The sequence below is a fragment of the Falco peregrinus genome, chromosome 4 (assembly GCF_023634155.1).
Source record: "Falco peregrinus isolate bFalPer1 chromosome 4, bFalPer1.pri, whole genome shotgun sequence".
Classification (NCBI taxonomy): Eukaryota; Metazoa; Chordata; class Aves; order Falconiformes; family Falconidae; genus Falco; species Falco peregrinus.
Window position 1 is genome coordinate 62,729,689 of NC_073724.1, and position 72,089 is coordinate 62,801,777.

Below are 72,089 nucleotides of genomic sequence, written 5' to 3' on the forward strand. Positions count from 1 at the left end.
GAGAAACAATTAAACAGGTATTGCTGATAGCTAGTTTACATTCAAACACAGAAACCACTTACACCACTAACAGGGTAAAACCACTGAACTGTTCAGTGTGGAATTGCTCAGTGATTACTTTAAACATCTCAGGATGGGTGTCAACCTCGGTGAAAGGAGTAGGACAAATATTTGGGGGAGCTGGAGCCAATATAACCTGCCTGATTGTCAGCAGTAGTCTGAAGATAATGGATATTTCAAGAACATATGTAGTTAACAAAGATTAACTTTTAAGGTAGAGAATTTTAGCAGCTTTTTGTTTTTCCTTTGTATAATTTGTTTGTATTATTTTAGCACCCAGGAAACATAATCAAGATGAGAATCCCAATGCCTACACATGAACATTTGGGGAAACAGATGGAGCAGATGAACATTTATCACTTGTTTAACAGTTAATGCACTGCGCTACTCCAGTCATTGGGGTTGCTCTGTAATTCCTCAACAACCATCTTGTGGTTAACTTCTGGTAGCATCTGACTTCTTAATGGCACCCTGTGAGGTCCCTCAACCTCTGGAGGAATAAACATATACAATAATTACACCATTGTATTTCAATTCAGTATTTATAGCATGACTGTCCAGAACACTGAAAATCTGATTATACTATTGCTTTAACTATGTACTTGCAGCAAAAGTGAGGGTGTTATTAACAGATGAACCTGCAGTTCATCTTTTTATAGATTGTATAAAAAAATTCTATATTTATTAGATCCAAATGGTATTAAAAATATGCTGCCTGTGAATACAAGCTTCCAAAATAGGAGATATTTCCATATTTTTTTAAGCATGAATTGAATTCTTGGTTTGATTTTTTGTTTTATTAATCAGGAAATAAAGCATTTGAGCCACAAATTTTCTACTGTCCTGCTATTACTTTATATGCTCAAGGTGATATGCAGATATATTACAATTGTTTGGTGTGCAACATAGATGTAAATATTTAGACAAATTAGTGCATGGTCTAATGCTAATTAAATCAAGAAAGTTAGAAGAAGAATTAATTAAGCCCTTTTGAGTTCTGTTCATATTTGTATTGGACATATGACATGAAGGGGAGGGGGTTTTATTTACAGTCTACATCATAGGTCTAGAAAATTCAAGATTGTCTATATTTGTATTTTTACAATTATTTTTATTAAAGACAGCCTGACAAAATACCTGTTATTCCAGTGTAGTCTAAAGCTGTCCAGGAAATATTTCTCTCTCTTCAGCATCACAGGCAAGGAAGACAGGTTTCCACAGGGTGTATGTCCAGCCACCTACATTTCCTTTCCATCTCCCAAACAAGGCTTCAGATTCTAAGGATACTGAAATAAGAAGGGAAAATCTAGAGAGGTTGCAAAGTGTGCAATAGAGAGAAGAAAGAAAAGGCATCTTTATGAAAGTTCGACTTGAAATTCTACATCTATATTGCTAACCTTCCTCTCAAACCCTTTCAAATTAAAGCCTGAATTTCTCACAGACATACTGATATCTACGTTATACTTTATTCTTCTGAATGTTTAAAGTTAACCAGTCAGGGAAATGCCATTATCTAAAAAATAAATGTAATACACAGTATAGGTATACATGCATGTATACCCGTTCCTGGGCCAAAACTATAACCTATACAGTAGATGTGGTTTTCTAGTGCAGGTCTCAAAGCACAGCCTCCCCAGGAGTTTTAAAAATTGCTGATCTTGCAGCTCGCCAAGCTTGATAAGAATAAAAACCTACCAAACTTTGATATCAACGTCTTAATCATAAAATTGTAATCTTAAATGTGGGAATAATAACCAAGGAAGCACACTCTCTCTTATGTATCAGGAGTCAATGAATTTTATCTGCTGGTTTGGCCTAACAACAATTTCCTGATAGCAAGTAGAGCAGATTTATTTCTGTCCAGCCAAGCAAACTGATTTTACCTTAAAAATAAATATATTCCTTTTATTAATGCTAACATCCTGGGACTTGATCTATGTAGTATCCATTTGCAATAATATTTTTTAATACTAAGATACATTATTAATAGATTAATACAATACAACAAGACCTAATGAGGATCAGATCCCACCACCTCAAATCACTCTGAATGTCTAATTCTGAGCATAATGAGTTGTGGTAGCACTTGTCAAAGGGAAAGTTATGGAACTAAGAGGTCAGTCACCCCAGCCCAAGGTTGCTTCAAATGTGAGCTGGGGCTGATCAGCATCCAAAGGCATTAGTCTCATGTACCTGTTTGTAGAGTTATTAACACATTGAAAAATAACAGTAGTCATATATTTATGTGAAACGTAAGGAACAATTTATGTAGAAGTTTCATACAGAAACGGCACATCACCTTCCCAGACATGGGAAAAAATCCCCAGAGAACCCGTGGTTCTACATTTTGCAAACATGGGAGTTGCCTGCACCTCTCCTGCCTTGATCCTAGCAACTCAAAAGCAAATCAGAAGTAGCAAGGGACAGTTAGTACTCCAGAAAGAGAAGGTTAGATATCTCTGAACGAATAAAGATCTTGACAGGCTCAATTTAGATCTGAAAGAATGGTCAAAATCTCAAACAATATGAGTCTTCCAGACTCAGCTCCTCTTCTGTGGATGCACCCAAGGCACATAACAGGACTGAGCTCTCAGTCACTTGTTTACAGTTATACAGCCAAGAAGCTGTAGCCATTGATGCAGAGAAAAGTTTTCAGCTTATATCTTGGAATCAGTAGCTTAAGCTGATCTTTCTCCCCTGAATCTTTATAAGCAGTCATCAGTCTCTCATGTGTGTTGGATATATAACTGTTGTTCTCTTCCAACTGACCTTAATTCGTAAAAAACATAGTTTCAATCAGATTATTCCATTCCTACAGTACAGTAATCTTCAAATAAAACAGGGTACTGCAATAATTTCATGGTAACAAGCATGCTATTACATATACACACCACAGAAATGGCTTGTACTTTCATTTAATTGTTTAGGATGCTCTGATGGGTGGCAATGCAAGGATGAGAAAGAAGTGTCTTGCAGGGACCTGCATTAGTCAGAAACCTGTTCTGACATATGGCAGTAGAGATCGTGATTGGGAGCCAAGGGAATTTTTACCATTTCTTCTTTGATGATTCAGGGAGTCTTGATTGCCATATAACTAGACCTTATCAGTGCATAATCTACCAGTGAGAATAATTACATGCCTGTGTTCAAATCATCAGTTTTCCAGCTCTTTTGCTAGGTAATCTCCTCGGTGTGGCTGAACTAAGTTGTAACTTTTCAAACACGAAAGGTTAATCAAGCTTTCCACAAGTCCATGTGTTGTTGTTTTGATAGCAAACTTTGGAAATATTACCACATAACCTTATGCATTTTTGTATCAATGAGTTTTACAGTAGGATCAGCATTTTATTTCAATTTTTTTTTTTACAGCAGAATATGGATTTTATTATATTTTACGACTTCAGAAGGTAAAAAAATTTCCAAAGAAAATAATTTTTTATTAAAAGTACTTTGCTTAGTTCATCTCTGTACACTGAAGTTTTCTCTCTGCCATACTTTGTACTCAAGGCCTGACTAGAAATGTTCTAGTTGAGAACTTAACTGTCTTAACTCTGCACCAGTCTGGATGGAAAATGTTGGAGTGGGGATTGCTCAGTGTTCCCAGTCCCCTTCAGAGCAAAGTCTAGAGGCTTGCTTTCTGGACAGGAGCTGTTGTCACTGTCACCAAGAAGAATGGTGGAAACAAGTGACAGCAGTTCTCCATCAAACACACATTCAATCTTTAGCAGCTCTGGATGAAGAATCACTTTGCAAAGCTAGTCTAAAGTATTTTTGTTCTGTGCATTTTGTTTAACCATACATTTCATAGCTGAAGCTCTGTCCAAGTTTGGTGCACATATTTACTAATTCCCATGTAATTTTCTGATATTATGTATTCTTTGATAGTAAGAAAGCAGAGATTACTTCACGTAAAACTCACTTCAAAGTAAGACATTTTAAAAAGATGCACTTCTAATGTGAATTCCTATTTTGTAGTATACTAAAATTAAAAATATTTAAGGGTTGGACCAGATGATCTTTTGAGGTCCCTTCCAACCCATCCTGTTCTATGATTCTATGATTTACCGTTTCTGTAGAAATGAAGACACCCCACATATTAAATATTAAGTAACAAAAAAAATTGCTAGTGTTTTGGGTGGGTTTTTTGTAAAATTATTGCATCAGCTACACTTTATTCATCATACTTACAACAAGGATAAACCCTAAACATGTTTCTGTGTAAGTAGAAGATTCATTTAATTAAAAAAAAAAAATCAGATGAAAAAAAAAATTAGGAAGGAAATTTCCAACTATCAAAACTGACTAATAGCAAGTCTATCATTAAGCATAACTCTTCAGCAGCACAGGCTTACTTCTTGCATGATTTTAACAGATCCAGATTCAGACATTACAATTGTGAGAAATCTCACCAGAAAAAAGTATGTACTACCAAATATGTAGCTAGTGAAAACATGAAGATCCTGAGCAAAAAATTGTTACAGATTTCTTTAATGACCTACTGAAACAAAAATAGTTAGAATGTTAGAAACATTTTTAAAAGTTTTTGTAATAGTAGATAAGATTAATTTTAGCTATTGTTTGCTTATTGTTTCTTTACAAGGGGGAAACTTCTGTTAGCTTTGCAAATATCTGTGTTTGAGTACAGGAGAGCTGCTTCTATTGGTGTTGTGTGTACAGCTAGTGAGTTACAGTACTGGGTTGAAATCCAGCACAGATTTACCTCTGTCGTGGGACACAGGCTAAAAACATTTAACATCCAAGTACTTCATATTCTCCTCATCACCCATTTCTGTAGTCAGCGAGGAGAGGGAAGACTATCACAGCTAATCCTTAGTCCAAAGAAACATTGCAAGGGTGGTTGATCATAGATATATCTAAAAATATATTTTTATTATAAACATATGTTAAAAGCTTCAAAGAGTTCTGTGATTATTATAGTGTTCATATTTTTTGCAGTATGCAGTAGTCTTGCATAGCTGGTATGTGTTTGTTGTAAGCAAAATCAACCACAGCACCATGTCTTTCGTTTGTTCTGTTACTCTTACAGGTGCAAACCACTAAAGATACTAAAAACAATCCCTCTTTATTTTCTACTGCTCTATTTTCTCACTTTTCAAAAGTCATGAACCAACCACATCTACTAGATCATTCAGGCTTTGTTGTTCTGAACTTTAAGTTGAAATAGAGATAAATTTTAAAAAAAATATACCCACAAAATCTGCAGTTTTAACACTTAATTTCCATTTTAATTGGTTGGACATAATATTCTATATTTCAGTGACTGGCCTTGGAAGGTTTACACATACTATTTAACTATGTAACAAGGAGTTAGTCACCTTTGCTAAGCACCCATAGCCATTCTGCTCCATCATGGGTTTTCCCATCATAAGAGACAAGAAAGAAATTATGCTCCTAGCCAAGAAAATTCATTTGTCATTGTTGTTGGGGGAGAGGGATGTTAACCTGTAATATTCAACTGCTTCCACAGACCTTGAAAAGTGTTTGTCATAAAAGTGCTAGCAATTCTGAATGAGATCTAGAGAACTGGGGGCTCAATGTACTCATTTTTTTAAATTCAGAAAGAAAAGAACTCAGCTTATTTGCTTGGACTCAGAACATCAGTTTTAACAACTACCTTTAGGCAAAATGTATCTAAAAATTTAAGAGTAAAGTGCTTAACGCACATTTTTTGCCCTAGAGATGTATGCTGCTTTAATGATTCTGTTCCTCCAGTGAGAACTGAAAAGCCCAATTAGGTCACTGAAGAAGTGGGATGGCCACTTGTATAAAGGTCAAGGCCTTCTTTGCAGATAATAAAAGCTCAGACTGTTTGACACTCTGCAAGAACATTTCAAGTTAATTAATCCTTCAATTTTCCTACTAATCACTCATTAAACCTGTCCTGATAATAATAATTTATGAGGTTTGTTATATAACTCACCTTGAATGATTCCAAGAAGTAAAACTCACATGAGATTTCATGCTGTGGTGACCACCGATGGAAATTTGTAACATCTGGACTGTCTTGGATCCTCACTACTTAATTCTTTGAGCAGGCTGCTAACATAAGACCCATATGCCTGCAAACATGTTTTACATCCGTAATTGATGTCCTGCTGTCTACTGGAACACCCTTCTGTACTCATAAGATATTAAGATGAATGCTGCAATCATCTCCAGGGGAAAAAAAAAAAATTAGAAGTCTGTAATTTCTTCAGCACCAAGCAAGCAGTTAATAATGTTATACACTAGAACAGTCTGCCAAACTGCAGTTTTGGTTCAAACATTAATTTTATACTCAGGTAGGAAAGAGAGCCATTCAAAACATACCAGAAATTGTGATGAAAGCCTTAAGGACAACATAAAGTTTAGGTAAGAGATAATTAAGAAATTTTCCCAAATCTCTAGTTTTCTGTCTATGGAAAGTTGTGTGTTTTCCATGCAAGTCTCTGCCAGTCCCAATAGCACTGTAGTTTCCAATAACAAAGTAAACTGTAACCTAAATTGGCTTCAAAGGGTCCAAACCCTTGGCCTTCTACCAACATCAAAACCTGAATCTACGGCAACAGGACAGATTTGCACACCGAGTTCTCTCAGGTTATGGGTACAGAAAACTGTGGCATAAAAAGAACCTACCTTTACAGGTAAGGTTTGAATCTTAAGTTGATCTTCATTGTCTTTATTTAATAGAAAATTTGTTTAATTAAAATTTGGAGTTCATTTTCATACAAATATACTACTGTATGAGTCATGTGAAATAGAAAAGTTTCTTCTCAAGTTTTGTGGAAACCATTTAATGTGTAGTATATATCCCGTTCTTCCCCTGCAGGTACATCAAGGAACGTTTACAGGTCTCTTGCTATGCATGACCAAGTATTAAAATACAGAGAGCGAAAATAACCAAAGCATACAGTCAAATTTATAAAGACCATATGTGAACATCACTGAATTTCATTTAAGACAAGGGCTGAAGGGGAGACCAGCTGCTTTATTTTACAAATCATCTTATGAAATTAATCTTAGAAAGCTATTAAATTTCAATTCTGAACCTATTCTATGAAAACCAAAAAACATCAGGAGGAATCTGTACAATGATGGCCATCCGATTTCATGGGCAGTGTATACAGACACTTTCATCCACTACAGTATACTGAATAACAAAACAAACCATCACCTTTCTACATGTGTATCTTTCTGTTTTCTCAGGCACTGCTAATGGAAGCCTAATGGAAACTATCAAAGCTCTTTAAAGCCATAAAGAGTATTAAGCTCCAAAATTACAGATAGGCTACTCTAACAGACTCATCTAAAAATTAATGTGTTAAATATGTTTTAATCAAATAATGTCAAGGTCTATCCATCTAATTTTACATATCCAACATCGGAGCCTGTTTTAGTAGCCAGCAGACTCAGGCTTTCAAACAGCCCTCTGAAAACTTTGGCAGCCTGTGGCTTGGAGTCACTCCATCCATCTCCAGACTCCTGAGTGATGCCCCAATGTCAGATACACAGCTATTTTATGTTCCCTCTAGCATCCATGCTGAAAGTTGGGTTCTTCCATACAGCCATTCAGATCTTCTATGCCCTGGATATTTTGCCTTTCTCCCTACTGACAATAAAATATTAGTAATTTTTTAAAGCCTTTATGACTGCAGTAGCACAGGAAGCCCACCTATGTTCCAAAGAGTTAATATTCTGAATTTTTTTTGTATCACTGAGTATCTTTTAAAGATGAACTATCGCCTAAGGTGGACAAGAGATAGGATCACCAAACCTGGATGACTCCCAGTTACACGAAAAACAAGAAAACTTCCTAATACAGTCCACTAATAGAAGAATAAGTAGAATAAGAGAACATTAAGTCCAGATAACTTTGCCCATAGGTAAGGCACTTGGAACAGCAGCATTTTCCCCAGGAGCAGGAGGAAGAAGTCAGGCATTACAGCTGGGTCTTTGAAACCACAGAGGTTATGGACACATTAACACAAAAGTAAAGCTTGAGGCAAAAAGCCTGAAGCAAATCACACCGTGACAGCTGCACCCGAACTGCACCTTGTGCTTCTGAGAGCACGAGAGAGCATGCTGTGCATCAAGGGTACTTTCAAACATGACAAATGTAGCTGCCAGTTGTTCAGGAGTCAGTTGGCTACTGCTGCAGCGAGATTAAATTACAGCTGGAAGTGCCCCCATCTCTTTAAAACAAGAACAGCAAGACTTGCTATGGATAAACTTGTGGTGTGTCTATATCTATTTAAGAGCTTGAGGGGTAGGTCAAGAGGTACAAAGGCAAGTAGCTCGGGCACAAAAGAAGGAGGGAGGCGTGCTTTACCGGCAGATAAGTCCCATTTCACTTCTGCAGGTAGAGGCTGGAGCAAACAGCACAAACTCCAAGACTCAGAGGTCACATATAAGAGAAAATTGAAGCCACTCAAAAAGGAAAATGAAAAAAAAAAAAAAAAGGATAGGGTTGGGTTTTTTTTAAACCCTTAAAAGCATGGGAGAAGAGCAGTCAATAAGAACAACTACTGCAAAGTGCTCACAAGGCTGAGGCTCTAGAAGATGAGACACAGCCCACCAGGGTTTCTGAGAAGACAAAATTGGACCTGAAGGGAAAGGCTTTTAGACAACAGGTGCCACTTCTGTAGCATGTAATGCTCAAATTGTCCATGCCCAAGTGGTCAGGGCTGCCTAGAGCAGCTGGTGAAAGGGAAAGTTAAAGCAGCCACCTGATTAGCTTTGAAATGAGCATGTCCTCCAGGCTGCATATGAAAACTAATGAAATCTAAATATATTTGATCTAATCATGAGGCCACAGAAAACGGCAGAGCAGAGAAACAAATCAAAACCAACAGTTAACAGATGATCCCAAACTAAAGATAACTGATTTCCTTAAAGACACAAAATCTGAGCATAAGAATACAGGTATAGGAGCACAAATTCTCCCTGTGATTTAGAAGTTTTTATAGCCTTCCAGACTCCTATAACTCTAGAACTTCTCCAAAAGCAGAGCCACAGAGAAGCATTAAGTATACATATATTCACACATATTTTGAAAGGCTTTAATTGCTTTAAGTCCACCCTGAAAGTGCCTGAAGGAATTTGATCAAGCTTCAACACAGCCTTTGGGCAAGACAGAACATAAAGGGAAAAAGTAAGTTCACATAGCTATCATTTGAGATAATTAGTAGTAACTGGAAAATGTCTTCAAAAAGAGAGCACTTAGGAAGCCATAACTATGTACGTCGCTCCACTCTCCACAGAAATAATTGCCCTAAAATGCTTGAGCTAAGATTAAAAACCTATAAAAACTTTCAGGGTAGGCCACCTTTTAGGACAAATCGTCTCAGTGTTGCCTCTTAAAAGGCTGTTTGCTCAGTGATGCTTCTACATCAGTAAAAGGGATAATATCTGCAAGATATCACTCAAAGGGCTTGTTATAGAAGGCTTGCCTCTGGTCCAAACCAAATGCTGGAGTCAAGTGAAATCAGCAAGTCAACAACAAAAAATAAATAATAATACTGTAATATAATGAGCTCATAATTTATTCTTCTATACTTACTGTTAAGGATGCAGATTATGATTAATTAATCTGCCTTAATCTAACAGTCACAATGATTCATAGAACTTCCAGCAGACAAATCATGTTTCATGCAAATCTATGTCAATTTATAATATTACATAGTTTACTAATTTGATTCAATAAAAGCCCTAAGATAGGAATAATTATGTAACTTTCCTCAGCAACTGAATAAAAAAAAATCACCTATGAGCTATGAATGAATGAGCTACAATCAAACATGAAACATCTTTCGGATTCAACATTCAAGTACTCTTTTTCTCTGTAAACAAAACTTGCCAGACTTAATCCGTAAAATTTATGAAAAAGTCACAGATTAAAGCAACAGCAATCCTATACGTGCATTTTGAACAAGAGCAGGCTGGTTTACATCTTCCTTTCTTTTTATTCGTTTTCTTTTTGTTTGTTTTTTTTTTTTCTTAAACAGTATTTACAGTGCCATTGTACCCATGATTTTGCTTAAAATATATTAACCTCATTAGCTATGGTTAGAATGCTGCTCTACGTTCCCGTGAGGTAGGTACATGTAGAGGATTTTCCCTCTACCTATTCCCTCTCAGCTCAAACCCACCCCACCCACCCCCCACCCCATTCTTGGAAGTCAGAAAAGAAGCAAAAGCAAAAACACCATTTGATGGTTAGGTCAAAACCTCAACACAGGGTAAAAGGACCAGAGCAAGGTCAGGTGTCCTCCAGGACACATTTTCTGCAGGGCATGCACAAGTCAGCAGGTCAGCTTCCACCAGAGGAAGCACTTTGTAAGTCCCAGCATAACAGCAACACTCTTGGGGAAACTGCAGGATGTAGGGCACCCAAGGGAGACTTGCCATTTTTGTTATACCTGGGGATTTTTCAAGGTTATGGTAAGGACATCAGCAGCCTCCAAAATAACCTGTATGGGGAACACCAACCCTGCAGTGTCTTCAGTGTCATGCACAAATACTTTCCCCTTAAAAGTAAAGTAATATAGTAAAACAACTTAAAGTTAGAATGTGCTGACTTGCAACTGCCAGTTATTATTTGGTTTGCTATTGAACACAGGAGAATTAATTATTTCTGTATTTTGAGTATCTGGTGGTCTGGACTTAGTTCTTCCACTCCAGTCTCTCAAACATTGATGTATTCTTTTCATTACTAGAGGTAGGGTGCCCCATGACAAAGAAAATTGATGATAAGACACTGAATGATATCTGCTTGATACAAAGCAGATCAAAAACACCATTCCTACCTTTACAGAGTCCATTGTAAATGCAGGGGTAATTAGTCATGCCTTCCTGGGAGTCCCCTGAGCCAAAAGATAACAGTTAGATATTAAAAAGACAGTAAATAAGTCAGGATTTAATAAATCACCATTTTGAGATGTAGTAACTTATAGTCTCCTAAGGATGTATAGCTCATGCCTGGGGTAACCACCTCCCCCAGACCCTCTAAAACAGAGCAGCAATGTGTTGCCTCCCCCCCCAGTTGCCATCTCTGAAGCTCTACCTCTCCCGCTCCAGAACTAGGATTTTGGCAAGTCACCATGGATGATAAATTTGCAGTAAAGTACTGGACTCTCACTTTTGTCACAGTTAGCTTAATCAGCAAGCCATACATGACAGAAAGAACAAAAACAGTCATAGTAGTTAATTTGATTAATTACTATTTAAATCAGCAGGCCACTGGTAGTGGTCGTCCCAGTACTGCACTAGTAATGGGTCAGAATCTTGTCACTGGAACACAGCTACTGAACATGATTAATGGCAGAAGGGAGTGACATACTGGGCATTCATTTTTTCTTAACTTTACAGTGTTAAGCAGTTTTACTCACATCCTCAGAATGATAGATACACTTAATCAGTAGTAGTAGAAGTCCCATTAAGTTCTCATTAAATTTCTATATCCTGTGTATAACCTTGAACAATATATTAGGCACTAATGAGTATAGTCTCCTTTCACTGTGCACACAACTCTTACTAAAGCACTCTGCTACCACTGCAATGAGTGAGGTGTAAATACCCAGACAGACGTCGTTGGAGCAGGTTTTCTCTGCAAGCCTTGGGATAATTTCTTTTGACTAGTGGAAGACAGTCTTAACGCTAGCTGTACAGACAGTCTGTGTATTTATTTTCATTGCACTTGGGTCCTAAAGGCAGCCCGGGACCTCGCTGTACAAGCGCACACAGAGGACGCCAGAGCTAAGCATGTTCTAAAAATAACAATGTTACAATACTCAGAGTCCAGATCTATTGTTCCTTGATTAATAGGCTAGGTGCAATGTTAAAAGATGGTATGTGGGTGTCTTTTATATTATTCTTCCTAAAAATTAGTGCCACTGTTAAGGCTGTAATTAGTTATACAGGGCAATTTTAAGCAGCAACACACTAGCAGGCAAATAAAAATAAGTATTACACAAGTTGTTTCTCATCCAAAAATGTTGGAGTTAACGTTACAAAGCGTCAAGAATGACTGAGAAATCTCAGTGCTTTCCAAAATAATGAGGTCAGGCTGATAGTATAGGGATTTCAACTGTGATCAGATGAGTTATGTGCTCAAGAGCTCACATAAAGCCTTACTGGTTTCATTAAGCCATTGAGCTGGGCTTCATTGAGCCACTAAGTGCTTGTGAAAACAGTAACATAGCTTTCCTATTTTATTCCATGCAGAATTTAATTTTCATGTAGGTAGGAATAAACTGATTTTCTTTTATTTTCTTTTCCTTTGAAAATATATCCCACAGTTTAAAAAAAATCAACAAAGAAGGAGCAACTTGTGTTAACACCTATCAGTTATCTTAGTTCAACAAAGTGTCAGGTATATCCTTAGATCAAAATTTATCCTGTTTAGAGAAACAGTTTGACATCTAATCAAAGACTAGCCATCCACATGCTCTCCAGCCGATACAGAGAGGCATGTGGTGATTCATATCATACACCTTTTTCTTTCCAGGGGATAAAAGGGAGCTTAGACCAATAGGTATGTTAAACAAACGGGAAAACTACTTCAACATAGATCTGGAAATCCGCTAAGGGAGGGTCACAAAATCTCAAGTCTTTAAATTAAAAGGTGTTAATTTGATTAGGAAGGTGCTATTCTTTCAGGTATACTTACAACGCCCTCAGATGGGATATGAGAACTGGTTGTATTCATCTTCTAGCACTAAAAGTCAGAGCTTTTTAAAGTGAGGGTGACTTCTACAATTAATTTTCACTTGAAATATTTTGGGTACTTTCAATAAGACATTTATCATTGCAGGACAAGAACTATATATAGTAAACTATATATAGTATATAGAACGGCACAAGACATTACTGGAGAAGCCAAAAGCACCACTGCAGTATTAAACAAGTGAACAAAAGAACAGCATCATAGAGGAGTATATCATTATCTGCATTACTTTTTCTGAAATACCTTTATTCCAGTTTGTCTTGAAACCTTATCCTTTAAAAGATTCCTTCCTTCCTTCCTTCTTCTAAAAGATTCCTTCAAAAGGTGTCCTAAAAAAAAACCTTCTTCTGTGACTTTTCAGCCACATTTATGTCGCTTGGAGATGATCCTTGTATATCAGAGGTAAAAGCAGCCTATTACTTTTTCAAACCTAAGGAGATAATACATTGTCTAAACAATACATTTTAATGTAACTTATTCGATTTTCACACTGGATTGTATGTACATTTTGACAACCAAGATTTATGATAATTATTTTCAATTTAATATAATTATTCCATAAGATGACCTTCTTAGAGCTGATAGAGAGTTAGGGGTAATTTCAGTTTGTATAATTCAATTTGCAAAGCAGATTGAGAACTGAGAGTCTGCATGTTTTATGTTTTTCTAATGCATCTGGTTTTCTACCTTTACTGTAATGTGTTTCTACTTCCACCACAAATTCAACATGATACTTGATATTATGCACAATTCTGGAGTGTCATAATTGAGCAGCAGATCTAAAAGATACTAATATTTTCAGACTTTTTTTTAAAATGGTTTCAGCATTTTCAGTGGTCCTATAGTATTTCTCGGATAGCTTCTTTCTTCAACTTTGTTAGAGAAAAGTTTGTTCATGCTCTTCCACAGTTTATTGGAGAAATAGCATAGTTGTTCTGCTGTGGAAAACATTGCCCTACTCAGCGCTGAATAAGCTACATTCTGTGCAGATAGCTTAGGTGGCCTTAAACAATTTGAATGCATCGTAGAGATATATACATTTCACATGAATGAATTCAGTCTAGAGCTAGCCCTCTAACTGAGACCACAGGCTGAGGTTATCCAAGTGAGTCATATCAGTTCTTTTCCTTAAGCTTTGCCATTCCCCAGGTGCTGGGCTGTGGTATGTACTAACCTTCAAAACAAAAGAGCAACTGCAGACAAATGTGGTGCTGGTTCTTTTCTCCTCCAAAAAATTACATATATATTTATAGATATGAACTGAATCCCTGATGAGTTCTATCATAAAGAGTGCAGGTTATCCCCAAACTCATCCCAGATGTCATTTTGGTACACTGTAGCCAATGCAGCTGCAGATAAAACACTAGATAGATAGATAGATAGATAGATAGATAGATAGATAGATAGATAGATAGATAGATAGATAGATAGATAGGTTCAATATAGAACTTGAGCCACAAATCTCTAGCCTAAATGATACAGAAGGAGGCCTTCCCTTCTTGAGGTGCTTCCCACCTGAATCCACTGTTTCCTTCTCCCGCTGCCCCCGATAAGCAGTCTGATATGACACATGGTAACTGCATAAAGAAATGGTTAGATCCTGTCTGCGAACAGACTCCTAAAATTGTTAACTTTGCTTTCAATAACTGTGAGTCCCTTCTGTTATACTATTATTGCCCACAGTGAAGGACAACTGAAAAACATGAATAACAATAGCCCATTTCCAAGTCTTGGACAGTCTGCACAAAGCATCTGTTCTACTTTAATATAGCCAGAGAAATGAAAAGGTGTGAATAATACATGTTAATTGTGATTCGAAGTGGAAAATTAAAATAAGATGGGATTCATTTGACAAGGATGATTTCTCTCATTTGCACTTTTCGATCACATAATACTTTGCAATAAAGTCACAAAAAGCATAGTATTGTGTTAATGGACTGCTTAGACCCTATAGTACAGACAGCTCATCTGTGCAATGTTAATCTCCCTTATTTTGATTGCAGTGTTAGTTATGTTAATATTCGAGCATAAGAACCATTGCAGACATTAGTTTAAAGCTGTTCTAAATAGTTATTGGAAGAGTGTTACAGACATAAGCAGGAGCACTTGAGTTGAGGTCTAATCCCGATCCAGGACGTTCCATAGCAGAGTCAAGGGAGTAGCAGCTGTGGTCTTCTAAGAGCATACTCAGTCTTAATTCCATCACAGACAGATCTCAGGAACAAATAATCCCTTTTCCAGGACAAAGTATTGTCTAGGACTCATTTCATTCAAAGGTCTGAAGGGGTGAAATGAATCTTACTCTATAAATACTTAATTTCTCTCTGTCTTTATTAATTAAGCCAGTGACAGCTCATCACTCACGACTATGTAAAGGTCCTAATCACACTGGCATCTGATTTCAGGCCAAATGAACTCTACACACATTCAGGAATAAGTGCAGAAATAACAAACAGCTAGAATGAAAAACAAATATCAGAGAACTCTGGCAGCAGGCCATGAGGTGACTTGGAGTCAAATAAATGGAAATGTATTTTACCTTTAAAATACGGCAAAAAAGTCTGCAGTAGAAAAGAGAACAAAAGTTTATCTGAGAAGCCATAAGTACAAACTTTAAACACAAAACCACAGCAAGAGGTGCCTCATATATATGAGCAGATTTTGGATGTATTAACAGAGTTTGTAAGTATCTTCATCTCCAGTGAAATGCTATTGGTTTGGTTTGTTACCTGCTTATAGTGTTATATAAATCATCTGAGATTAAAATCAATAGAGGTACATAAATGAAGATGCACTAGCAATTAAGTGGATGGCTGAATAGGTCTGCCTGGGAAGGAATCCAAAACAGATTGCTTAGAGTTTCACTTCACTCAGAAATTTAGCTGATTCATCCAGGCAGCTAAGCAAAAGTTACCTAAAATCAAACCTAAAGCCATTCTTATTAATTTTCTAGGCATATGCTCCGTCAGAACCCCTCCTTGCGTTAGCTGGAAGGTATCCTGAAGGCCTATGTGTTTACTGGAATGAGCCAAGAAAGAAAGAAAAGTAGATTTTGGGAGGTGGAGGTGTTTCTCAATCCCTTTGGTCACCAATTATCTCACCCCTCCACAGAGAGAGGACTTAAAAAGTTTTAGCAGCACATAGTGATTGTGCAAGATTCCTGATAGGGTACCTAGAAAGAAGAGTGTTCATTTGAGGTATTTCTAAATTGCAATAAAGAACAACAACAACAAAGAATTTCTCAACATGCAAACTTGTATCAAAAAAGCAGACAATTATGAACAAATTTTCATAAAGTTTTGGGCTTCTTCCACACCAAATCTAAACCACCTCTAGCAAGCCCTCCCTGAGAACGTGGCCCTGGATTGTAGATGAGTGATGTAGATGGAAGCACTGCTTGAAATAGTGCCAAACTCATGGTTGAGGTGAGGAAGGTTAGAAACTAGTTCAATATAATTCATAGGCATTTCAATATAGTTCACAGGCATTAAACATTTCTAGGCAGAAGCATACGTATTTTAACTCGTATAAAAAGCTATTGGAACAAAGAGTGTCCATGCATCTCTGAAGATAAAGAAAATCTGAACTTCTCAGTCTCTAGCATTAGATACTCACATTAGAAATATTTTAAAAGCTTAAGCTGTACAAAGCAGACACATTATTCAACATTAGCATTTTTCAGCATTTCAAAGTCCTACAGTAAATCTCCATGTTGATTAATAAATAAAAGATGAGCCTTTCTGGAAATATGACAACCACTGGCCTATCACTTACATATATGGCAATGTTACATATCTCCTTCAAAGCAACTGGTATCCAGTTCACTGTATACATTTGTGTAACAAAGCAATTTCCCTCAAATAAGTACTTTCAGAAAGGGTCATAAACCAGCATGTCTTTAAGTGTAGTAACTGCACAGAGAGCTGCATCAAAATCCAGTCCTTTCCTTTGTGAAATTTAACATTTGAAGGAGCATCACTATATTTCCTCACAGCAAGCAGGTCTTAAAAGCCTATCATGTTGTTGTCAAAGGCATTCCCAAGGATTTTCTGTGATGGGAACTGGGCATCGCAAATGATTTTCAGATGGAAATCAGACAGCATAATTTCTAAGGCATCACAAAAAAAATGCATCAGGAAAAAAAAGCAATCAAATCCTCCCATATCCAGGACAAATTCAAAAACAAAGAAGCATTCTGCATTCCAGCCTTCTAATTTGTAACACAACATTGAGAAATTACAGTAACGTTCCTGCATTTAGCAAATGAATAACGCCAAAACAAGGAAGGCACCTAAATCCATATAGGAGTATGACAAATTGATTTTGTAAATGTTCTGTGATCAGATGCTGCTTCCGTGATTGATGGTTTCAAAATTTTATACAGATACAAAATCTTAGGCTTATGTTTGTGAGAAAGGAAAAGCAATTCAGCAGTTCCAGGGAGCGCTTGACGTAAACTTGCATTAGTTTTTCTTTTTGTCATCACTACCAAAAATAGGATCCTTCATGGACCCCAACAGAATCATTAATAAACCTAAATTTTTATGTGCCACACTGGTTTATGCTTTTGATTTCACTTGCAAATAAATTATTTATTCTCCCCATCCCCCACCCACCTCAGTCAGCTATTCCATAATAATAACCTTTTAGAACAGTGCTGGTTTCTTTATTTGTAATGACTAGCAGGTGTTTAACTATCTTTAAACACATTGTTGGATAATAGAATAGAAGCAAAAAATTAAACTTCTACATTCTTAAAAATAAATGGCCTTTCATGTGTCCTTCAACACTTGAATTATATTCAGCCATGTAAGCAGAAGAATCAAGTTAAATGTGTAGGACTATCACGTTAATATTTCATTAATAAGAACTGTGAAAATGTCATTGGATTTTTTTTTTTTTTTTGAGTCAGGAATTCCTGATCTATCATATAGAGAAATAAAAATATCACTAATATAATTCACAGTACAACAATACTCAAGATCAAATGTCTAGTCACTATACAGGTTTGGCCACAATTACATTTTTACAAATATAGCATACTGCAGCAGAAATGATGGAGTTCATAAATTGAAAAGCAGACTGAATTACTTCTCTGAAACTTTTTCATAGCATTAGGAATCAAAATTATTTTATATAGAAATTATTGCCAGAAATTAAATTGAAACACACTCTCCAGGAATCCCTATTTCATCTCAGTGTCCATAGAATAGGCATGTATGTTTCTCTGACAATTGGGACTTCAACAGAAGCTGAGACAATAGGACAGGATTGTAGAGAGGAGTAATATAATGCAGAACAAGATGGAAAGGTAATGATGCTATTTTTCACTTGGATTTAGGATGGTTTTACAGTTTTACCCTTCATAATGAAATTCTGATGTGGTATTAGAAGTGAGACACACAAACACCAGTTTCTGTGAAGTTGTACAACCCAGGTGATGAGGGGATTCTTGTTCCTGCTCATGGGACATATCACATTCCTCTGTTGCTGAACACCTCTGGAGGGGTATCAGGGTGGGGCAGTGGGACAAGTAATTCCAAAAATCAGTCTCAATAATTCTCCTTAAAATCATTGTTTCTTTCAAAAAGGGTCTTTTATAACCAAAAAGCATGACCAATGCTGTTCAATTTCATTCACTTTTTCTCATTTCTTCTTTTCCTGAGCTCAAATTTTGATCCAACAACTTAGAAGTTTCTGGTGAATAAGCAGAATCTTCTTGCTGTACCAGATGGGAGGGGAAAGTATCTAGACCAGAAGCTAGACAGAAACCAGTACTCCATATGGGTTAAAAGATAGCTGTTAAGTGCTTAACTGTTGGTTTCAAAACTAACAATAATGTGGCAAAAGTAAAAATCAATTAAAAAATAAGAAAGAGACAGAACCCCCACTGGGACAGCCCACAATAACTAACAGAGCTACTGGCTCAATGTCAGTAGGCAAGATGCTGTATTAGGCTCAAGATAAGGTCTCTTTAGTCTATTCTTTCTCCTCCTCCTCCTCCACAGCTCAATGACACCAGTAGCCCCATGCCTTCATATTGCATGGGGTGACCATAGATCCCAAGGTGAAAAAAGCCCCAGCCAAGCTTTCTGTTACATTTACTACCTCTACAAATTCCACTTCTTCATAAAGTACTTATCCTGAGCCACCTAGATCTGTTTCCAGATTTCTCATGGCTATATACATCTTCATAGGTTTGCCACATGAGATTTTTTATATCAAATCAAGGTCTGTGATGGCAGGGAGCCTCTGACTCACAGGTGGACAAAAGCATTACTGTAGAAGGAATAATTTCAAAATTCAAAATTTTTACTGTAAAATAAACTGAAATATGCATTCAATGACACCTACATACACATTTGCTCCTACTGCCTCACATGTCCTATTAGTTTTCAGTAGAATCATGAAAATGATTTAAGATGTTCTGTTTATTAAACGGCTTAGGTAGCATATTCCAAGTTTATCTGCTGAGTGCCTCCTACAAAAGGGTCTGTGTTCAGCTTTCCCTGATCTCACAAGCAGGAGAAGATTTGTACAGTTTATGGCATCTCAGTGGAACAGGCCCTTGGAAAAGCTTCTTTGCACTCTTCCATGACTGAGGAGAGGGGAGAGAAACTTCATTCATGGTTGCAAAAATGTGTGTTTCTCTTAGGAGGTAAAATTCTTAGAGCAGTGATCTTCAACCTGTTATTCTCAGACTCCAATGAGTCCAGAAACTGCTTCAACGAAATTCAAAGAAGCTACTTTGAACAAGATAAGCTCAGAGATAATGTCACCACTACGTTTTTATGATGAGTGTGAAAGGAGGTTGGTCAAGTGTTTATCTTTCCCAACCTAAGTATTTGCTGGTGATGTAGTCATTCTGCTCAACGTCTTCCTTCCTACTGCTGATAACTTTCTAAATCTTATCATAAACAAAACTGGTGGGCTACTTTTACTGTCAGTCACATCTTTTTCACCACAAGTGATGCACAAGTCACATCTTTTTCACCACAAGTGATATATTCAATTGGTCCAGACTTCTAGCCTAATTACCCCAAGCACAGAAGCTGGAGAACAACCATACAGATGTAACAAAATAGTAAGTACATGCACACTGCCTTGAAGACTGTAACATAATCTGCAAGTTATACCTATGGATTTTTCCCCCACACTTCTTACAAATGGAGTTGGTGTTACTAAACTAAAACCTGGAATGTCTTCATGCTAGAAGTGCTCATGCTAGAAGTCCAGCCCCATGCCCCATTGGGTGTAAGCCTTCTGGAACAGTCAGAAGGCTTTGGGATTGAACAGCATCTCTCATCACCATGATATTTGATCACTGTTTGCATTTCCACCATTTCTTGCTGTCCAGCATTGTTCAATGTGAAAACCAAATGTCAGACTATTACTGGTAATTGCTTGCACCTTTAGGTTTGATGGGCTGTTGCGGGCATGTCATGGGGCTTAATTCAAACGTCATTTAGTCAGGACATTTGTGTCATTTACAGTGATTACAGGGGCCAACAATAATAAACATATATTAAAAATCCAAAGGAGTGAGTTTGCCCTACCTTAGAAGTAATTAAGTACTATATTGCCCAGTTTTGAAATAGGTAATGGATAATTGCCTATGGGAATGCTGTTTATTTATCCTTACCTACAATGCAGGAGATTAAGTTTGAGTCTCCTAAGCTTAACTGTGCCAATGTATTAACAAATGCTTTTTATTTTCTTTTCCTAGTTTATGCATGTTTCCACTCTCCATATCACTTCCTTACACAGCTTTGGTCCAAGTAGTTTCCCACACAGGGAAAGTCTGAGCATACCCATGGCCCAAGCTGAGCAGAGTAGTGGATCATTAACAGCTCTCTGCAGTTATTGCTCTTCCATGTGCTTTATGTAACTTTCTGAGGAATCTAAAGTCTATTTCTTTAATTTCTAATATGCTGATCAGTTGAAGCACAGGGCCATCACAGTTCTGAAACTGTATCAACAATTTTTCAAAAGCAATAGAGCTGCAGGTCTGAACTTTGTTCAAAGGACTAATGTTACCGTAGAAATCAGAAAAACACATGTGCTTCATGGGTCTGAATAAAGTATGTGAGTGAGCAATAAGCATCAGAATTTATAAATGATGACAAGGAAATAGATGGCTTTTCAGTATGCTCCATTCTTTCACCTGAGGTAAAAATGACTCTCCATGGTGACATATTACTGAATAACGACAGCACGAAGAGACATACCCATTTCAATTTAACTGCTGAAGAATCAATGAATGCTGTATGAACCAGCCGTTCTTACTTAAGTGTCTGCAGTGGAAAAGGCAGTCTCAAAACAGAAGAAATAGATAATTGAATCAGATTTTTCACTAAAAAACATAAATCTGCTGTCACTTATGTAGGGCAAAAAGCATTTAAAAAAGAAAACCCTTGGCATTACCAATTTATTTATCTTGCTCTCTGTTTATGTTCCTCCTCAAGCCAGAGGAGGAAAACTTCCACATTTCTCCAGAAAACCCTTGGCCTGCTCTGTTTAATTCCACCATGTTTTCACTCCTAGTCCTCAGCCCTAGCTGCAGCTTACCCACTGGGCTTAGGGAGCATTGCTGCCAATGCCAGAGATCCTCCTGGTATGCAAAAAGAGTAAGAAAAAAGAAAAGGACAAGATTATCTGCCAGCTTTCTCATCAAACTGGCAAAACCAAAGGGTTAAGTTTCCTCGTTATGAAGAGACAACCTCTAGCTGAGAGAGTTCCCCATTCCTAGGTCCCGCAGCGGTTCTTGGGAGTCCAGTTAACCACACATGGAGCTGCGGCTACCCAGAAGGGGTTCATTTCTGGGGATCAGAAAGAGAAAATGTCTCTCTCAGATGTGAAGTCATCTCTGCCTATCTCAGCCCTCGTCTCTCCACTGTGCAAAAATATCCTGGGCTGGAGACAACAGGGGATTTCAGAGAGAGAAATTGCTCGGGGATGAGGCATTAATCATTGTCTGTCTATCTGCACCACTATTGTCCCACCAAGGGCGAACACAGAGGGCAACAGTAGGATCATTGAATTCCTGGAAAGTTCTGCCTATCAAACATCTCACCAAGCCCCATTAGCTCAGGTGTGTTCAGTGCTGATAACACGAGCACAAGCAGCTCTGAAAACAAAAGGAGACCTTCAGACTAGTCATTCGCTCAGTCACAGAATCAGGAGATTAATATTGCCTAAGAACTGCTGATGACCTGTAGGACATGAAGAAAGGAGGCGTCCTTATTAGAAAAAGAGCATTTTATCTTTCTGTTGAATAAATATTTCCTGATTTCCACATAATGCTGTTACTAGCAAGTCTGTGCTAGCAAGCCTGTTATTAGGCACATCATGATCTCTCTCTTACTCAGGCTTAGCCAAATACAGGTGATATCTTTCACAGAGAAATATTTTTCCGCTGAACTTCTCAGCTGCTGTTGTTTACATTATCAGGATACACAAGGTTTAGCAAGCACAGGTGTATCTAAAACCTAGATGCATTTACATCTTAGCACTGAAATAAGGCTCCTTTCTTCCAATGGCACTACTTGTACTGTATGTATAAACATTAATTTATCTATCTCCTACTTCAGAGACTGCTTTTAAAAGCTTGGTTCTTTGTTCTTGCTACTGAACAGAGAAGGAGGAGTTAGATACCAAAGGAAACACATAAGATAAGGCAGGTTAAAGAGATAAAGGTCTGTCTCCCCCACATGTTCAGTGTATATCAAATCTCAAAGTCAACGTATAGCTATTGAAATGTACATGCAGAAAGTTCAGCCTACACCAAAGAAAAGCTCTGAGCTTCGAGACCTGTGCATTGCTTCAGTGACCTTCTCGTTGCTGTCCCACCCAGAGTGCAGCCTAGCTCCCATCACTGCTGCAGCCTGCAAGACCCTCACAATGTCTCACCCACGCCTGGCCTTGGGCACCGGTCCCCACAGAGGGACCAGGGTAGGACATCTCCTCCAGAGAACACACACAGAGGGCATTAATAAGCTGCCCACCTGACAGGACTGTTCCTCCACAAAAAAGCTACAGAAATAGCAGCTTTTCTGCAGAGAAGAAAAGTAAGAAGAGTTAGTTCAGATGCTGACACTAAACCTGAGTTATTACTGGGGTTTTTTCTAACCGTATTCTTGGGTGACCTAAAAAAATTTAGACTTTCTGCTTTCATTTACAGTGGGATGGGTATTTTTTTTCCTATTTAAAAAAATATGTACTTCTGACAAATATTTTATAGTGTAAATGGACTTCAGCAGGCTGCGTGCCTAATTTGGAGCTGCTTTTTTATTTCAGCTTGTCCACTAATGGTATTACTTGAGTCCCCAAGGATCTACCTTGTACATTTAAGTCTTCCCTTTTCAATATTTTTATTTCCACTGTGAGATACCTCCAGGTCACAATGGTTTAAAAAAAAAAAAAAAGGAGGGGAAAATTAAACCCACACATTTAGAGATGTAGATGTAAAAATTTTGGACCGTAACTTTGTAATTTGACATGAAGTACATGAACTGCCTTAAAAGAAGTTTAATAAATTTTTTAAGTTTTAATACGTTGGTTAGCATGGTGCTGTCCCTTTTTTTTATAGTGAGTCCCACTCATTAATTTTATATTCCTGATTTGCAAATGGTACATCTACGTTAGCATTTTGTGCCCATGCTCTTTTATTTAAAACTCATTTGAAAGATTTTTAGAGTACTACAAACAGATAACTGGTTTTTGTCACTGAAGTCCCACAGTGATTTATTTTTTTTTCCATGCATGAGAATTCTAATTCTTATTTAAGATCATTACCTGACTTCATGAAGGAGAGTTCAAAAACAGCACTAAAGCATAGTCTAAGTGTCCAGGAGAGAAGACAAAGAAAGCAAGTCCCTCCAGTTAATACCTGAAGCTTTTAAAAGCATTCATATATGTTTCAAACATTTTGAACTGGAGTGTAAACAATCATACATGTAGATTTGCAGACTAAGGCATAGAGGGCAAAGGGAGAGATAAACTGCATTTTATCACACAAGAATCATTAGGAGCATAAAAAGAGATTACATGTCCCCATTTCTGATAAAGGCATTCAAAATGACATGGCTTTTTTTTCCTAATTAATACTACTTGACAGTAGGTCACCAAGTTTTTGACTGATCATAAAATCCTCATGAAAATAGATGTTATTGGTATATCTATAGAAGACCTCGATGTACAGAAATCTAATACTGCCTATACCTATTTCAGCAGCAAGAAAAAAAGAGCAATTTCCTAAGCAAGTTGTCATTTACTGAAGGAGGCTAGGAATGTTTTTAGAAGTCACTTTAGTCATATGGAAATTCTCAGAAAACACAAGTGTTCTTTCAAAAAGAAAAAAAACAAAGCTCCCCACCTATATTAAATCATCATTCATGTTGCATATAATTTTATATATAAATGTGCATATGTAGCAATTCATATGTTTGTTTCTACATATTCAAATAGGAATTCCTTTTCTTATAAGGATGGAATGAATCTACCTTTTTGATTCATTACAGTCCAAATAGAAGACATTCACCTGTCAGAAATGAAAGCAATAAGGCAACATTTATATGGAAATAATTTCAGAACAGAATGGATGGAAATAATTTTGATAAGCATTTTCAAAAGAGATATCCACACTAGCAAACATGCATGCTTCAAAAAGAGCCGCAGCTACTGTACTAACAGGCTGCCACTGCAGGAGTCTGACTCCAAGTGAGACCCTCAGGCTTTCAAGGAGCTGTCATTTATGCCTGACTGTGCCCCAGCTCCACCAATGCTGCTATCAGGCATAAAACACAGGCAAGGTACACTAACATGCAGAAAGCATGTCTGGCATCTCTGCTTTTTTTTCTGCCCCAAGGCCCACTGGTTAAAAAACTCACATAAGCTTAAAGGGGAGCAGAATTAAAATTGCCGTCTCTGCCCTGAGGGACCTGAGCTTGCATCAGCCAGATCCCAGTCGAGCCATCTGCAAAGTGCTGTGGGCACAGCCAGCGGGCTGCCTCAGGCCAGCACTCCCTCAGCCTGCCTGCAGGAATGATGCGGTATAATCAAATATTCACTAAGACAGAGAAGGGGCATGAGCAAACAGGGCTCATGGGAAAAGGTACTTAGGCTCCAGGTCCTATTCCACTTCCTGTATTTTAGGAAGCAGTGCAGAAGGGGAGCATGTCACAGACCTACTCCCCAGCATTTTTGACTGATTGCTGTGCAACTCCAATGCTACTGTACTGCTTTTGTGGGATCGCCCATCTTGATGGATGCCACATGAAGACACCAAGCATCTAAGCATGGACTCTCCTGCGTCCCAAAGCCTACAGGTTCAATGTTGTTACGCTTTTGCATCTTCAGCATTGTGCACCCAAACAGGAACGCAAATGGCTAACTGAAGACCCAAAATGTTACTCAGGTTCTATTAAATAATGGAACTTCATTACTGCCATCTCTTCTATTTGTATAGCTCCAAGCATCAATCAAGAATTACACCCACATTTCTACAAGCCCATGACACAGACACTCACACAGAGGCTATACCAGTCCCATCAGCACCTGTGTCAGCACTACAGTACACCAGATCAAGGGCACCACATCCTCTGTACTTTCAGCTCCCACAACCGAAGAGCTGCTTATCTGCTTTTCCAAAAGTGCATGGCTAAACTAAGTTCCCAATATCCAGGTAGGTGGGTCAAATTTCCCAAGTGCTGAGAGTCCAGCAGCTTCAGATAAAGTCACATCTCCATTGCATTCTTGAAGATTTTATGATCATATTTGACCTTGTAGCTATTAAGATATTGTAGAACTCTAAACAAGTGTCTTCTAGTAATAAAAGGTATTCTGAAAACAAACAGCCAAGTCGCTGAAATCAGTCTTACCAAGAGCTGAAAATTGTAAAGGCCTAGAAACCTCATGCAGTCCCAGCCAATATTACCCACTGTAATGAAGATGGGTGTTCTAGCCAAATCTAAATTCAGTTAAGAAGATGGACATGCAGATAGAATTTTTCCCTGAGGAGAAGAGGGTAATGGTTTTAGACTGGCTTTCAGAAGAGATGTCTTGTTATATGTCATTTATATATCCAATGGATACCTTTTTGCATTTTTTTTTCTTCATTTCTGTGCCTGTAGTGTTGAAATTTTACATATGTTGAAGGAAGATGAGAGATAGCACAGAAAAAAAAACAGAAGTGGTGCTTACTATGGCTCTGCACAGCATCTAGCACAAGTGGGAGCTTGAGCTTGTAACAACTGCCATTGTCTGGCTCCCCTCCCTCACACCTCATCATAGGCGATCAAAAAGCTCTAGAATCAGCATTAGTTAAGCCCTGTCACCTTTTGCTTCAGGTGTATCCAGGACAGTTTTAATGAAGATACTATTCTTTTATATTCGCCAGAAAAATTTATTTCACTCCCGACCTAGAACTTTAAATCTGCAGGACACGAGACTAGTCCCTGGTAATTAGAGCACCGACATAAGAGATGGTGTTTATGGGTCCCAGGTCTGCCCACTGAGCAGTACATGTAAAGCTGCTCCTCAGAAGACAGTCAGAGACCAACACCTCCCAACACGCTATGTGGAAGGCCTGAGTTCAAATCTCTGCTGTAAATCAGAAAAGGAAATGTTAAGGAGCTGCCTCTCCCAAATTCTCAGAAAGCAGCCCAGGCATAGCCTCCTCAGTTAATGAACCTGTTTGTTTTCATTAATAAAGGCTTAATTCAAAGCAAAACATCTGTTTAAGAATGGGAAGAAAAGCAAAACAAAACAAACAAACAAAACAAAAAACCTCAATGAAACAAAACATAGAAAATCCCACAGCGTTACTTTCAGGTTTCCTCTCCTTCACTTCTTTTTCCCATTCTCGGCAGCTCTGCTTAGTGCTTACCTGAAGCAATTCCAGCTGCATGGCTTTCTGCTTCTACTCAACTCCCTAAAAGCAGGAACTTAGTACATTTCTTCTCCTCAAATTTCTTGTTTCTGTGTTCATTAGAGGATGTGCTCTGTAGAACCTGGCTCACAACACCCCCAGTATAGCTGTCTGCTTCAGAGCTGTTCACATGAGGCTTACGTTATTCTCAGCAGAGACCCTCAGGCACATCAGGGCATAATTCACGTTCTCCAATACAGCTATCCAGACTGGGATCCAGCTGCCTAAACATAGGTGTCTAATGGTGGTTTCAATGCCCTAGGACATTCCACCCAGCCACCACCCTCACAGGACACAAAACTCCCATAGCCCAGGGCACATCAGACCCTTGCAGATGACATGGATACCCCAAGGTTGCACCCCTTCGTAGTTTTGGCCCAGAGCGCTACAGCAGTGCTGAAGTAAATGCCCAGCCTGTTCCCATTTACTATATGTCAGGGTGTTTTGCAGAGCAGTTTTGGTGTGTGCAGAGCAGTTTCCTTTAATGGGTTGTAACTAAGCCACAAAGCCCATTTGCAGGAGTGCTCCAACATTTAATAGGGACATACAGGTGTAAACCCACAACTGATTCTTCAGTTTCAAGGCACACATGTTAGGGCACCTAGATCAGGGACCAGACTAAACCTATTCTGAAGCAAAATACCCAAATTACATGTAGAGAAATTTTAAAGTCCTAAGCACCAGCTGCTTTATTTACTGGTCTGTTTAGTTCCCTGATAAGCCATGTCCCACCCACTGACAGATGAACGAATGCAGGGGCATTATTCCCTTACTATCCATTCTACTCTGCTTCAGTTCTGTGCCTTCTCTGCTCTACCTGTACCTCTCAAAATAACAGATAGAACAATTAAATTATTTTCTTCCTATTTCAAGGACACATTACCAAATTTATGTATCAATTCTCACAATAAAAATTTTAAAAGGTGCAAGTGGGTTCCAAACTTAGGCAAGGGTGGGAAAGGACATCAGAACTGCAGGCAAAAACACCAGTTTCCTGCTACTTGCCAGAAGATAAAAGTCATAAACTAACACAACAGCAAACAAGAAACAGTATAAGTCATTTCCGTTTCTGACGGAAATTGGAAGAGTCAATTTTGGTGCCAAGAGAATAAAAATTCCTATAACAACTTATTCTTTCTTTAACCCTGCAGACTTCAAAATCAATCAGACCTTTGATCTAGAAATTAAGCATCTAGGTTTTTTGGCCACTTATCCCAAATTAAATCTTACTGCTAATTAAAATTACAACTTTGAAAGGACAGGTAAATGTACTGAAATACTTGCATAGTGTATTAGCCCTCAAAGTCCAAAGCCAATCTTGCTGAGGAACATGAAAAACACGCTTTTATTAAGGGATTCCAACCCAACAGGATCATTCAAAACCTTACATTTTTATAGGTGGCAGTGTGACTCATTTCTTTGATTTAGTATGAAATTATCTATCAATGTCAGAGGTCACCCTTACAGTTTGGCAGCCAAAAGTCTGGCTGATACTTCTGGCAGACTTTTGTTATTTGTCTCATAGCAGATAGTCCTTGCTGAACAGTGTGGAAGTGCAGATTTCCCCTCATACACATTATCCAAAAAAGAGCGAAGTTCTTTAAACTCTAAGGCTTTTGATGCTGTTACCTGCAGTTTCACAGTAAATATGCACTTTTGGGATGAAATGTTCTGTTCTATTGAAAATGCTTGTATCTGGTTACTGAAGGTAGGTACACCGAAAGATTACACTTTCTATCATGATTTAGGTAGGCAAGGCTGAAAGATATCAAAAAATACAAATGCACTGTGCATTTGTCCTTGCACACACACAATATTTAGAGTTCTGACAAATCATAGTAGTACCATGTCCCTCAAATGAACTTCTTAGTGTGTGCAGAAGTTCAGCCATGGGCATTAGGTGCATCTCTCAGGGTTAGTATACCAGCAAGCTAAATTTGCCTGTAATCCAGTTACATACCATATCAGGGTTTTTATCCCAGCTGAGTTCATCAACAGCCAAATGCAAGAGCATCTGTGCCCCTTGTGTTTCATTTGAGACTTAGCTCAGGAATCTAAGAGGCAAAACATAGATGTATGCACCAGACAGAGAAATATGAAAATGTAAATGTAAAGACTCAGCAAGTCAGCTTTACAGCTGATTTTTCAATATTCTTTATTAAGCTATCCTGAGCTAGATGTATTTTAATGTCATAAGTTTCTCTGCTGCTATTGCATGGAGATTTTCTTTTCTTAATGTCCTCTATAAAATTCCAATCATGTGGTGCAACTTTTTCCAAACAAAAAAAGTCTTCCTTCTATAGTTATAGTAAAGTTTAAAGTTATAAACAAGGTCACCAATACTAGGCATAACTGCTGTCTCTCTTTTAAAGATGGTGGTAGTAAAAGGCAGGTAATTGACTTCAGGAAATCAATTACCTGAAAGAAAAGATTCTTCTAACCAAGACATAAATATACTAAGAAGGATTTCAGAGTCTGAATTAAGCAGACAGGGAAGATTCATAAGTCTCATTAAGACAAACATCACAGAAATAAGCACCAGACAGCTGTAAAAGACAAACTGTTAAATTGCCTCTCCCAGCATAGGGCTCTGTATGCACTTACTGCTATTCATGTTTTATAACTGCTCAAGTTAATGGATAAATCAATTATCTAATCGTCAGCACAGGGGCAGATCCTTACAGGTCTCATCTGCCTGGATTTGTTTGCTGAAGTGACGCCAAACTCACTTGCATAAGCTGACAACCTCATCCCCACAAAAATTCAAGATGACAGGTCAGAATACAGCAGTTTGGCAGTTTGGGGATACAAACATACAGCTAGGCTGGTATTTCTCTACTTAGGTATTGATTGTTTTCACTTTAAGGTATGCTGGCAGTGTCCGGAATCACACTGGGCATGTTAATCATCACCAAAACGCCACCAGGCTCGCTGTCGCTTTCTTCTCTGAACATTAGTGACAAATGCTTAAAATCACGCTGAATAACATGTGCAACAGGAATAGGCAAAAGATGCCAGTGGGGTTCACAGATCAGTACATAGTCCATCTCACCAGTTACGCACCATAACCCAGGTGGAAAACAGGCAATGAAACAGAAGCCGTACAGCTCAGTACCTCTGACAACCACCTCCGAAATGCTGCTTTCCCTGAGGATGCCAGGCAAACTTAGAGAAAGCAGCCAAACTTGGAGCTGTTGATCTATGTTCTCCCACTAGCTTGCATCTGGATTAAGTCCCAGAAGCACACTGCAAAAAGCAAAACAGACTAAAGGAATGTTTGAAATCCAGCACTCCTGAGAGAGCTGCCTGCCTGATAATACTGTACCTCCTGCAACACACCAAGTTCCTATTTCAATTCATTTATTTCAATGTCTTGGCTATGGATTTAGATCCCTAACAACACATGAGGATTTCTTGAAATTGGTATTAGCATTTGTGCTTAATCGTGGCGCTATCTGCCTAATAAGTTGAATTCAGAAGGGCTCAGTTCTGTTTCCAGAAAGGATTTTTTGTGATCTAAGTTTTATACAGTTAGCTGATGAACTAATGAGTTGGAACCATCCCTTTTACAACAGAGGAGAAACAACAGAGGCAAACCTAGCAGTAAGTACTGATTAAGTTTAAACAACCTGCTCACCCACAGGGCCACTCAGGTGAGTAGCTAATGTCTTGTTTATCCTCAGTCAAGCCCAAAGCCTGAGCAGGAAGATCTCCCCCTCCACTCCATTTCCAGAAATCAAACTCCAAAGTGAGGGCTGGACACTTTTATCTCTCAGCAGATGCTGGAGACAACAGCAGGGACACTTCCTCTGGGCTGTTTCTGGGGGGTGGCATTGAGCACCCCTTCATAGCTCAGACACGTGCTTTGTGGGGGGAGGAGAGGAGGTGAAAGCAAGCCCCTGCATGAGGCTCTGCATGAGAAATAGCCACTGTGAGCTGAAGATCCCTCACCTCCTCTCCCATACCACTCACCCTGGGTTCCCACAGCATCACAGGCTTTTAAAGACCAGGAAAGTTATCCCTGGCCCTGAGGCTTATTGGAGATTTCAAGGTGCTTTAGTGAAAAATTTTAGTTTCAACAAGAAGCAAGTTCAAGTGAAAATCCGGACTGATACAGGTTTATAGGAAATGTTAATACAGGCATGCTTTTAAAACCTAACTAGCCCTTTAAAAGGCTTGGATTGAAGAATAAAAGCTCCTAAAACATTCTGTTTGAAAGCATGCATAATAAGGAGAATGTTTTCTGCCAAACTGAGATCTTGTAGCCCTCTCTTCCTTTCATCTACTCCTTATTACCTTGCTTGTTGTTCTATTAGACATATCATAGTCACACAGATGTGACACTAATCACAGGGTAGGAGTTGCCAGCTGCCTGGGAGGATAAAGCTACTCTGACATTATCCCATCAGGCACCCAAGAGTGACTTAGGAGATACAGCCATTTAGCTGACCCCTTTGTAAAGAAACAGGTGCCATCTGAGCATGCTGGGAAATCCTTTCTAATGCCATCAGCTCCCCCTCAATAGTTCACGGTTTAAAGTTTAAAAAAAAAAAAAAAAAGTAACACCTATAATTTTGTATATTGAAGCTAGGCACAAAATGCTGAGATTTTCAGTGGGAGTCTTGCTTGCTGAAGATAATTACGGCTTAGCATGTTACCCTAGTAAAAATTATTTCTGCATTGAAAAATAAAGGACCTTGGGGGGCATCAACTGCACTTTACTTTCTGGACTTGATTTTACTCTAGGATCTACACTTAAAGCTATTTCTGCCCCAAAGCTTGGGTACTGGTAAAGAAGCATCAAAATTTATCCCTTGAAAATGCTCCTGATTTTGGAGGAAGCCTGAGGGGTAAACCTTTGACCAACCAAGCAACCCATTGATTTTGGTAGGCTTTTGAAATCTTGAGACTGAGATTCAAGTATGCTGTATAGTCAAAATTATCCCAGATTTCCAGTGTGGTGTTGTTGTTGCTGTTGCTGCTGTTGCTGCTGCTTTGGCTTGAAGAGCTCACCTGGCTGCTTCTGTACCTTCTTTTGCTCTTACAGACTATCAGTGGCACAAAGTTATTTTGATATCCAATGCATGAATATTTACACTACATCCACCTAGTAGGGAGATAAGCACAGTAAAGATATCTAAGCACTAACTGAAATACGATGTTTTTCCACAGAAAAGCACATGTGAGAGAAGGATGTGAATCAAGGCAGGGAAGGAAGAACAGTGGCATGCATCAGGAGGCAAATACACTGAGAATGCCGTGAAGTTCCTTTGGTCCCACATACAATAAAGGGGTTAGTCATGCCATACAGCATGCCCAGTGCCCATCCTAGAGCTATAAGACCCAAATGGGATCCCAGGAAAGCTGCCCTGCCTCAGCCTCTCATCCGTTTTGAGCCAAGGGTATGATGAAGAATGAGCCACACCAAAGGCAGGCACAAGAAACCTGTCTGCTAACCTTCATGCCACACCAGGCAAAAAAGGTGACCTGCACCCTTACCACCAGTGCGGATGCTGAACCTGTTGCCATGCTGGAAGGGACATGCTCATCTTGGGCTAAGTACCATGGGTCCACAGCAGCACATGAGCCCCACTGCCCTTCTCCCCACTCCCCCCGCTTGAGGCAGAAAATGCATCTTCTTCCTCCTCTGCCTTCACCACTCCACACTCCTCCTCTCACCACCCACTCTTTCCAGCCCGAGCTGGAGCAAAGCGTGACTGCACCAGCTGTGCCTGGCAGAAGGTGCCAGGAGGAATGTAAATCTCCACACTGCCAAAACAAGCACAGCCCGCGGGTCCTTGCTCCTCTCCCCTCCTTCCCCTCTCCTATCTTCCTCAGCTGATGAGCTCAGTGTGGAGGTGGAGGTGGCCACAAGCAATGTGGGACACAAGGAGGGAAAAGCAGCCACTAGGTGGTCATACAGTGCCCAGGCTGGAGGGATGAGACTTCAGAGCAGCAGTGGTTCTCCATGTGCCAAATCCAAAAATACAGGTGACATTTTTAGCAGATTGCATCACAGGAAACTTTGCAGCCAGGGGGCTTCAGAATCTTCAGGATAACATGGAAGCTAAGAAGAAATTAGAAAGATTACTTAAAAGTTGCATTTAGGAGCCAGGTGACACAAACATGCATGCAGTCTTGTGGTAGAGTTATCACTGCACACCAGTCATAACTTCTATTACAGAAATAGACCAAATTGTAGAAATACAACCAAATGAGGATCCCACCATGTTCAAATGAGCCTGTGTGTCATGGTGAATGCTGCATCACTTAGCAAGGGCTGCAGTTTCAAATCTTAGCTCACAACTTCTACTCATGCTTTCTTGTGTCTCGGTCACTCACCCCGCAGACCCCTGTAACGCCAGTGACGGTGCATGCATGAGCGGCTCTCCCAAAGGCATGCAAGAAATTCAAAGAATGAAATCTAAACTTTTCTCTTCCTCCTGTGATTCTCATTTAATGTGCTCAGCTACCCCACAAGCCTCCTTTACATCCTTAAATATTAACACAGCTATTCTCTCTATGTGGGATTCCTCATTATCATATGAATAAATGATTAATTGTCACTGTACCAAGCAAGTAGAACTTTTATAACTATATGAATCAGCACTGCACCAAACCCTTCAAGAATAGTAAGTGTGTTCAAGTATTTATTGCACTTTATTGCTTCCTGGATCATTTAAAAGGAGTCACTGACAAACAACCATTTACACAGGCTTGAAAGTTTGCCTCGGATGTACTGAGCAGTTCTGTATTTCAAAATGCAGACATACCTTCTTTCCCAGCAATTTAACGCTAGGTCTTTGGCAGAAAACTCCACGGCTTGTCCAGCAAATGCTACAATTTGCAATGGCACATCTTGTGTGTTACAAGAAGATAATTTTAATGAAACTTTGAGCATAGTTTTAAGTACTGTTCTAACAATCATGCTGGCTTTGGTGATGTTCTCCATGGGTTGCAATGTGGAACCTAAGAAATTCTGGGGCCACATAAAAAGACCCTGGGGTATTTTAGTGGGTTTCCTTTGCCAGTTTGGAATAATGCCTCTCACAGCCTTCTTGCTGTCTCTGGTCTTTAACGTGCTTCCTGTTCAAGCTGTTGTGGTGCTGATCATGGGATGCTGTCCAGGGGGCACAGCCTCCAATATCATCGCCTACTGGGTGGATGGAGACATGGACCTAAGGTAAGAGCAGCCATTCTCTAAGTAGTTCTTGTGGCTTTTTACATTGTAAACTTTATATTGGAAAGGTCTGTCCGATTTTAACCTTAGCTTCCTGGACTATGCATGGTAGAGCTTGCTTTTGTAAAGATGTTCATTTACTGTAATAGTAGTAAATATAAGCTGAAAAGCAAATATCCTTGGTTCACTGAGAATTCAAGAAGAAGATAACACAACTGAATTGTGTATACTAGAAAATTATTGTATATAGTGTATATTAAAAGATTATTGTAAATCTTCAGATCCTGCAGAAAATAGCATTTATGAAGACTGCTGAGACACTAAGGGTTATGACATCTATGTCCAAGTTAGAGCTACTTTGGTGATTTTGTTTCACCCAAGATCTTGGGCAGTAAGTATATATATATATATATATATATATAACAAAGGATTTTAAGATCTGAATCCTCTGTACAAAACAGTGGCTATGCAACAGTTCTTGAAGTAATGTTTACTGAAAAAGACCACCTGTGGAAAAACATTTTCCCTCCTTTTGTGTTCTATACAATGAATGGACAGACACAGATTTTCTTTTTGGGAACTAATACAAATGAAAGTCACTTGCAGTAATTCTATCTGCTCCTGGCACCTTCTGCAAAGTTTGACAGGCTAGAGGCCACTGACTAAGGCAGCCCTGCATACTGGGGGCAATGAAAAAACTCCTTTGTGGCGAAGTGTGGTGGTCTCGGTGACAGGGTGCTCTGAAGTCAGAAACAGATACGTAAGGCACCTGGCATGGCCTAGGACATCAAACACGCAAGAGAAGTGAACGCTACTCTTGTTGCAAATTCCAGGGGGGGTTCATTAACTCTAACAGCCTTTAAAAATGAGCCATCTTTTTATTTTTATATCCTGATTACTTTGCTCTAAAATAAACAGGATTATTTCTCTATTTCCCACAGAGTCACATAAATTGGAGCATTCATTCAATTTATCTTATGCCACTCTGAATTAGAAATGGAAAAAATAATAGAAGTAAGAAAACTGTGGAGTTAGGGCAAATAGATTAAGAATGTTAATATTTGTAGTTTTAGTAAGACATTTTTTCCATACTTTGAAAATAGTGAACTTTTCTGTCACATACAGGTGTTAATGTAATACCAGCTTTCGAATTATGTATGAGGTCAGCTCTGCTAATCACCAACTTCCTCACTGTGGAGGAAACACCTATGATATTAGGAGCTGTAAGACAATTTCAGTAAATACAGGTCTAAGAAACCACAGATGGAAAGATATCCAGCACAAGTCTGAAATTCTGTCCTAATCTTTCCTCAGAAGAATACACTGTGCTAAACTATGCTTTCCCAGATCTTTCTTGTTGAGTCATGCCAACTAAAATCAATGGTAAAAATCTGAATTGATGATGTTATTAAATATGAGTAGGGTTTATATCCCATGATCCTGGCAGAAGGTGAAGTAAATTGAAAATACCTGTAAGAGGTTATTCTTCAGGTAAAGACCTTTTCCTTAAGAAAACAAAGGCTTTTTGACAGTATCTTTGTGACAATAAAGCAGGGATCAGAGGATATGGAAGGTACAGCAGCGATGGCAATGCAAGCATCTTCAGTTCTTGATAGAGGAATAACAGTCTAAGTAGCTTGGCTGGTTTCTGGAGCCAGAACAGTATTATAGAAAGCCTGCCCATCGTATCAGACAAAGAGATTTTTTTAACCGGTAGTATTTTGTGTTTACACATAACAATCCATCACCATTGTCTACAGTCCTGCTTCAAAACATCCCAGTGCAAACAGGCCATAAGTTAGAGCAGGAATTCATTTTCTCTGCTCATATAATCACAGGCAGGTGAAGTAAGAGGTTTTATAGCAACTCAGACCCAGATTATATCCTCCAAAGCTTCCCATAGGGACATCTGGTTTTGACATCTCTTGATATTTCACATGAACAGCTGCTTCTGAAACACCATCTCCTTTCCTCCACAGCTCCCCCAGGAGCTTCTGTGAACACAGGGACGGGGGTTAGACAACACGCACACTTTGGAGCAGGATGTAGGTACAGGGACAGTACGAAGATGTAGGCGATACGGAAGCAGGAAAAATAAGCTTTTTTATCCATTTGGGGCTTCACCTGACCTTAATTGTAGGTCATGGCTCTTTTTTCTCTGTGTGTAGGAATTCTCTTGCCAGAGGCTCATACAAAGTTCTATTCAATGACTCTGAAGCAGAGAATGACAGGAACCAAAATTAACGCAGCTATTCCTGTGGTTTCTGTATTAATTGTTCTATATTTCTCTAGATTTGTCCAGTTTGTGGCATGGGGTCAGTAGTCCCTTTTCTGAGGGCAAGCAACACAAAAAAAAAAATCCAAAGTGAGATTCATAAGGAAGTTTCCAAAGTCCCTTAACTAGAACCCTCTCTCATTATTTTTTTGTCAGAGGACTGAATTATAGGCATGATTTTATCTATTCTGCTCAGATTCTGAGAATTCCCTCCTTATTCTATCTGTCTTGCCTTTTCTCCTTCTTCACTCCTGTAGCAGAACGCATCTTTTAGTACAAGTTGTATCAGGTCTGATGTTTCAAGACTGTATTTTAAAACAGGAATGTCTTTGCACAAACAAATGAAGCAAAAATACTTATGGTCAACTTCACTGAGTAACTCTCAGCACCTACGCTTTGGCCTAGAGCAAAACAAGCCAGGAAAGGGAATTTTATTATATCACAAATCCTAGATGATGAAATATTTTTGGTTTTCGCTGTTGACTTTGGACTGAAATTTTAACACTCTAGAACTGCTGTTATAACGGAAAGCTCCATTTGATGTCCGTCTGACCCTGTCCAGTTTGCCAGCCTCTCAGAAGCCAGCCAGACAGGCAGCATGCAGACAGACTTGCCAGCCGATCTTCCTCATGGCCACCTGTCTGACTGCCTCATTTGCCCTGAAAGTTATCGTTCTGTGGCTGCAGAACACGTTGATATTTTGTGTTTCTTTTTTTTTTTTTCAGCAGAAGTCATTCCTTCCATTTAGCTTTTTTCTAACCTTATATGCAGGATAAATTGACTGTAGCCAGCAGCATTTCTTGTCCAATATTTCATAAGCTGCAATACTGTAATAAGAAAATGAGAAAAACTACAGGCTAGCATGAGATGAAATGTCACTGTAACCAATTTCTTGCAGCATCAGCATGACAACTTGCTCCACGCTGCTTGCAATGGGAATGATGCCACTTTGCCTCTTTATTTACACCAAGGTGTGGACTGACTCTAATGCAATTGTGCTCCCCTACGACAGTATTGGTGAGTCCAGTGAACCAGCATTTTCGTTTCTGACTTTCATCTTTATCCTCCCTCTAGTAACACCCACCTTTGCACCGTCATCCTGCAGTCATGAAGAAATTACTCCAGATTTTAAAAAAAATTCATCCTCCTACTTTCCAGGAACTTCCATGGAAATTAGGCACCTAGATCACATCATCCACAGCTCTGCAGAAGACTTGAAGTCATTATAAATTTTGTACAGATATTTATGATGAGATTGTGCATGTTTTTCTTTCCAAATGCTTTGGAGACCTGCATGGTACTGGGTAAGAATACAGAATAATTCATACAGGAATAGCTGCTTCCCCCAGATGAAAGTCTTTGTAACATCTCTAGGGCAGGCACAATCCTGCTAAAGGCTAAGTGCTGAGGCCATAATCTGGCAAAGTACTTAAGCAGACGTGGATAATTAAGCAAGTGATTAAAACTGCAGAGTCTCTTTGAAAAGCTGCAATCTACACTGCCAGGAGTGGCTTCATTTGACTTCCTGTCAAAAATCTCATCCGGCTATAAAAACAGAATAGTCAAAGTATTTGGAAATACATGCTCCAGTGCGTTGCAGAGCTGTGGCCCTGGTATATATCAAGCACGGTTCCATGTTGTGCTAATCTTAAAAGCCACCAGAATTACTTTGCTATTCTTCAATTTCATTTTCCATTGTCCTGGGGAAAAAAAAAAAAAACAAAACAAAAAAAACAAAAAACAAATATACACATTGCTTGTGCTTTCAAAATAAATACTGGAGGGGGAAGCCAAAACAAAAGAAGCTCTAAACCAATTGTTGATATGGTACAGTAGCAAAACACCTGCAAACAAAATGAACATTTAATATAGCTACTCACGTCACAGGATAGTGATGATTAGCACACTCAAATTTCTGTCTGCCTTTCTGATGCAGGTGAATGAGCATGTAGCTCAGCAGAATGGCAATTACTTCAACAGGCTGCCAAGGATAACCGACTCTATAGAAAAGCAAATGGGCAGGCTCTGGTAGAGCATGCATGCATGCTCTGGGGTGGGCATACCACAGACACCCTCTGAAGACTTGCTCCATACCCTCAGCGGCTCTACACCGTGCCTGTCTGTCCTCCTGTCGTGAACTTGTGCGTGATACATGGGCTTAACTTCTCTCTTCTTTTTTACAGGAATTTCACTGGTAGCTCTTGTAATTCCTGTTTCATTTGGAATATACGTTAACCACAGATGGCCCAGTAAAGCAAAAATCATACTTAAGGTAGGCTATATAAGGCTGAAGCATTAGTAATTATGGACAAATTATGGAATCAGTGGCACCACTGAAGCAGTACATTGCTATTCATGGTATTAGTATCTGACTTCATAAGAGCCAGGAAGCTTTCAGCAGAAAACAAATGAGACGCTGCGGAAATGTATTGCTTTCCCCCTGCACAAACATGCATGGGTTGCATACATTATTAGAAACCATCATTATCCAAAGAGCCTACTTTTGTCTTTGGCTACAACTATGTTAATAATTGAGTTCAGTTTATAATGTAAACTGAAATTGGAAGGAAAATCATTCAGGTCAACTGGAAGCTGTTTTTCTCTGCAAAATAATAAAAAATGAAAACATTCTGGATAAAGAAAAAAAAGAACTTTCTACTTTTAAAACAGTTTATTGATTTTTTTCAGGGGAAATTTTGAGTGTGAAGTCAATTTTTATTTAAAAAATTTTGAAAATGTTCCAACTGTTAAAAAGATCCAACTATTCGCAAAATTCAACTGTCTTTGCAAGATAGCTTCAGATGCATCAAAAATATTTCTTTTGGCAAAAATTATTCTCACCAAAATAAAAATATTAATGATAATAATAACAACAACAAATTAGCTGCAATTAGTGTTAACAGCAAATTAATCATTCTGAACATTAGGTTTAGGCTTAAAGTGATTGTCAAATGTGCTGAGCACCCTTGGCCTTTGTTAACCATTCTTAGTTAACACATATATTTCCTAAATTTTCTTAAAGAAAACTAATCTACCAACTTGTTATTCATACATATACCTTGGTATCATTTCTCTGCTATCAGCTCAGGAAGCACAGAACACAAATAAGGTCCTTTTCAGTCAATTCATTTTCTTAAGCTGTTAGCTTATTGTGTTGTATTTTTAACTGCACTCACAGCTTACTTTATGAACTTGGACACTATTGAGTGCTGGTTTCAAAACTACTGTTCCTTTTAAGGGAAAAGCATGGAGTTGTACTCACATGAAAAGAAACTTGTTCTCTCAGCAAAATGCCATTTCATCCTCTTTCTTACCAGGTGAATGAGCAACGCACAGTAGGGTCCATTGATAGTTTGTTTTATGTAGGTCAATAAAGCATCAGTGAAGATTGAGCTGTAGCTGTCAGACTAAGGTCCCTATAGTGAGAAATGAAGCTAAGAGCACCAAGCCAGTGTGCCAGGTGAAATAGAAGAGCTTCTCATGGCCAGACCATGTTTCTTCTTCCCAGGTGCATGTGGTTAATAGCTCAGTCAAACAAAAGTACTTGTTCACTCAGTGCTTTTAAAAAATCTTCAGCCAAAGACTGATGAATCCAGTTCAATGGGAATACATGTTTTAGCTGAGAAATGGATTCCCCTAAGATTAGCCCCAGAAGCCTGCCAGTGAGATCCCTGGCAATGTATGCCATAAGGGCAAACATTTCAGTTAGATGTTGGCAAGAGAATGAGTCACCATTTTTTCGGCAAGCAGTGATGAAGATCTCGGTACATTCAACCACAGTAAACAAGATCAACTCAGTGACTATGTCTATGTAGAAATGCTATACGAGCTCACAGCCAGATTTCAAACACAAGTTTTCAGCCACATTAAAGATCTACCCTCCACCTGGCAAATATTTCGCTATCATTAACAGTCTGGTGTGTAGTTAGCATGCACTGTACTAAGCCCCAGAGTGTGACTGCCCAAGAAGTGCATTGTACTGGGTATTGGGCTGTCAGTTTCCCAACAGCTCTGGGGAAATTTTTCTTTGTGCACCATTCCTTGCTCATGTCACACCTGTGAAATTATTTTAGTCTCCAGTTCTAAGCACAATTATAGCCAACACTTCAAGAGGCTGGTTTTACAGGTATCTGCTATAGATACCTATTATAGCTGTGCCTTGGTCTATACCTGCAGTCACATGTTGAAGTACACCATACATCTCCCCTTTGGGAAAAATGGCAGCTATCTAATCTGTCTGCTGTGAATTACATTGCCGCAGACATTAGGGTTTATGTTTAATAAGATGTTTCAGTGACTCAGAGACATCTATGGGCATGTTTGACGCTATGTTTGATGCCATTAAATTTTGTTGGGGTGTCTTATACACACAGCCTTTCCTCTTGCCACTCACAGGTTGGTTCCATTGTGGGAGCGATCCTCATTGTGCTCATTGCTGTGGTTGGGGGAATACTCTACCAAGGCTCCTGGATTATCTCACCCAAATTATGGATCATTGGCACCATATTTCCAGCAGCTGGCTATTCTCTGGGATTCTTTCTGGCCCGCATAGCTGGTCTGTCTTGGCACAGGTATGGAATTCACTGTGATGAAGACCTGTAGTCTTTTTTCAGCTGAGGAAAAAGGTTTTACTCAATGATTAATCAGTGCTGAGAATGTTCCCTAAACATTAGCTATGCTACAAAGCCACTCATTCCCCAACCTTGTTTCTAGGATACTGTGTGTAGAAAAACATTTATTGTGCACATTTTTATTTAAAGATTCTGACTATACTATTTTCTCTATCTTGTGTGCCCATGTCCTGCACTACAAATGAGCGAAACAGACCTGACTTATAAGTGGGTTGGACTGCAGTAAAATTTCTCATGAAGATGCAGCAGCCTACAATTTAGAACATCATTACAAGAGAGGGAGACAGTGAGTGCCACATACATGGCTTGAAGGTGGATCACAGTCCTTGACAATTGCTGAACTGCCATAAATTTTGTGTGTTCTGGCGGTAACAGCCATATGCTTTGTGGAGTGTTTTGTTGACTATGTAAGCAGAAGGATACCATTTTCTGAGTTATCTATTACATGTTTCTTGCTTATCCAGATTATTAAAAAGCATAAGGACCCACAGGCTGCTATTTCACAATTGCCTTTGTATTATTGCCTTTAGGTGTCGTACAGTGTCCCTGGAAACAGGCATGCAAAACACTCAGCTGTGTTCAACTATAGTACAGCTCTCCTTCACTCCTGAACAACTTGAACTGATGTTTACTTTCCCACTCATCTACAGCATCTTCCAGCTGTTGTTTGCACTACTGATTTTAGGAGGTAAAGTATAGATATTTTATATTATAACATTATTATTTTCAACCTCATTTTTCATGGATATGGAGAAAACAAAAAGGGATAAAAATAATCAAATGGAAAATAGTTAAGTAAATAATGGTCCAAATGATTACTGAGCAGCACCATTGTGCTGTGCCCTGTACATAACTAGGAATATACAAGGCTCAGTTCAGGATTTGGAAGACAGCTTTTTCAGCATGGGAGGGGATGTTCACCTCCTACAACTGGGCACATGAGAATACATTGAGCATAGGATTGTTATTTCCTTTGTCTAAGGAAGGGAAAATGCATCTTCTTCCACTGCTCCAGGGTGCCTGGGCATCCAGCTGCCCAGCAGGGCCGTCCCCACGAGCATGCACAAACTCCCTCTCCTACCAGCTGTTGCAAGAGCAAGCATTAGCTTCACGGCTAATGTGAGAAAATACCTTCCATTAGAGGTAAAGGTCCCTTTTTCCTCCCACACATACCTCTCATGAGCTGCACTGTTGCTATCACAACCGACCTGCCGAGGGTCAGGACCTTGTCCCTGTTGCTCACAGCTAACAGCAGCTGTGACTGTTGAGCTCCCACTCTCAGACCAGCTGCCTTACCCAGCACCAGAGCACTGCCCCAGGGACACAGCTTTGACTCCAGCCTCCCTGGTGTGGCAACGGTGTGGGGACAAACCAACCACTTCGTCCCCGCTCCTGCCAAACAGGACTCAGTAGAATAGAAGCAGGGGTAGAAATAGAAGGGTCCCTCACACAGACCCAACCAAGAGCCCAAAGACTTCCCAAGGCAATACTTTCAAAAGTCACTGCACACAACAGGAACACAAAGCAGTCAAACACCAAATGCAGAGTTTAAAATGTTGTTCTTGTTATTTTCTAAACGTAGTTTTCCAGTGGTGAGTGCTGCCGACATAAAATAATTAAGGATAGTTTTAAAGAAACTGACTGGCGGTGTTGGAATATTTTAGCAACATAAGGAAGGAGAATCTTGCATGGCTACATGTTCCTACAGTGTCTTTTTCAGGCACTTATTATAATTTCTTTATTTAATACTAAATATATACCAATTCCCAGGCTACCGGGTTTACAGAAGACACCGGGTCAAAACAAAGACAGATGTTGAGAAAACAGAACAAAAAGAAGATACAAAATCAACATCATCACATGCTAAAATAAATGGAGGATTTGTATCAAATGAGACCAAATAGGCAATTACCTTTGTTCCCACCAGCTGAAAAGATATGAGATATATGGTTTACTTAAAACTCTTTTCACGTGCCATTGCTTTATGGAAATATTTAACAAAAAGAGAAGTTCTGCTGATATTGTACAGTAAGACTCTAAAATTATCAACTTATGAAAAATTTCTACTTTGATTTTGAACGCAGTTTCTGCCACAATTGTAGAATCTGGTTTTGAAGCTAATTGCCTAAAAAAAATTTGATGTTTTATTATGGCTTATTTAAAGAAAAGCAGGCTAAAGGTGGGCTATTGCTAAAAAAAACAAGGAGATATTTGCACTACGAGTTCCAGCCCATGATCCTGCAAATCCATCTGCTAGTCTTAGTCCCCACACCACACAAAAAGAAATCTTGTAAATGTGTCTGAGCACCAACAGGAGTCGATGTGAAAGATTTGATAAGGCTGGCGGACTTTCACTGAACATGAATCAGCCATGAAATTGAAACAAGATAATAATGAAACAAAGTTTCATTTAGGTCAGTCTGGGCAGACTAAAGTCATTACACTGTACTAATTGCTTGAATAATTAATTTATTCTAAAGCTATAATTTTAACAAGTACAAGGTACCTTATGACTATTTTTTTGCCCAAAGTAATAGAAAGTAACAGCTACGCATGTTCCGTCTGGGTCTTTTAGGTACCGGAAACATGAACAGAGGGACAAAGCTGAGGGTGTAAGCCAAAGCAATTTTAGTGTGACAGCTGCATACAAAGGAACAAACAGAGATTTTGGAAGTGTAAGAAATTACCAACTTCTGCACTGAAAAAGAGGCATTTGAAAGTGGAAGAAAATAGTCCCTGATTTATCCAGGACTACTTTCACCACTGTTAAGATGAGACAACAGTGCTAGTAGAGAGTTATATATTTCTCTTATTTTATGAACTCAATAGATTTGAACTTACCAAGTATCTGTGACGTGGATGTGATGTAGTTGATAACTTTAAGATTTTAATTTTATGAACCACAGACAGAAATAATTGGATGTATACATACGTTATTTGTCTCAGAAAATTCAAGAGTACATACGGAAAGCTGTTCCAAGAGTGTGGAGAAAATTAGGATAATTCTAAGAGAAACAGTGCAGTAAAATTTTTGCAGCTGTAATTTTTTATGGATACATTCAGTAACATTAGTCTTGTAGCTTTTAAGTAAAGAAAACAACCAGAGAACTTCAGATGAATGAGAGTTTGGCTGACCAAAAAATCCAAGAATGAGCCAACTATCAACACATGGAAACTATACACCTTTTTGTCATATTGAAGTGGACCTTCCAAGGTGTTGTGAATTAATGTGGCAGATTTTTTACAAACACAACTGAAATTGTGGAATTTAAGTTCCCAACATGTAGCTTTCCACTGCTGCAGAAATGTGTCCAGTATTAAACAAAAAATAATTTATTTCTATCTACCACATGTTGGTGAAATGGTCTCAAAGTGTTCCTGAGTTCTGGGAGGCTTGAAACTGCTTCACTTTGGGGGGGAGTTTGGAGTGGTCATAACCTCCAAGGTGAAGTTTTCACACTTAGTGAGAGTTAGCACACAACGAGGCATGTTATGTTTTTACAGAACGAAAATTAAACAAAAAAAAGTAGTGAAGTCTGTTATGGAGAAATCATAAATGTGAAACCACATTCACTGAGGAAAGGATAAGCTGCTATTTGTAACATCTGTAGTAAAAACTACTGTCCTTATCCTGTGTCCATCAAAAAATGGGCAGCAGAAATCTGTTAGGATCATGTCTTTCTTACACGCCAAGCTGCTACTTTTTCCCCATGCTCAACTTCAATGCTTCTGTGCCTATTTTAAACAGATTTTGAAAATGTATTGAAGAATAATAGTTTGTCTTGCTTGTACTACGTGTGTGTGTGTGTATTTAAAGCAACTGTACAAACACTGAACTGAATAAAGTCAGAAACTATTTATAATTTTGCCCACTGGACTAATTTACGGTGGAAAGAATTGAAACTGAAACCTAACATGCAGTCCAGTTTATGACTTTGAGATTTAGCAAAAACACCTCAGATTATGTGTAAAATTAATACGTTTAACAATCACAGGATCATAGAATGGTTTGGGTTGAAAGGGACTTTTAAAGGTCATCTAGCTCACCCCCTCTGCAATGAGCAGGGATATCTTCAACTAGATCAGGTTGCTCAGAGCCCCATCCAACCTGGCCTTGAATGTTTCCCAGGGATGGAGCAACTACCACCTCTCTGGGCAACCTGATGAAGATTAAATGAACATGGGATGTCTTTTATTATATTTGGTATACATTTTTTAATGTATATGCGCACTTAGGGCCCCAGGTGAAGGATGGAGGCTGCAGTTTCTGCAGCTGTTACATCTAGCAAGGGTGGTACATCCCAAGCTTTACATGAAGCAAAGCCAGTTCAAAAGTCTTAACCAACATATCCCTCTAGAGCACATCAAAGCTAAAACAAAACCCCAGGGCTTGTTAGTGTTGCCAGAAGTGGGTTTATGTTGACATGACAGCTGCTAAACCTCCAGCTGAAGTCTGAGCAACATCAATGCCCATCCATTGCTAGTGAAGCTGGGGTGGGCTATCTCACCACAGCTTAAAGGACTTTTGGGGAAGCTGTGCCCCCTCTCCAAAGGCCTCCAGAAAGTTGTTATGTAACTTTGGCTGTCAGCCATATAAATGCTGAGATACGGGCTTCTCAGTTGAAGGAGGCTGGTGGCCTCCAGCCTTGCAGTTACAGTTGTCTTGGCATTGTCAAAAGAAAAACCCCGGCTTGCTGAGATCAGCTTAACTCACTCAGCATCATCTCCTCTCACATTCTCCAGCACTCCACTCACATGGGCTAAGAAGTCATACAGAAACCATAGCAAGTTCTAGGTTAACATAGCTAGTCTACTCTTAGATAGACATTCATGTCCAGAGAGCTTGGGTAGTCCTTGAGTCTTAATTCTGCTTCATGGCTGGTTCTCAAGCTGTTGCAGGCAAAATGGGCTGAAATATGTTTAAGGATAGACATACTCTAAAATTTGAAATGACAGCTGAATTAATGCACAGTTCACACCAGGGTCTATAGTATAAGGCCTGCTAGGACGCATCACACTTGCCATACCAAAGTTTGTAGCCATAAATCTAGGTATAAAGACATGTTCCCTAGTCAGTGAAGAGAAAGAGATGCACTACCACAGAGTTAATCGTGCCTCCTGTCTCAAGCTCCTGTTAGAGGATGAGTTGTCCACTGGAATTGTCTGCCTCTGTAAAGTAGATTTAGATGGCCTGGCTTAGACCAAAAACCTAATATTTTTTTACTCTCAAATAAAAAGAAAAAAAAAAAAAAAAAGAAAAACAAAAGTTGCAATTAAATACCTTCTTGGTTTTGTTTCTTTTTTCTGCGTAACATCTCTGAGCACCTAGTATATTTCCATTAACCAGGAAGATACATCTTTATAACTGAGAAAAAGAAAACTAACAAAAAGGTCTGTATGGTGATTCTAATCTCCTGTGAACATATAACTAGTTTCTCAGCTGACCAAAAGACAGGTCGAAGAACTGGTTCTGTCATGTAGTGTGCTGTGTTAGAAGAAAGTGCAATTTGCATAGAATTAACAAGCAAATTGATTTTCAGTTTATGTTAAATGAGTTTCTTGTTTCAAACTAATCCAGTTATGATGTTCAAAAACCACAATTATAATCTCTGCCAATCACTATTATTGTTGTCAGCCTCAGAAAGGAGAAACAAACTTATTTTCTTGTGGTCCAACCAATTAACATAGTGTACACTTAATGGAAATCTAAAACAATAATCAGTATTCCCTATCTGCTGAGGCAAAGACTTCCACTGCTCAGTACTTGACAAGAATGTTTCTGCTCTCCCCAGATTAGCTGTATCACTTGCTCACATCCAGAATTAAAGCAAATATAATGTAAGTGTACCACAACAAAATGGCAACCAAGCAAGCTTGACTGGGTTTTCCAAGGCAGAACTGAAGGGCAGTAGAAGTAAATCTCTGCTTCTGTTTCTTAAGGAATGTTCATTCTCCTCCAGAAGCACTAACATCTCGGTTAAGGTGAGCACTAAATTAACTTCAAATATCAAATGTAAAAATAACTGTTACTTGCCAGGATATTTGCCAATCTTCAAAATGGAATTGCAGAAGACGGATAATTGAAAGCCCTAAAGGAGTCCTAATATTTTTCATAACTAGATGTGTGCTGTGGAATGATAGTACTCTCTCCACTTAATTTCCATTAAATTAAGCCATCTACAAGTAAGTTTCCAGCACTGACATTCATCCTTCCCTGAAAACAAGCAGTCAGTACTGTCAGTAGGAAAAGATAGATATCTCTGGAGAGCATGCCATCACACTTTTTGGACAACTGGTTTAGGAAAGGAGGAATTCTGGAAGGAGACAAAAAGACTATGCAGAATTGGGTGTGAAATTCAGTTACCTGAACATAGGCACCTAGTGTGATGTGAGATGCCCTGGGGTGTCTTGCCTGGCTTTCCACTGCCAGTCCAGAAAGTCACAGGTACCCTGTAGGTCCTGTGTCCTGCCTGCACCTACCATGGCCCTACAGCATCTAAAATGGCACCAGACACTTGTTTAGGCAGCTGAATCCTCCTTGTGATTTCTGGCAAGTCATCCTTATTTGCAGGCTTTCCCCTGATCTACATGAATCCCCCCACAGTCAGATGAAGGGTCAGAGCTTTGCATGGGGTAATTGCAAGCCCACAAGAAGACCCTTGCAATACATTGCAAAAGATTTCAGAATTCAGAAAAACACACACACAAAAAAAGTGTTATTTCCAGCTACCTCTTGGAAGCAGCCAGAAGTATGGCTTCTTAATAAATTTCTCCAGCTCTGCAACTCTCCACAGAATGACACGGGACTTCGAAAGGGCTAGGAATAAACTATGTCTATGTGTATGTAAACAAAAAGCATATAAAAAATTATTAGTGATAACTCTACTTGCTCATAAAGGACTTAATGTAAAATGAATCAATCAATTGCCAATAATACCTGAAAGACCATAAATCAGCCTCCTCTCCCAGATAAGGCTTCATTTAAGAAAACATGAGACTTTAGAAATAATAATTTGAAACAAAGATCTTCATCTTCTGGATTTCAACTACTTGGGGACTCAGCCACAAGGATCCAACTTTTGACTTTCTTATCACCCACTGGTTGAGAAATCTTTTGCAATCACAGCAAATATTTTAAAGCTTCAAAGGGAAAAGAAACCTCACCACCGAAGAAAACCCTTATTGACCACCACAGGGAGTGGATGAGTTCCTTTAAGTGGTATATCCCCTGGTTACTACATGTTCTAGATATTGTTACGAAAATGAGTAATTTCTCTTCCAAGCAAACAGAATCTGATTGTTTTCCCTTAGAGCACACAAAGCTCATACATAGTTTTTCATTCACTGCAATTGTGCCTGACTATGAGAAATATTAGCAATTACACACCCAGTGTTTCCATCTCACACAAATTTAACATTGCTTCATATTTTATACATGTAACTTAATTGCTTCAGATATGCGGATTAGATATGCTGATCAGATATCATTAAGGTAATCTGATACATTCTTTCAAATATGACTGCAGACCTTCTGTCTCCTTCTTCTGCAATGAGTTTATGTATTACTCATTTGGGAGAATTCATCACAGTTTTTAAAAGCCACTTTCCCCCACATGAATTCAAAATACGTGTAGGGAGGTCATACTGAGATGGTAAGGCCCTGTTTAAATAGTTTGATGGTACAATTAATTCCCCGCAAGTGGAATTAGCTGCAAGGGATTAATGAAAATGTCAGGGTTACAGGTTGTGCCGGTGATGTGTTTCTAATGTCGGTAGTAAATCTGCTGTAGGTAGAACACAAATTCTTTCCACAAAAGGCTCTTTCTTTAAAAATATAACCTGAACTCATAAAATAACCCACAGCTGATATGGACCGATTTTCCATAAAAGCACATCTACTGAGGAAACAGAACAAAACAGACAGCTCACATAGATGAACACATATTTCATGCTTAAGATATCCAATGATCCTCTGAAAAAAATTCATCAAAATAATGAACAATATCTAAAAAGTGGGCTTAAGAAAGAGGTAGAAAAAAGATTAATTCATGGACCATAAATTCATTGCTGGCAATTTAATATGATGCTCAAGGTACAAGTTTTGGCTCAGAAAGTCCTTTAACAGTTGTTTACTGGAAGCTGCAGAGATACATACCCATGTCTCTTACACCCTTTCCTTAAGCACCTGCTCCTGTCATTGCCAAGCTAACTGAAGACCTGAGGTTCTTGTGTCTGTGCAGGCACTTCCAGTTAACCATTAAATATACAGAAAAATACCAGCTGCTTTCAAATATTTTGACTTTTGAAGGAGAAATAACATCTGAGTGGAAGGGCAGAACAATATGTATTGAAATGAACAATGTACTGATAGGGGGGACAGAAGAAAATTCAGAGAAAATTATTTTATGCAGGCATACTTAGCTGTCCATAGAGAGACCAGTCATCACATTGATTCCTTGCTTTCTTTTCTGTAACACTTCACCCATTCTGTTGTGTTTTTCAGAATTTTTCCACTGAAACTACTTGGTACACCGAATAAAACCTCCCTGTCCTGGTTGCAGCTGGGATACAGTTGATTTTCTTCTTAATAGCTATATACTTAGTATGTTTAGTTACCTGCTGGGGTTAAACCACGACACTCCCACAGTCAGAAAACATAAAACATCTGAGCCTTTTACAGCACTGAAATCACTTATGGTATTAGAAGCATCACTGGAATATGGTCGAGCTAGTCATTGCAACTCATTCACTCAGAGATAACAAATCCTTCTCAAGGTCTTTTCAGGCACCTACCCAGAAACACTGCGGCACTACTAACTGTGTAGGAGGTTCAGCTGCATGAGCTGGGTGGTCAGGAGTCAGGGACAGCTAGGAGAAGAAGCTGGGGTCAAACAGTGGTGAGAAGAGAGTCTAGTTTCATCCCTTGTTTTCCAGCCAGCTGGACTGCAACAGCTGTGCTCCTACCATCCATGAGGGCAGAGCAAAAGGATGAGCCAGTCCTGCCCTCTGTGCTTAGTTTTCCCCACTTGGTTTCCTCCAGACCGGAGCCAGACCACAAGCTACCATTTAGACTGGTGTGGGCAAGAAAATAGGCTGGGCTCAGTCACAAGTCCAAGCTAACATGACACCAGAGATGCAAGTTTAGGCTACACTTTGCTAATAAATAAAATAAACCAGGAAGCAGTCTCTGACCCCAAAGCCAAGTGACGTTGTCTGTCTCGCAAAGCTCGGTTCCCTTTCCCCACGAGCAGGAGGGACACGTTCCAGCCTCCCTTCTGGAAATAGTGCCCCTCATCAGACCTAGCCCGGCACCACCTGAGAGTGCCAGGTCACAAGAGCTGAAGCGGCACCAGGAAGGGTGCAAACAGTCATGAGCGAGTCCTCAAGCCCATGTCCTCCTCTTGGCTTATTTACTGGTATAGATTTAACTGTATGAGCCCAAACCCATTTTTTTTTCCTTTAAACACTAAAAACCGTCTGGGTTTGGTGGGATCAGAGAATTCAGGGGAAAGACCATGTATTTCCCCCTATTGTTTCCTTGTGGACCTGTGTCAGCTCTGACTCATGCTGTTAATGATAAATTAAGCTTTAACGAAGTAGATACTTCAGTTAGAGCAATTTCACCTTCTGTGGAACAGAGCCTCCATTTATACAGAAAATAAGCATGTTAATCCCAAAAGAATGTTATTTCATGCAATTTTAATATTTTATTTTATTTTTTACAATTTGATCTTGGTACCATTTATATTGCACCTTGAACAGTATATATTTTTATTGTTAAATAAGTGAATGGCTATGAGAGGGAATGAAAGCGTTCCCTGGGATTAAGTTTTCAAAGGAGAATTTCTACTTTTTACTATGTTGTGAAGGCTAATTGTATTGCATTAATTATTTGTGTTTAACTACAGAGAACTAGAGGGCTGGGTTCAAAGGTGAGGTGCTTCCTTTAAGCACTCTTTCTAAACATCCATGATTCAAATGTATACTGTGATACAGAGTCACTTCTGCATTTTTTACATGATAAGAAAGGACATCTTGACAGGGGAGGAGGAGGAGGAGGATTAGTGATGCAAGGATACTCAGTCAAATCCTTAAACACCTTTGCAAATGTGCAAAACTGGTTTTTGTACTTAACGCTAAACTATTCAGCAAAGGTGCCTGAACTCCAGAGGCACCTTACAGTTTTATCTAGGAGTTCTTCAGACAGTTTAAGTAGTGCATGCACGCAGACTCTGGAAGTGCCTTATAACACCGTTCAGGTCAGAACCTGACCTGAACAAGTTTGCCCCAAAGCTCCTCATCCAAACCCTAGAAATAAGGATTTGCCCCACCAGCTTCTCAGGGGCTCAGTCTAACAGTCATGTTCAGAGCAAACCTACTTGAGTCCTGGTTTTTTTATACACAGCTGTTGTTGATGACACATTTTCTATTCCCTTGTCCTCTCCCTCTCAGTGTACATTAACTAAATTACCTTTGCTGGGGGAGGGGGGGTGGGATGGCAGGGGGGAGGGGGCAGAGTTCAATTTCCTCTTCTATCTAAGGAGATTTAACTCACATTTCCCAATTCCCTAAAGAAAGCTTAACCACTTATTTCTTTTTATTACATTTGCACTCAGCATATCTCAGCATCCTTAGTGCACAGCTTGTGTGCCAAGCTGTTCTTGTCATTCTGCTCTTGACTGCTTCCACCATGTCACATCTTTGAGGGACTGGCCATTCTCAAAAGCAGAAGTCCTGTCCTCCAAACAACACAACAGCTTTCCCTGGAGGTAATACAACTGCTTCCGTTCCTGCTTCTCAATTGGAGCTTGAAATAAAGATGATCCAAGAGCAAAGAGAACAGTGTGCAGACACCAGGGGGACCATACCGAGCACCATGCAGTAGGATATACCACTTCCAGACTCCCCACCAAAATAACTGAACTGAGCTGGAAGAATATGTGGATTTTCACTTTAATCAAAAAATTTAATATGGAGGCATGTGGTTGATCCCCTTAGAAGAACACTTTGGCATCAACGGTGCAGTATCCCAGGTCTGCAAAGCACTGAAGAGACAGAATAGACACCATCCCCTCCCCCCCGGGGCTGCCCATGGGAGAAGTGGTTTGGCCAGATGGAAAGAATCATGAGCACAGCTGGCGCATTGAAGGAGAGGGTTACACAGGCAAAGAGCGACCAACACAGCTGTACCCCAGACAATTAAACTCCTTACATGCTCCAGCTGGCTGGTGGAAGCTACCCCGTGCACAAAGGTGTGCTGCTAGAAGACAAGGTGGCCAGGAAGCAAGTCTGGGCTCGCCACTGCAGTTCATCCATGCTGCTATTTGTTTCCGTGGTACCCAGCAGCAGTGACAGAGGCCAGCCCCAATGGTATGGCCGTGAATCAGACCCTGGTCCTCTTTCCTTTAGCAGTGTATACATAACCAGGCAAACTTCCCTCTGGCTGTGTAGGGGTACCTCTGCTTCAAGCCGAGATCTGCCTGAACGTGTGCTAGTCCCATCACGGACAGCACTTGTTCTGGTTTCTGCAGGAGGTAAACCCTACATCCAGAAAGGCACCACTGTACACTGTGCACTGTACACACCAGCCCTTAGTCAACATTTGGTAGATAATGCCACATATTGCATGACACTTAACAACAGATAAGTCTAGGCACAGCCAGAGAGGTGCAGGCTTCTCACAGGAGAGCTCCTGTGTCCTGCTACTTGCAGATTGGCCAGACCACTAGCAGAGTGCCAGCAAAAAAAGGTTTTATCTGTTTAGCGATACAGATGTGAATGCATGAGTAGGTGTATGCATAGAGGACACTATAAGGAAAGAAAAGTAATGAGGAAGACAGATAAAGGAAGGTGGGTGGGTAAAAGCTGAGCAACTACATTAACTAGTGACTGGAGGGTAAGCTCAATCAGATAGAAATGGAAGTGGGTATAACACACTGGAAAACCAGAGATTTCAATTGCAGCACTGAAATCCAACTGAGAAGAGCTCTTAAATAAACCTGATAAGAAGGATCAGAATTAATAGGAACAGGTTTTGGAGAAAGAAGTTCTTGGTGCCTTTCTTATTAGCATCAAGAACTGCCAATGAAGGAACATTTTTCAGTATTCCTTCTTTTCTTTCTGAAAAGGTACCTTCAAAATTTACAAATCAAAACAGTTGACTAAGTAACAATTTCCCATCAGAACACAAAGTTTAGTGTTCCTTCTGTCTTTAACAACATGCTGAATAGAATAGGGTGTGCCATACACTTTTACCACTCAGTCTCATCTTTATAACTTCATAGATAAAAATAGCTTTTCTTATCAGATAAATTTCAGGTGATATGAGACAGGGGTTCAACTAAAAGATATGCCCTTTGGATTAACAAGTGAGCAATGGACAACTGCTAAACTGGAAAGAATCAAAACAAAATAGTTTATTTTCCCCTTCAGCCTGTACCCTGGTAAATATACAAAGATTTGCCTGATTTTGTTCTTTTAAACAAACATTTCAGTCAGGTTTGCTCTATAATTTTCAAGCAGACTAGTTTTACTGGCTGTGTACAGGCCCTATCTTCTCAGCCTGCATTAATTTGATTGGTAAGTTTGAATCAGAAAAGGTGAGATATACATTAAATAGTTTAATGTTATGCACTGTTTCACTGAATTTATGCCAAAGACTGAGATTCCACAAAAATTGATTTGTCAGAATAGCTGAATAGTGTTGTTCTCCACTGTCATTGTGTCATTCAGTAGTGGTGTACTGGATTTGCTGCAAATATAATCTATGCATTCTTAAGGCAAAGCTTAGAAAGCAACCTAAGCAAATATAAAATGTTTTAACACCGTTTTATTGTGCTTTCATTAAGTAATAGCCTGCACAAATTTATTCTCTCTTTCACCACTAACTCTGATATTGAACCCACAGAGGTAGATCTTATGTGTGAGTGGAAAAAGGTTCTGTGCAGATGATTGGAATTTGTGAATTCAGATTTTAGAACTAATTTTAGATCTTAACACAGATAACTGAAATCCTTTATTGTAGTTTATATTGATTTTAATTGATCCCTGGAAATACTGGCTTGGATGGTAGTGAGTACGCATCTCTTGAAGCACTGTAATGAAAGCTTACTTTCTTTTCAGAACAACAGCAGCTTTTGACTGCAGAAATTGTTGGATGAACTCCATGCCCCATCCTGTGCCACAAAACTAAATGAACTCTACAGTTTTTAAAAAAACAGGGAACTGTGGACTTAATCTCACAGGTCATCTTGTATCTGTCACTTACTATTTCAACTGAAAAAATAATTGCCATCTTACTGCATTTTTTCTTCCTTCCTCTCACCTAGGCTAAATTATTTTGTCTTGTCTCTTATTTTTCACTCTATGTCCTCAAGCTAAACTTCTGAAATTATGTGAAATATTTACACAGAAATGTGAAAATATCAGCATTTAACATGACATATGATGGGAGCAGGACAGCTGACCTCCAGAGTTTCATTTTGCATAATCAGTCCTTGAAATCAGATGGTTTCACTGCACAGCAGCACATGCCAGCATAGCGTGTTCAAATAAAAAGAACAGAAGACCGTAAGTATTATCTACTGCAAAACGTGTGAAAAAGTTATTGCTTCTTTGCATATCTTGTTCCTGAAAACTGACATCAGAGATATGAGATACCAAGGTGGAATATAAAACCAGAGCTTAATTGGTTTAATTTTTAGCTCTGAACAACACAGATATAGGGTACACTGATGGCCTACTGTCAGGCCGCATGTGTTCCCATTAAAGGGTCTTTATTTACCCAACTCAATGAAAACACCAACCCAGAGACCAAGGAGAAACAAATATTCAGTGTGTTATTAGCGTCCTGGGCATGTCCTCGGACAATCTGCCTTGGCCCATTGTCTGATGTGGACAAAAATGCCCTTGATCACTTCCTTTACACACACTGCGAGGCGTCACCCTGCTTGTTTGCAGAGCCCATGGGATGCTCACCCACACGGCTAAGAGTCCCTCAGAGTAGCTACGTCCCAGGCGCTGGGAAAGGTCCTCCTCACTCTCCTTGCGGAAGACACCGCTTTCTTGGGCTTAGCTTGAAACAGGGCCATAGCCTGACTATGTAGTATTAAATAAGCTGGTGCAATACCAATTTTCAGACCCTTGTATGTAGCATGTCACAGCTCATGCTCACACTGCTAACATTTTTCCACTCTGAAATGCAGTGGGCAGGTCCTAAATATCTGTCTGTGCACTTAAATGCTTCTATTTCAAACCTGAAGCCCAGGTTGCTGGCTTACACCCAGGTGTTAAAATGGCAGCTCGGTGGCTGGCACATGTAGAGTGAAAGGAAAACCCCTCTGCCAGCATTGCCCAGGGGGACCTGCACCCCATGTCCCACCACACAGCCACAGCTGCTGAGCCCTCTCCTCCTCAGCTCGCAGGTGGGAGCCACCCTCCATGACGTGCTGCAAACTCAGAGTCAAAGCTATTATAAAGGCAGGTCCTGTCAAGACAAGGGATACCTGCCCCATCCTCCACATTCACTCTACATCCTCGCAGCATGTGGCCATCCAGCATTCTCATCATTCTCTTCTCATTGCAGCTCTTCAAAGGCAGAAAGCAGTGTTTGGTATTAAAAAGTGCATTAATTCTTGGGCAACCTTGAAAAGAAAGAGCACCTTTGCACAAAATTCAGTATATTTTTCCCAAACAGCATGTTTACTGTATTGCCTCTCCTACTTCAGTCAGTTGGATTTTGTGTTGTTTTTCCACTGCTGGAAATGTTCTTTCATTCCATCCCACAATAAAGCCTGTTTCACACAGTCCAGTCAAACACTGTCAGTCTTTTAAGGCAGAAAGGACTCCAGGGTCACACTTCTAACTTCAGTAAATCACTCTGATAAGTGTGTCTCCATCCTGTATCCTTATGTGCACCTCCACAGAAAAACAGAACCAAATACAGCTTATTTATAACACAAGTAGTTTTACTAAACTGATGAGGGAAGTTTCAGACATTACTTTTTTTGAAAACTAATTTGTACAAAGTGATTCCCTAAAAATGCTCTAGTTTATTTGGATTGGATTATGGGGGACTCATAGAAAGAACTCTATGCCAGAGGGAAGATTGTGTTGACTAAATGTAACTACATCTCAGAGAAAATTAGAATGTAGAATCTTTTGATTTCAAGAAATATTTGTTTGTATTTTCCAATTTTCTGAATTTTCTCTGCAATTGTGTTTTCAGTTTCATTAGTATGCTCCAATACTCTGGCACAGGGCAGAAGCAAGAGTAAATTCTCATTGTTACATTTCTGAAAAAGGTACAGCCTGCTTGCTTTACCTTTCCTAACTTTAATGGTTTATATTTGGCCTACTTTCCTTAGGCTTACCTTTTTAACCAAGGGACAGAAATTACAACTATTAGTTTATCTGATCTATTACAGGCATCTTGAAGACGAGAATAATGGGAACCCTATTTCTCCCTGCTGACCAGAGACATGAGTGTAGGTTTGTGTGTAAAAGTTTACATGGTAGACCATCATCATTTGACCAGTCACAAGGTTTGTAGGTTCTACATAGATCAAGAAGTGCAATATTTGATATGATTCTTGGCCATTCATCTTCAACTTATCTAGTAACAGTTGTAGAAATTATTTCTTCTGCAGTTTGTTTTTTTCCATGTACGTCCTTATCACTGGAGGTTAGTAATAGCTAGAAATATGATGTAGAACTGTAGCTTGTTAATTCCTGGTGGTACTGATCTCATTTACCTGTTTGGTACCTCATGTTTACATTTTCAGGGCTAAAGATCTGGTGACAGTGGGAATATTTCTCTCTGCTCTCCAGGTAAGATTGGAAGGAGCTGCTGGACTTCTTGCGCTGCCTCCCAGCCCAGTGTTGGGGCCATCTGCTAGATACCTCTGGCAGTTTGATTAAATAAATTTCCTCTACTACAGGGACTTAGGCCATTAGTAGTATTCTCATCTCTTCTGCTCACTACCTGCGATGTATGGTAGGTGTAACAGAGCATGGTGACATTTCAGGTTGATGTTTTGTAATAACTTCACAAAGCACCTCATTTTAGAACGCAAGGCAGGTGTTAATCAAATGATAGTCACTTCCAGTCCTATGCTGTTATTACTTGTCAGCCAACAAATACTTTAGCTCATTTCAGGGAAGAAAACAGAAGAGGATAAGAGGAGATAGAGGTGAATTAGTACAAGAGTATTATTAAGTGTTTTTTCCTATTATGTTACTTATTAATTTTAATGATGTTTTGAACTGTAACTAGTCATTATGAACCTTTTAGATGGAAAAAAAAGGAATAAAGTTCTACATTATAAACATAATAAAATGTTTAAGAAGCAGTGATAACCCTTCAGACCTTAGGCCCATGGATCATTTCACAGCAGGACAAGTCACGTGTAATCAAGGACTAAATTAATTTGAGAGGCTTGTAGAAGGCAGCAATATGAAGCATCACTTCAGTTTATTCTGAATTGCATCTCCTGGCTAGAAAATCTTATTGTACATTTGTTTTTCCACTCATCCATGGGCATATTGTGTTATTGGAGGTCTAGGTGGTGGCAGACCAGTGTAAAGGGTGCTGTGCACTCTGTGTGTTACACAGTCATTGCCACCAAGAAGATGGGTGACACACTGATTCCCTTCTCCTACACCAATAAATCCATCTTTATCCACCCTGGTGTTCTTGGGGCCCATATTTGACCCCTTTTCCTTTCCCCACCCTGCAGTTCCTTCCACACATCACCTTGAATGAAGAGAGTTTATTGCATAGACTAGAATTTCATGCTGGATCGGAAGATGGTGTGAGACCACATATGTGATGACATACCTCAGGGAAGTCATTTTGTGTGCTTCCTATCTAATCTGTCTAAGCCTTTATACTGCTGTCATTACTATGACTTCTAAGCATTTAATTATCATAGGTAATAATCTACAAAGATTGCAACACAATATTTCTAGCAGATACCATTGTCATTGATTCTGATTTTGCTGACTCAAATGATAGAAGTCTACCTGGGAGTGTCTTTAAATATGCATGATCTGACATCTGAAGAAGTTCAGTTTCCCATGGCCTATACAGCAACAGGATTTTGATGTTAAAACAAACTCTCCTTTCTTTACTGAATCCTCCTTTTTCATTGTCGTCATCACAAGTGATGCTTTTCCACAGGCTACCCATACTGTAATTTAGTCTCTTTCAGGCATGTGCTTACCAGAAGAAGCAAGAACCTGAACCTCTTCCATCTGGCTCTGCCACATGCACACCCTGACATATGACAGCAGAAGTCTTCAGTAACATGCCAGCTACCCTCTCCGTTTCCCCTTATAATTGCATCCAAGCCAGATTCTTTCCCAGAGCAGGGAAAAGCTGCTTCTTCTAGTGCGGTCTATGAGCCCTGCACAAGAGCACAGAAGGTTCAACTATCAGGCTTTGGGGAGAGCTCCTTGTAGGGTGGCAGAGACGGCAGGCAAAAGCAGGCGGCGAGCACTTAACACTTGCATGCTGAGCTAAGGCAGAAAGAATGTGAACAGGTCCATTTCCATCCAATTATATTTTATGTTCGCAGACCTGTCCTTCATAGATTTTGGTTTTGTCTTTCACGCTAATTGGCCAAAATAACGTAAATCAGATCTGATCAAAAACACTCAGCATGCACTAAAGTTGAGAAAGTTGAGAGGGGAAGGTCAGTCCTGTAAAGGTGTGATACAGCCAGTATGAGCCAAGTTACTAAAGGGTTAGCCCTTCAAATGGCCAAGTTAAATAAGATACAATTGGTGCTAAGTTAGCTTCAAGAGCTCCCAAGTGTAGGCTTGAGAATGCCTGGAGGAACAGGTTTGCTTCAATTGTGCCGTATTTAACTTGGCAATTTAAATGGCAAAACTCCTTTCTAACTTGGCTCTTGATATATGTATCACACCTTTATATGGCTTAAAATCTTTTCTAAAGAGGATTTTTTTTCTTCATGTTAATTAGATATCACCATATGTGTGTACATAATATTCAGATGTATAGACACACACGTAAAATATATGCATCTATTAGATATCACTGAGAATTCACATGGGGTAGGTAAAATTTTCCTACTTCTGGCACATAACCTGTACTCAGAATTTTAGTCCTGAGGGAACTGCTTTTCTTAAAGCAAGGTTCTAATGCCCCAGGTAGTCCAACGAGAAAAAGAAGTGCAATGAAGTCTTCTAGAAAGAAATCCTGTCCAGTTTGACTTGTAACTTTTGCTATCTGGTAATTCTTTCAGGTTTTGTCCACTTAAGGATCAAATGAATCAACCAAATAAAGAACACAGGGGTTTCCAGTGACACTCCTTTTCCTGATATCTCTATTACTGTTCGGTGGGAGTGTCCTAAATGTTGGATGAAGTCACATTGTAAGGCTGAGATGGGCATTGTACAGCTGTTCTCCATCATAGGAACAAAACACAAATGACTGAGGGCTAAAAAAGAGTGATGGGATTAAATCCTTAGTAAATCCGTATCTAGCACTGGCATGACAGACCAGAAGCTCTCCCTTTCTTAGCTTATCTTAATTTTTCTGTGATATGCAATAAACCTCCACCACTATTTGCCATTCTGGGAAGCCAGGTGTTCTTCTCTGGGATAGCAATAAGAAAATAATTGGACCTGAGTTGATCTGTATTGAGTTTTTCTAGAATGCCAGCCTCATTTACCCTCAAATTTTAAACTGTACGTCCTTAATCATGAGAGCTGAAATTAAAGCACTTCAACCCCCTGATTTCTAAAGGAGCACTTTTCTCTCCTAACATCCATCCTTTTTCAGATAATACAAAGAAAAATAAATAAATATTTTTGCTGTTCTGGTTTTGCATTTATTTAAATGAAGGATATACAGGAAAGTAGAAATTGATTAAAAGACTGAGAAGATATGTGTTGTCTGGGAGAAATAAGGCTGTTGCACCCCTCAGATCGGGAAAGTGTTCATTCCCAGGATAGACTATTCCTTTATTATATATCAGATTAGAAAGTTAAATTTCACTTCCTCACCTTCTCCCAACAAAAACATTGAAGTTAGAAGGCAGATTACAGGTTGATGACATTACTGCAGGCTGTGAAAGAAACTGCTTTTAAATGAGCTGCCTCACTACTTGCTCTCCTATTAATCACTTCTTTTTAACACTTGCATTCTTCACAATAAGGTATGAAAGAATCACCTCAAAATGGGTTTTCTCTGCTTCACAATATCAGTGGCATGTTTTGGGGTTGGGGTGGTATTCTTCCACCTGTTTTAAAAGTATGTCATGTTTGGTCACTATCACAGCCTACAAACAGGAGACTGGGCAGCTTGAGCTTCTAGTCCTGTTGAAGACATCAAAAGAAAGTAAGCGAATAAATCTGTTAAGACAAGGTACAGGATTTCATTACCTTTCATTATGTTTTATTGCATTGTCCATATCATCACTTTTAATCCTTACTATCAGTAGAATGTCCAATTACAGGAAGCTTCAGATATCAATTATTTGTTTAGGTGGGCCATTCTAGTTCTCAACCTAATACGCAGGATTTCAAATGGGAAGATACACTTCAAAGGAGAACATATAGTATCTCTAGTAGATGCATGTGCAGTTGTCACCATCCCAAAGCCATTACTTCTTTGCAGAAAGGCTGATTTGGTCTGCCTGGATTTTTTATGGACAGACAAGCAGACATTAGGAAATGGTTTGAGGGACAGTTTAGGAGTTGGGTTCAATTAACTGCTTAGTCAAATGTTTCCTAGTACAATCTGGCAAGTAATTTAGCACGACACCCATGAACAAATGATGCCTGGCTAAGGAAGATGAGCACACCAAGGTCACTGCCTGAACTCCACATACGACACAAAAGAAATAGAAGGCAGCACAGCAACAGTTTCTAGAGTGTAGAGGGAAATGGCAGGTTAACATCAACTAGCAAGCTGCAAATCAGTGGAGAAAGGAATATACCTGAAATTGTTGGAATGTGGAAATGAGACAAATATCAGCCTACATTTAGACATCAAAGTTATGTAATTGGCTGGTAATGTACTCTACTTTCAAAATATAACTGAAAGAGAAAGACATGGTAATACTGCTGTCATTCATCTCTTACTGAAATAGTTGTTTCCCTTAGTATTTGCTTTGGTTGTCCATGAAGTCAATGGTGGAAAAATAGTTACTGGAGGAAAAGAAATAAATAATAAACATGCCAAATAGGCTTAGTATTTCTCTTTTCTGCAACTCAAAATTATAATGATGACTTCTAAAGATTCGGCCTTTTTTCCTAAGGTTTTGTATTCAACAGTATGTTGCTGCTGGGGAATCTCTAAATCATGTGTTGTATTTATGAGTCATTTCCATATGAATTCTTTTTCTGACTTAGGATACCGAATGCAACCATTTAAGATAATGTTAAGGCTCTAATTGACTTCAGTGTGGAAAGCCAATAGCATAAAATTTTCCTTGAAAATAATTGGGAAAATTTTACTGTATTAAATTTATTTAAAATTGAGGCAATTTCACTATGAACCATTAATTTTTTAAAATCATATTCTGTAATTAAAAAAAAAAACAATCAAACTTTGAAACTGATTAGGTATAGAAGTATTATTTACACTGCTCAAGATCTTTTAATGAATGTCCCTCATTTATTAAGAAGCTCCAAAATTAGAAAACCACAGTTTGGAGCACAAGTAGGTAGTGAAGAAATGGGAGATCCAAAAGTAAAAAAACCTGTGGAGTTTCTTAAGTTCATGAGTCCAACATTGATTATTTAAGATTCTTTAAGTTTTTCTTTCAGACTACATTATGCACTTACACAATTCATCAAAAATAGATAAACAGGAACTTTAGATAGGTAAGCTAAATTATCTGGAGCCATCTAGAGCTATCTGAAGAAAAATAAGATCCTCCTATGTGATTTTTCTCTGGCTAGCAGAAAGGGGTCATGAACCTGGATGGTGCTCTGATCTATTCAACTCAGTAAGAGAGATGAAATAGAGTTGGGTTTTCCTTTTTGACAATCACTTTTCATGAATTGGCAGCCAGGCAATACAGATGTATACCTGGTCTGAGGCACACAGTATTCTCCATAATAGTGACTGGGCTTTTTTTTCTGTTATAGAAACTACACTACAGGGCTACCATAGCCTAAGGAACTACTCTGAAGTGTTGTCTCCTAACACCCCTAAATATCTTCAAGACACAGAATATGTGTTAAAGCAGGGATCAGTGCCCTTCATCATGTCAAACTCAAACACTGAAGATACTTCACATGAAGTGGTAACAGTCATGAAGCATGGAGAGAGCCATCTGTTTCCTCTATTTGAAAGAGGTGTTGAAAAGGAAGCTGGTTGTGGGTTTTTTTTTTTCATTTAGCTAAGAACATGATTTTCATGAGACCAGAGTGTATGCCCAAAGCAAGTGAAAATGAGTTCCAGTGTCCTTGGGTCATTTGAACTCTAATATTGCTGTAATATGACAGGAGGCAAAAGAATATAGGTAGGTGAAACAAAGCACCTGAGTGCTATAGTTTTGTATCGGAAAATTAGGTGTGGGCCCCCTCGTTAATCCCTAGACCCCCACCATCCGGTGTTGGTGGGAAACACGCAGCTTGGAGCACTGCCATAGTCCTGCGGTGACAGTGAAAGACTGCTGATGCCAGGCTGCGAAGGAGTGCTAGAAATAACACCTGCTCTCCTTCAGATGGAGATAACTCCATGAGAAAACTGTGACAGCTGTTAGAGACATGGGACATGGCTCTGATGGATAAGAGCATTCAGAGGGCAAATTTTGCTCAAGCAGCTCTGAGAACACTTGATAACTTCCATAGCACAGTATGGCAGGAGATCAAAGGCAGGCATCTTCTGGAAATCCCTTTTTGTCAGCAACACACTCAGATGGTTTCAGCTTTCTGTGTAGAAATAAAAATAAAACAGAACCTAAATTATCTGTTCCAATTGGTTGACAAAGTCCTCATGGAAGATTCCCACAGATCTGGAGTGAAAGTTTTCTGTACACCATTTCGCCTTTCTAACAGAAAGGCACCAGGTCGGCACTGGTGAGTCTCTTTTTACTGTAGAAATATTTTATTTAAAAGTATATCACTATAAAATACTCACAAAGGAAGTTAAAGGAAAAATCATAAGCAGATCTTCAGGGGTACTTAATTCCACAATCAGAGATACTTGTATATACTTAAAAAACAAGCCTCATACAGCTTCCAGACGGAAAGTAGGTACTGCTTTCATGCAGCTTTGCAGCTTTTTCCAGATTTCCAGGATGCATTCAACATGTTATTAGCATCTATATGTTTTTGTACAGCCACTTTTCCTAAAGCGTTGTACAGAAAGAAAAGTTTGCTGTCTTCAGCAAACCCCAAAGACCTTTGTATCTTCAAGCTGTGTAGTGGATAAGGCAGTACTTTTACAGAACATTGTTTTAATTTCTGAAAGAAATAGTATTTGTCCATGATTCATACTCTAGTAATAATGTAAAAGTAATAGCTAATAGTACCTTTGCAATTTCCTGAGTAATGACAGATCACGCCTTAATGCAAACCTCTGTAGAGTAGTCTTAGAGTGTAATCTTACTATCAGCCAGGCAAATTTTCCCTTTATTTTCCCCCTTGTAGGGAATGAATATCTAATCTGATAACCTCTAAGGTTAAGGACATCAGAAAAAGTGTTAAACATTAAGCAGCTGATGGCATTTGAAAACCATCTTCACTAGTAAGAGCTGTAAAAGGATTCCATAAAACCACATTTAAAATGAAACTAGAGCTGGAGTCAGGTGAAAAATAAAAGGAGCCTACAATTTTTGCTAATTAAAGAAAAGTCTGATTTCAAAAGAAAAAAATGTATTTAACGTTAAGGAACTACATTTCCACACTCATTTCATAGCTAGTTGTCCACTGTCATGCAGCTTGTATAACTATTTTCACTTGTGACTTCCCATGTGCTTGTGAAACATAGATATTCCATTGCATGTGATAAAATCACTACCCTAATGGGCTGCAACACAACCACTTGCATTATTTCAGACGCACTGAACTGAAAAATCATATAAAGATGATGATGTTGATGTCGTAAGACCACACAGAGCCTATCAAATACCCAGGGCTAAGCTCAAGCAACAGTGAATGCAAGAAGCAAACCCTGGGTAGGGCCAGCCTTGAGGTACAGGGACATGAGTCATCGTGTACCACATGGCGTGGAGCCTGCATCACCCTCCAAGGCTGATGCAGATGTAACTACAGAAACCGAAAAGCATAATGCTGGCTGTCTACATATCTCTGTAAATATCATGCTTGGAATTTATTACCCCATAAACTCTGACCAAAAGGTTACTATCTGAAGGAGAACTTTGCAGAAAGAATATTTGTATCCAATACAGAAGTTAAAACTTTTATTTATAGGAGTTTCAGCTGGTGGGTATTACAGGATTTTATGAAGTACATGAATGTTTTTAGCATAGCTCCTAGCATAAAAATAACCACCTTTATAGAACACTACCATAGCTGGCATGAACTCCCACCCCTGTTTTGTTTTAAATTGTACCAGTTAGTTCATTGCACTGATGGTCATTGCTCCTGGTTTATCACAGAATCACAGAATGGTTGGGGTTGGAAGGGACCTCTGACGATCATCTAGTCCAACCCCCTGCTAAAGTAGGGTCACCTAGAGCAGGTTGCATGGAGTCGCATCCAGGCAGGTTTTTCATGTCTTCAGAGAAGGAGACTCCACAGCCTTTTATGCTGAAAACAGAATTAAGGCAAGCAGTCTGCAGCGATCCTGCAGTGATAACTGTTCACCACCTAAAGAGCTCTCTGTGCTGAGGGAATCCCAGACATCCTTAGTTGGGATTCACTATGTCCAATAGCAAGTCGGGTATGGGGTTGTGTTTTGTCTTGATGTTTCTTCTCTGTACATAGCACATAGGCCCAGTCATTTTGTAGACAATATGGATAGAAGATCTTCAGTGGAAAATAGGGAGAGGGGAGAAAAAAAAAAAAAAAGCAACAAGAAAGGTTTCTATAAAGACAGAAGCAGCAAGAGGAAGGCTAAGGAGACTATGACAGGTAACGGGGAAAATCCTGAAGTCCTCAACCACTTTTTTGCTTCAGTTTTCACTGATAAGGATCCAGGAACTACAGGCCAGCCAGCCTCACCTCAGCCCCTGGGAAGGTGATGAACCAAAACCTCTTAGAAACCTTTGCAGTCACAAGAAGGATAAGGTGACTGCAAACAGCCAACATGAATTTGCCAAGGGGAAATCATATCTGATCAGCTTGGATGTTTTCTGTGATGGTGACTGATGCCTGTGGATAAGGAAGAGAAAAGGTGATGCCACATACCTTGACTTTAGCAAGGCTGTTGACACAGTCTTCATAGTCTCCGTATCACCAAATTGGTAAGATGTGGGCTGGATGAATGAGCAATAATGTGGGTGGGAAACTGGCTGGACTGCTGGGCTCAAAGAGTTGTGATCAGTGGTGCAGAGTCCCCAGTTAATAGCTACATCCCTCAGGGAGTGTTTAGTGGATAGCAGTGTACTCTGCAAGTTTGCAGATGACACCAAATGTAGAGGAACAATCAATATATTGCTATTCAGAGGGACTTAGGTAAGCTGGAGAAATAGACAGGATTCCTGTGAAGTTCAGCAAAACTTTTAATGTTTTTATAAATGATCTACATGCAGGAATTGAATGTATGTTAAGTAAGTTTGCCAATGAGACTAAACTGGGAGGAGCTGTGGACTCCCATGAGGGTAGAGAGAGGCCTTACTGAGAGATCTGGATAGACTGGAGAGCTGGTCAGTCACCAACCCTATGTAATTCAACAAGAGCAAGTGCTGGATTCTCCACCTGGGACGGGGTAATCCTGGTTATACCTACAAACTGGGGGACGAGAGGCTGGAGAGCAGCCCTGCAGGAGATATGGGGGTCTGGGTTGGCGGCAAGTTGAACATGAGTCAACAGTGTGCCCCGGCAGCCAAAAGGGCCAACCCTGTCCTGGGGTGCATCAAGGACAGCATCGCTGGCTGGTCGTGGGAGGTGATTGTCCCACTCTGCACCACACTGGTGTGGCACCACCTTGAGTACTGTGTGCAGTTTTGGGTGCTTCAGTATAGGAAGGATGTCAAACTATTAGAGTGTGTCCAGAGGAGGGCAACCAAGATGGTGAAAGGTCTTAAGGGCAAGAATTATGAGGAGCAGCTGAGGTCACTTGGCTTGCTCAGCTTGGATGAAAGAAGGCCGAGGGGTGACTTCATCGCAATCTATAACTTCCTGAAGGGCAACAGCAGAGAAGGAGGTGCAGTTCTCTCTCTGGTGATCAACAATAGGACATGAGGAAACAGAATGAGACTCTGTCAGGGGAAGTTCAGATTGGAGATTAGGAAAAGATTCTTCACTAAGAGGTTGTTTGGTCACTGGAATAGGTTCCCCAAGGAAGTGGTCATGGCACCAAGCCTGTCAGAGTTCAAGGATCATCTGGACAACCTTAGTCATATGGTTTAGTGTTATGCAGTCCTGTGAGGAGCAGAGCATTGGACTTGATGATCCTTATGGGTTCCTTCCAACCTGAGACATTCTATGATTCTATGAGTCTATAAAAAGCAAATGCAAAGTCCTATATCTCAGATGGGAACAACCCCACGAGATAGTACATGTTATGGGGCACCCATTTAGGAAGCAGCTCTGCACAAAAGAACTTTCTAGTGGACAAGTGGAACTGGCATCAGCAGCTGTAGCAAAGGCCATCAGTATCCTGGCTATAAAAGTGCAGACAACAGATCCAGGGAAGGTCTTGGTACTTGTGTAGCCACAACTGGACTACTGTATCCAGTCTGGGGAGTCCCCATTACAAGAAAGAGAAAGATGAGCCAGAGCGATTTTAGTGGACTTACTGATGAGAGAGAGAGGATTATTATCTCAGCCTGAACACCTCAGCTGTTAGAGAGGAAGTCACATGAATTCATCTACTCCAGGTACCCAGGTAGAGGCTCCTATACTTAATTTGGCAGTGGAAAGGCATGGAGAGACAAGCTGGAGCGTAATTCGAGGCAAAAAATATTTTTTCAGAATCGTAAATACTTTTTGGGGTCTCTTATGCTCCCACTGCCTATACAAGACAACTGAGGGATTTCAGCACATAACATAGTGAAACTCTCCCTGAGCCTTAATTCTTTTTTCTTAACTTTCATGAAAAAGTTTACAGTTAAGTTGTATCACAATTTAGCAGTTTTATGGGTTATTCAGGATTCTGTGCATCTATTGTGACACATCGTGAGATGCAGGAAATTTCACACTATGTTACTTGTCTGCAATGAGATAGTTTTTGGTAGGCACCCTTCTGCTGCAGTACTGGTGTCAGAATTGCGATGGAGGTGGTTCCCCTCTTTGTAATTACCTGAGTGACTGAAGGTCTCATGCAATTAAACTAGTTTATTTGAAATACACATAGATTCCATGGCTTTGACTTACTCTCTGCTATGAGGCTGAGCCATGAAAACCATGCAAGAGACAGCTGACAATGCTGTTAGGGCAAGGAATTGTAACAGGAGACATTGCCATAGTGTACATATTTTATTTTGTATTACTACTTTAACCCCTCATATTAATATTTTAATGCATGTCATTCCCTACAGAGTCCTTACCATTATCTTTATTTATATATATATATATACACAACCATTATCTTTATATATATATATATATATATATATATATATATATATACACAATGGGATTAACATGCCCCAAAATCCAGTAACTGGTTCTGTGTTGTATAAGTCAGAAATAGGCACTTCAACTGCTAGCACCTACTCTGTCCTATATTTCTTATGGTGACATATATAGTCAGGTTTTCCTCTCCCTGCATTTGCAGTGAACCTCTATTCCCTCAGTCTCCCTGAATTGCCAGTCTCTAAAACAGACATATATTGACACTCCAGGTATTTTCTACCTGGTTAAGTCAATAGTGTGGCAAGTGTCAGGACTCAGTGCAGAACTCCCCATGGATGCCCATTGTCTCGTACAGACACTTGCAAAGGAATTTTGTCTCTCCGTTCCTCACCTGTCAGAAATACTGGTCTCATTCTCCTTTGTGCTCAGTCAGATCCCAGGTTCAGCTACAACTGCATGCAATTGCTCCTGCTGCAGTGTTATTGGTGCAAAGCCTGGGGAATGGGAGGTGGAGAGCTTATATATCAATAATGGCTGCTAAATGACTGTTGAAGTGTGGAGCTGGGAGCATCTTAGGGAATATCTTTCAAGAAGCTGGACCTCTATCAGGTTCAAAATAGATATTCAAAACTAATACTGTTTAAATAACAGGTCACTTTTTACATTATATACATCTAATTTAACCTTTTTGCAGACCCATGACCTATAGTTTAGCCTAAACGATATATGAAAAAAAATATAAGTTAGAGTAGGTCTGTGTCCAGACTCATCTCAGAAGTCACACCAAGAGCTCTGAGCTTTTTCAAAATCACCTGCAACTGATCATACACAAGAGAGACAACTTTTGCTCTCTAAAAAGCATTTGGTAGATAGATAAAGGGACACATTTTAATATTAACTGCATCCTTACAACATCACTGCACTCAACAAGCTTGCATATGTGCAATTAACAAGAATTTGGTCCGTTGCCTTCTGTCAATTTTCATGATGATCCTTGACCTGTAATAATCCTAATAAAACTATCTTATGAATTATGTAAGGATATTCCCGAGAACAAAACAGTAAAATATTGCCAGACATTCTTTATTGTATGTTATAAAATGAGTGAGAAAGAATTTACTAAACTACTGCAGCTCATCATAATCTTATCTGCTTAGAGAGACAGTTGGCACTGCTTTCCCTTAGCAACAGCAACAAAAAGCAGTAAGGAGCATAGAGATAAATTCTTCACTGGCTGGTTTGTTTTATAAATCTGTACTAAACCCAAAATCTTGAAACTGGATATCTGAAATCAAGGACCCACATCAATACGCAAGCCTCCTTGAAAAAGTGACCTGGCTTTTAATTGATACTGAGCATCCACAGCTTCCATTGGTTTCTTTGAGAAGAAGTTAGGCCCTTACCACTGACTTTGGTGCAGGGTACACCTGTTAAACACATCTGAAAATTAGACCACTTATTCTTAGAAGCACAAACTTTTGCCATGAGGTACAAAGACCATCGTTCACAGGTACATGGTATTGTTTCTATCACATTGCTAATAGTCTGCAGAGCATGAACAGTGATATTACAACTCCCCCACTACAGAGGGATTCATCCTACTTTCTTCCTGCTAACTTGTCCTATTGTAATTCCACAAGGCAAAGCCTCTTTTTTTCCCTGGAGATAATTCCCGGATAAGTCATATATGGAAGACATCATCATCCTTTTGCTGCAATAGCAATTGCATTTTCACAGTTTGTTTTTTGTTGCTTTAAACGGACATTAAATGGATCAGCAACCAAGACAGAGAAGATAGAAAAATGGACACAGCACTTTAAAAACAACTGGCATAAATGTATGCTATCCCAGTAAAGAATTTTATTTCAGTAAGAATTTTCTGTTCCATTGGTTGTTAAGAAATTTATCATTACTTCCTACCATTGAAACACTATGGCTTTCTTACATCCCCATTTTTTTGTTTTACAAAATTCCTGCTGCAGCTGAGTGTACATTTTCCACACAGAGCTGTGCTGGTGCTTCCTGGGTCTTACATTCCCAGCAGCCAGAGGGACAGTTTGTTACCTTTGCCAAAGCCTTCTCTCTGAGCCCAGGAAAAAGACGATGTCATTGCTGGTTGTATTTAGCTGTTTCCACTTCCTTCTGCAGCAGCGTCCTCCTCCTTCCACTACAGTTTGCAAGGCATGTAACCTTAAGGCAGAGGAAACAGTATTTTTTTCTTAAGAGTTGCCAGAACATTCATTTTCAAAGCTCATATTTTCTCTCTCTTCTCTTCAAAAGAAGATGACCGGGCAGCGTTCTCGTCAAAGCATTTTCCTGACCCACACTTCTTTTTATAACTTCTACAGCGCTAATTGTCTCTGTCTCAGAAGGCTTTCAAGGTGTCAGTACTGAAGTTTTTATCTTTCTGCCCATAAGACTTAGAACTGGTGATCCCAATAAATCATCCTGAATAGTGCTACAGTACTCTCACAATGCTATATATAGGTCTTTTGAAACTTCCAGGACATTTTTTAAGTCAAGTTCATTGTACTGAATTGTTTAATAACCAGTTTAGCTTTTCATACCATACCCTTGAAACAATGAGTCTAAATGATATTTTAAAATAATCTCCTGAATTAGATACCTAGCTATTACAAATTCACTGGAGATATCCTACAAAGCACAATGCAACACAATGTGCAAACCCATTGTCTTTAATCCACTGGCAAACATTTAGTTCTGTAAGACTTTGCAGATAATCTGTACCAGTCTTCAACTAAGAACAAACAGAATTCCTAATTTCATTCATTGTTATGGGTTTTATTTTATTTATTAAAAAAATACTTTCCACTTGATTAGAATCATTGATATATTGCAAGAGCAAAACATCTTTGTCCTTTTCTTCAGACGAAAATAGGAGATATGTTTAGATTTTCTGACCACATACTTAACACTTTCCACAAAATGCTCTTAATTTTACCCTGTAGCACAAAAAAGTTGTTAAGCTAGGAAATTTTGGAGACTTTTCTGCTGACATTCATCTGGAGTAGCCCTCTTAAGCTTTCACACAATGAGCTTATTTTTCATTTCCAGTTTAAGACTATCAAAACCATTTGTAGGAATTGGTATTATTTGTGTCTTACTTTCTTCAAATCCTTTTTTAACAGCTCTGGAATTTTACTGCTAACACATATCTTTAAAATTCTGTGTCCACTGCAAGAAACATGTCCAGTCTGCATTTCTTATTTAATGAAGTAACCATTTTTTGAAGCCTAGAAGGCTTGGAGATATTTTTTAATAGTTGGCACAATATGAATTGTGGGGCTTATGGTCTTTTTCTACTCCAGCTCTTCCTTCAGGTCTCTTGTTGCTTGCAAATAGTTTAAAAATGAACCCATGAAAAAAACTACAAAAGCAAAACTGAGCATCAGAGTAATTCCCATAAATTATTCAAGTCTAATTCCACTGTTCTTCTGTCATTAAAAACCTTTAACACTCAACTACTGGCACTAAGATGCTACATTGTCACCAGGAAAATCACTAGTAATGTTTAAAAAGGTGCTGATTATATGTAAATAGGCATTTAATTTTGTAAATGCAAGTTAAATGTTCAAATAGCAACAAATAGAAACATCATTTTACGCAGTTTAGATAATAATTTGAAACTTCTGGCTGTAAGTAAAATAAAGTTAACAGAATAAGACAGGCAGAGGAAAGAGCTAAAAGGTTAAAAAAAAAGTAGTTAAAAGGGGTAACTCCACCACTTGCTATTCTCAGAGTGAAATTTTTTATCTGAAAGAAAAGCCATCACTACCTTCCTGCAAGGACAGGATCAAGGCTGTGTGTGGGCTCCAGGCAGAGACGGGGCAGGCTGCCGGACGGCTGCCCCCAGCAGCCAGGGCGGTCGGCGGCTCCTGGAGACTCCACACCCTCCTTGATCCCACTCAGAGGTGAAAGATGACACCAGGCATTCGTGTCAGATCTCTTCATGATGGCAACATGTGAAAGGACAGACAGGAAAGCCCCAGGGGACTTCAGTGTGAGGAGCTGGCCCCAGCCTCACAGCACGGCAGTAGAGGGATGCCTCCAGAGCCTGCTGACACACAGGAACCCATCAGGCGTTTCTGAGGGAACACCTGAGTTGTGAGTAGCACCTTTTACGGTTCTAAGCAGTCAGGAAAGCAGAGAATTGCTTTTTCACGGTGCAGTGACATTTTGAAAGAAGAAAATGCATTCAATTGCCACATTCCCACATCCCAGCCAAGAAGATAAACTGCTTCTGTGTGAATTAGCACACTCCTGGCACACTAAATATGACCATTTTAGCTTCCTTTGACTCCCAGTCTCGCAGAAACTTTCCATTCTCTCTAGTGCATCCTGGCACTCACCCACTTTTGTGTTTTCTCCCATGGCTTGACATTTGCTGATGTCATATCAGGTGCGATAGGAAGATGTTTATATATGACTCAATGCAACAGGCTGACTTTCTCATAAACCTTCTTCCTTTATGCTATTTCCCAAAACTGGATACATAGGGTCCTCCTTAAATAATAGTGAGGCTGACAGTCATGTAAATAATGAATCCTAGTAGTTATAAGGTGTAGAAGTAGATAATTTTTAACTTGATA

The 72,089-nt window shown here is 39.3% G+C and overlaps 1 protein-coding gene across 1 annotated transcript; it reads left to right on the forward strand.

Annotated features, from left to right (window-relative positions):
- The first annotated feature begins 33,472 nt into the window (after positions 1 to 33,472).
- SLC10A2 (solute carrier family 10 member 2) lies at positions 33,473 to 42,701 on the forward strand. The gene is made up of 6 exons (XM_005238372.1): positions 33,473 to 33,894; positions 37,065 to 37,183; positions 38,350 to 38,438; positions 40,562 to 40,737; positions 41,328 to 41,485; positions 42,568 to 42,701. The coding sequence occupies exons 1-6, from the start codon at positions 33,473 to 33,475 to the stop codon at positions 42,699 to 42,701; spliced, it is 1,098 nt and encodes a 365-aa protein (XP_005238429.1).
- The last annotated feature ends 29,388 nt before the right edge of the window (positions 42,702 to 72,089 follow it).

Excerpts from the sequence above, each read along its gene's own strand:
- SLC10A2 (XM_005238372.1), top strand. The coding sequence starts at position 33,473 with ATGCAGACATACCTTCTTTCCCAGCAATTTAACGCTAGGTCTTTGGCA. Across the intron at positions 37,184-38,349 it reads GCTCCCCTACGACAGTATTG|GAATTTCACTGGTAGCTCTT; the intron begins GTGAGTCCAGTG and ends TCTTTTTTACAG. Across the intron at positions 38,439-40,561 it reads AAGCAAAAATCATACTTAAG|GTTGGTTCCATTGTGGGAGC; the intron begins GTAGGCTATATA and ends TGCCACTCACAG.